General features: G+C 42.7%; 7 protein-coding genes across 14 annotated transcripts; 4 read left to right on the forward strand and 3 right to left on the reverse strand.

Moving 5' to 3' along the window:
- Positions 1-2,621: 2,621 nt before the first annotated feature.
- LOC111597316 lies at positions 2,622-3,416 on the forward strand. Its single transcript, XM_023311945.2, has one exon. The coding sequence runs from the start codon at positions 2,712-2,714 to the stop codon at positions 3,318-3,320; it is 609 nt and encodes a 202-aa protein (XP_023167713.1). The 5' UTR covers positions 2,622-2,711; the 3' UTR covers positions 3,321-3,416.
- A 606-nt stretch (positions 3,417-4,022) lies between these two features.
- Positions 4,023-6,076, reverse strand: LOC111597253. Its single transcript, XM_023311856.2, has 2 exons — positions 4,466-6,076; positions 4,023-4,389 (listed from the first exon to the last, which is right to left on the reverse strand). The coding sequence occupies exons 1-2, from the start codon at positions 5,664-5,666 to the stop codon at positions 4,298-4,300; spliced, it is 1,293 nt and encodes a 430-aa protein (XP_023167624.2). The 5' UTR covers positions 5,667-6,076; the 3' UTR covers positions 4,023-4,297.
- A 208-nt stretch (positions 6,077-6,284) lies between these two features.
- Positions 6,285-15,553, forward strand: LOC111597246 (integrin beta-PS). Of its 3 annotated transcripts, none has more exons than XM_023311844.2 (8): positions 6,285-6,360; positions 8,663-9,440; positions 9,509-9,737; positions 10,740-10,824; positions 13,061-13,495; positions 13,557-13,751; positions 13,891-14,922; positions 14,987-15,553. In XM_023311844.2, the coding sequence occupies exons 2-8, from the start codon at positions 8,837-8,839 to the stop codon at positions 15,050-15,052; spliced, it is 2,646 nt and encodes an 881-aa protein (XP_023167612.1). In that variant the 5' UTR covers positions 6,285-6,360; positions 8,663-8,836; the 3' UTR covers positions 15,053-15,553. The 3 variants fall into 3 exon arrangements, with proteins under 3 accessions (XP_023167612.1, XP_023167614.1, XP_023167613.1); XM_023311846.2 differs by lacking the exon at positions 10,740-10,824 and adding an exon at positions 11,663-11,747; XM_023311845.2 differs by lacking the exon at positions 6,285-6,360 and adding an exon at positions 6,578-6,716.
- Positions 15,554-17,977: 2,424 nt separating this feature from the next.
- LOC111597255 (regulator of nonsense transcripts 2) lies at positions 17,978-22,672 on the reverse strand. Its single transcript, XM_023311858.2, has 4 exons — positions 20,863-22,672; positions 19,468-20,627; positions 19,098-19,398; positions 17,978-19,034 (listed from the first exon to the last, which is right to left on the reverse strand). Exons 1-4 carry the CDS (start codon positions 22,435-22,437, stop codon positions 18,267-18,269), a joined length of 3,804 nt encoding a protein of 1,267 aa, XP_023167626.2. The 5' UTR covers positions 22,438-22,672; the 3' UTR covers positions 17,978-18,266.
- Positions 22,673-22,879: 207 nt separating this feature from the next.
- Positions 22,880-23,991, forward strand: LOC111597256 (malignant T-cell-amplified sequence 1 homolog). Its single transcript, XM_023311859.2, has 4 exons — positions 22,880-23,168; positions 23,226-23,378; positions 23,447-23,749; positions 23,806-23,991. The coding sequence occupies exons 1-4, from the start codon at positions 23,158-23,160 to the stop codon at positions 23,885-23,887; spliced, it is 549 nt and encodes a 182-aa protein (XP_023167627.1). The 5' UTR covers positions 22,880-23,157; the 3' UTR covers positions 23,888-23,991.
- Positions 23,992-24,624: 633 nt separating this feature from the next.
- On the forward strand, positions 24,625-35,699 carry LOC111597260 (brefeldin A-inhibited guanine nucleotide-exchange protein 3). Of its 6 annotated transcripts, none has more exons than XM_023311865.2 (9): positions 24,625-24,947; positions 25,491-25,862; positions 26,758-26,891; positions 27,750-28,393; positions 28,457-28,777; positions 28,844-30,104; positions 30,165-30,532; positions 30,817-31,258; positions 31,329-35,699. In XM_023311865.2, exons 2-9 carry the CDS (start codon positions 25,778-25,780, stop codon positions 34,254-34,256), a joined length of 6,183 nt encoding a protein of 2,060 aa, XP_023167633.2. In that variant the 5' UTR covers positions 24,625-24,947; positions 25,491-25,777; the 3' UTR covers positions 34,257-35,699. The 6 variants fall into 6 exon arrangements, with proteins under 6 accessions (XP_023167633.2, XP_023167632.2, XP_023167638.2 ...); XM_023311864.2 differs by having other exon boundaries at positions 24,625-24,846; XM_023311870.2 differs by having other exon boundaries at positions 24,625-24,846; positions 30,832-31,258.
- A 2,559-nt stretch (positions 35,700-38,258) lies between these two features.
- On the reverse strand, positions 38,259-52,147 carry LOC111597222 (protein strawberry notch; the record flags this gene model as incomplete). The annotated part of the gene is made up of 11 exons (XM_030224216.1): positions 38,259-38,976; positions 39,044-39,428; positions 39,504-39,642; positions 39,713-41,556; positions 42,141-42,575; positions 42,645-43,051; positions 43,489-43,874; positions 43,943-44,413; positions 46,884-47,279; positions 47,623-48,147; positions 52,033-52,147. Coding segments are annotated over 11 exons (5,334 nt in total), but the record flags the coding sequence as incomplete, so codon positions are not given.
- Between the last annotated feature and the right edge of the window lie 3,644 nt (positions 52,148-55,791).

Consider the following 55,791-nt stretch of genomic DNA (forward strand, 5'->3'; position numbering starts at 1 on the left):
ATTTACTTTTATTTATTGTCCGATCATAAGGATAATTTGCTGATTAGGGTTTTCTTTGTTGAATTCCTGCCAATATATCCACCAATGCCGGAGTTATTTTTAGCATATTCTCAGAGGACATTTATTAAATATGCGGAAATTGCACCGAGAGCCAGTAATTAGTTTTAATATCGATTTATAGTGCTGCCAACCTATCATAAACAGAGAGCCTTTAGACAACTATTAAAGCTGCCACCCTGCGCACCTGACAGTCAACTTTTGGCTGCAAAGAGAATGATGAGGTTGTTGTGGGGGATGGGGATGGGGAGGGGGAAGGGGAGGGGAATGTGAGGAAGTTGAGTTTACTTGCCGCCAGAGGGTGCTCCGAAAGTGAAGAGAACAAAATGAAGGTGCCGTTAATGGTGGTAGCAGGGAGAAGACTGGGTAGGATGGAGAGTGGTGTTAGGTATAGGTGGTGGCAAATTAAAAGTAAATTTGCTATCGCCATTTCGAACATACAGGGTAATAAGCAGCAACAGAAACAAAAACAAAAACGAAAAGCACGAAAAGCGGTTCGCTCGGGCCGAACGCCAAAGCCGAAGTCCACGACCGCAAAACGAACACACAAAAGCTTTCAAAATGGGAAGTAGATGGAAATATTCCCGGTTGCGCGCCAACACGCTCGCCCGCCCTCACTGTGACACGCCCAGGGCACGCAAACGCCGCCCTTGCGCGCACTGTGTGCGTGTGTGGGTGTGTGTATGTATATGTGTGTGATTGTGTTGAGCTGCCAAAGTCGTTGCGCGCGCGGCATCGTCATCGTCATCCTAGCCGCGGCTACCACCGTCGCTGCCGCTGTCGCCGTCGTCTTCTGCTCTGCCTCTCGCTTTCCCTCTGCCGCTGCTGCTGCCGCTGCCTGCCTACCTACCATGTGCTATTGCGCGTCACGAAGCGGGGCCTGGCCAGGAGACTATGCAACTTGTGTGTTGTCTACACATTGTGTGTTTTTGTTTTTGCTTTTCTCCTGTCTTTTTTTTGGTTTACTGTTTGTTGCCTCTGCACTTATTTACATACATACATAAGCATATACATATATAAATATATATATATATATATATATATGTATATATATATATATATATATATATATATATATATATATATATATATATATATATATATATGTATGTATACACATACATATACATGTACATACATGCTTGCAGATACATACATGTATACAAATGTATATGCTAACATGTGCTCGTGCGTTCGTGCACATGCATGTCGCTTCTATAGATATGTATGTACATATGCATGTATGCGTATCTATATACAAATGTATGTGATTTTGCTTAAGCAAGCATTACAAGTATAAATATATACATATGAATGTATGCTTGTATAAATGTGTGTATGTATGTATGAATATGCAAATTAAGTTGTATATTGTACATATTTTTATAGACTTTGCTATTTTTATGCAAATATGTGTGTGTACAAATGTGTGTAGCCATATCTGTTTTTAATACCATGTACACAGTCAAATTACCCAACTAACGAATTTGAGATTTTGAGCTGAAAACTACGAAAATCCCTTTCTCCCTCTTTTTGCTCATACATTTTTGTGTAAGCTTCATTTTCTTCTTCTTTCATTAGCTCTCCACGTTGGCAAATGGATTCTTGAATAATTGCGCGGCTGCACATCGACTTCATATGATGAGCTTTTAAAGCAAGATCTGTCGTAGGTGGCCAAGTTTGATTCATTTGCATTTAGGTCGGAGTTGCATCATTCATAAAATCGCTAATGATTGTAATGGAAGATTACTGAGTTTAATGGGTATCCGTATTTAATATTTATATACTGTTAGTTGCCTCTGACTGTGCATAAATCAATTGAGCAAACAAACTTATTTTATAGCCAATTAAATAAGCATTAACAAGCATACGGCACAATTTGTCGTCATTTAAAGAATAATTGCAGAGCAAATTTTCACTCTATGCGGCAGGGAAGAACAATCGAACAATTTAATCAACTGTCAATTAAGTGTCTAGCTTTTAAATAGGCGCATTTTGGCGGCAAACAATGTATGCACACTAGCTGTGTTTGACAGTGTTGTAATACCAAATTCTGGTCGTGTTATTTAACGTTAGTGATGTCAAACACACGCTTTTGCTTTGTATAAATATACTTTAATTAAATTGCAATGCATCAAATTAATCTATAGGGCTTTGTATATGTACGTAAATCATAAATCACACCAACAACATGTCTCAGGGCTTGGGTCCGGCTTCTGCCAATAAAGTTTTAATTCAATGACAAAGAACAGTGCTTACACACTCTGCTTAGGAATCGTATGTGGAGTGTCATTTATCGATAACGATCGAAAGCATACACAAATCAAATAAAAATAAATAAAATAAAACTATTAAGTTATATAAAACTATAAAACTATTAATATACGACTGGAGTAAAAGACATGGGCAGCATGTGCGAGCCTGCTGCTGCGACTGATAAGTGCGTAGAGGACTCTTTTTCTATCAATCAAGTTGATGGATTTTGAATAGGCGCAGTTTAGTGCAGAGCAATGTGTACACATTAGATGTCAATTAACATAAAGCTATGGCTTTGTGCCATTTATCGATACTCATATCAACGTGAAGCGGTCTTTTACACTGATCGAGACAGAGAGCATGCAGCAATCGGACCAAACAAATAAGATAATATATGAATGCAATTAAGACATATATATAGATATATAAATCAAGTGAGAAATATGTGTGATATAGCCGTTGCACCCGATCAGCGCAACGTTGAAATCAAGGCGCGCATACCCGGCGGCCCATCTGAATTTGAACGACGTCTGGCCATTGCCCGTCAGCTAACAAACTCCGATGGCGAGTTGATTATCCAACGCGATGTCTTCTTCAATTCACCAAAGGGTGGTCGATTGAAGCTGCGCTATTTAGAGCCTCCGGCACGTTCCCAGCTGGTCTACTATGACAGACCCGACGTAGCCGGTCCGAAGCTCTCCAAGTATAACAAAATCGATGTAGACGAACCGTCCGTGCTGGAAAAGATGCTTGGCCAATCGAACGGTGCACTGGGCGTGCTGGCCAAACGGCGACTGCTCTTTCTACATGAACAAACTCGCATACATATGGATGATGTGCAGGATCTGGGCCATTTTATGGAATTCGAAGTGTGCCTGCGACCCGAACAGACCCTGCAACAAGGCCAAGCCATTGCCGAGCAGCTGAGCCGCACATTCGATATTGCTGCAGATGATTTAATGACGGGTTCTTATTTCGATGCATTGAACAAGGGCGGTGATTCATAAACTAGAATCTCTGCTATATAGGCTTTTGCTTGCCCTTTTTCTGTCAATATCTTTAGATCTGAACCTCTGGGATTTTATAAATATTCAAATAGATATAGTTAATATTCAACTGAAAGAAATATATTGTTAATGTAAATATCATATCATATGTGATATATATAAATATAAATATATATATTACATATATATATATATATATATATATATATATGTATATATGTATATATATAAGTACAGTTGAGTATTTAAGCCTTGTTCCATGAAAGCTTTTGGCATTTTAATTCTAAACAATATATAATAAATATATCTGATTCTAAAAGATGTTTTTTATATGTTATATAGCAGCAGAATTTTATTAATTCACAATTTGGCAAACAATTGGATTAAAAAAAATCAACCGAGAATTCAAATAAAACTTATTTACAATTTGAATGCTGACTATATATACTACATATTTATATATATAAATAAATTTCCTCGAATTGGAACACACACACACACATTATATATATATATATATATATATATATATATATATATATATATATATATATATATATATATATATATATATGTATATATCTGTTTTAAGGCATTTCTCAAAATAAAGCGAACTTAAAGCTGAATATAAATGCATTTGTTGTTGATAAAACAACAAATCAAAAAAGGAAGAAATAAATTTCCTCGAATTGGAACACAAAAATTGGAGAGAATTCTTGGATACTCAATTATGGTTAACTTATTAGCTATAAGGACATTCTTAAGGACTCTGAGCTTAGAGCTAATCCAGCTGCTCATTTACAATGGTTCGAAGAGCTTTCGTTTTTGTTTTCTTTACCAAATTGAGCGACAAAAATTCGTATATTTTTGTTTTAGAAAATTTTGGCATGGCTTTTAACAAATATATTGTTGACTGAAAATTGTGGGCGGGGCGCTAGGTGGCGTGGCGTGGCAGGGGGCGTGGCACGTGTGTAAACTTAGCAGTAGGAACCAATAAGGCTAATGGACATGTTTTCTGAGATGGGATCGGGCGCAGAGATCGGTTTCCAATACAACCAATTGTAGTTGACTGTAGAGAGTGAGAGAGAGAGAAAGAGAGGTTGAATCCATAGAAAATCATTTGAAGTATAGCTTACGATACGTACGCACAAAGGATTGGCTTAGGCGCATGGAGAGCGTTCGACATCGCTGGCGACATTCGCTGGTCGGACGTAAGATGATGAAGCGTGTGCCAACCGCCTGATGTACATAGACATTGGGACATTCCGTTTCGGGCAGCGTATAGGCCGGCGCCTGTGCTGTATCAATGGCGACATAGCGCTCCAGTGCCACGCCCATGCTAGGCAGGCGCAGTGGCCGTGCGAATATTGGACGTAACAAGCGGGCAGGCAACATGCGATTGCAGCGCCATAAGTTGTGAGCGGTTGACAGTTCAACAATATTATCATGCGGGTGATGATGGTTATCATCTTCATTACTATTATCATGATAATCATGTGCGGCGCTGCTCGCATTGAATTGTCCAAAGAGATCCTCCAGATTGTGCACACCCTGATTGGTGGAATGAACACGATATGCATCCCGCTGAAAAATCTTCAGATTGTTCGCGTAAATCTTATAGAAATCAGCCAAATCGAATGCATGCTGATTACTTCGAAATGTGTATGGCATATGATCCATGGGCTTGCGGCAGTGCTGCAGCAGGGCCAACTGCTTGTAGTGTGACAGTGTGCCCGAATCCTGTTGGCTGCGATTTACATTATTATGGCTGGCATCTGCATAGAGCTGGGCACACTCATCGCTCTCTAGCCAAACGCTCTCAACGTTCGCACAGGGGCCACAGCTGAGATCCTCGACTTGAAAGAACGGATTGCCCATCAGGCAGGACTCGTCATATAGCTCGGTCAGCCGTGGAAACCGTTGTATTAGCGGCATTGTCATTCGACGCCACATTCTCATACCGGGATAAACCAATGATTGTACCATCCGTCCATTGTGGCCCCCATTCGATGATGTCGTCTCGTAGCGATAGGCAACGACGCACAGAGACAACAACGTCAGATAGAACAGCCAGCACAGGATTTTGCGTCGGCGATCGAGCAAATGATGCAGCACCTCCAGCCGTAAATATGCCATTAGGGGCGTGGATGTATTGTAAATAGGCTGGGAGCTGCGCTGCTGAAAATACTGAAAGATCACATAGTTATCGAAGCTAAGTGGACGGACGCCATAGTTAACATCGGCAAGGCGGCGCAGTTGGCGTACGGCGCTGGTATATCGTTGCAAAAGCTGTTGGCGACTCAGCTGCACAAAATTTAAATCCAAATCAATATCAAAGTCCTCCATGTTCGGTCTGTTGTTTCGTTGTTGCTGCAGGTGCTGCGACGCGGGCGTCGCTCCTTTTGTTGACGGCAAAAGAAGTAAAGCTGTTGTGTGATTGTGTGTGCGTATGCTTTTTTGATGACTTCACTTGCTTTGTTTTAATTTTTATTTTTGTTTTTTTTTTGGTCAGATAAACTTTTTTTATGAGCAGTCTTTTATTTACATTCACCTCGATGCGTTTTGTTGGTGTTATTCTTGGTGTTAGTTTATTTAGCTTGGTAGTTTTTCTAGTATTTGGCATTATACAGTTTTTACTTTGGTTTGGTCACTCTTTTAGCGTGTTTCCACATTGACCCACAATAATAAATAAGTAATTATTTAAAAAAAAGTAAAAGCGCCAATGCATGCTTATATTCTAGAAATTCAAATTTATTTTTAATTTTCGTTCGTCATTTTGTATATATCAAAGATGTTTTTTTAGACAATCGATTACTTAATAAAAAAACAAATATAGACACATATTTTTATAATATTACCGTCTCGATAAAGATGGTTTTTCACATACTTTGTGTTATGCCTGAAGTCAATTATGTCTTTCGTTTGGAGCGAATATGCCAAAACCTTGGTCACACTCTTTTCTTATATTTATATTACTTAAGTCTGGTCATACGGCCTCAGTTTTTTGATAATCGAGTAGCAGTGCGGAGCCGTCGCAAAAGTAATTATCACAATTTTTGCCAGCTTTTTTTTATATTATTCTTATTGTGAACCTATTTGTTGTTGTTTTTAAGCAATCATTTTCGGTATGCAAAAAGTTCATAAAAAGTGACACAAGAGTGCACTCTTACTAGAATTGTGAATGCATTGCTTCTGTGTGTGCATGTGGTTACATATATGAGTGGGCAACTCCACAAGTGTGTGCGTGAAATCAAAATAAAACCACAGCAGCGAACAATGTCGCACCCTGATGGAAATATTTTATAGAATTACTGATTGAAATGGCATAAAACATATGAATTGGAAGGCAACAAGTGCTAGAGTGAACAGGAAATAATGTGAATGAAGTTATATTACGTAAGAAAATATATAAATTTTGACTGCATTCTTGGTCAAAGGGAAGTTCATGTTGATGATTTCATTGACGATGACGAAGACTACGCGGCCAACGCACACACAAACACACTCACATGGCAATAAATATGCTTGTGCTGATATGTATGTATGTGTGTGCATGTATGTGAGTTATTTGCTGTGTTCCAAATGATTATCCTCCACTTCAACTGCCGCTGAAGCCAAAGAACGAAGTGCGGCATAAACTTTACGGTGGGGTGGCAACACTTTAAAAGTTGACGATCAAACGTCAAACTGATTACAGTAGCTAGTGAGAAGTAGCAGTAGCGCCCCCTATCGCCGTGTATGCAAGGAGTTGCAGATCCAATTGGTGCGCTGTGTTGTTTCTCAGTCTACATACGTATAAACATATATGTATGCGTGTGTATGTATATACATGTACGCGTGTATGTTTGCGTAGCTGTGTTTATCTCTGCTTTTGGGCTGGTGTGTGAGGAACTTGTACGCCCACATTATGTAGCGCAGATGTTGCCGCTGCTTGATCGCCCGCCCGGTTGCCTGCCTAATGCTTGCGGTGGGCGAGCTAGTGAGCGAGGCCAAAAACCAAGATGTATGTGCACATGTGTGTGTGTGTGTGTGTGCAGACTTATGTTGTGGGCGCCCAAATTCAGCTCTGCTCTTTATTCATGCAAATTACTGCATCTTCCCCTATCCCATCCAGCAATCGTTTATATTTATACATCAAACCATATGTTCAGCTATACAAATAACTACCTTTTTTTTTTGTTATTTTTGTTTCTGATTTAAATTAAAAGCATGATTAACAACCAGCAGCAGAAAACACAACTCTCCAGTCACCAGTGTCAAGTTTTGCAAGGCGATTGATTATTCATTCGGGCCCGGAAGACGTCAGCGCAGTCGCGCTGCATGACTCAAGTTGTCTCTTAAAATACAAATGTACGTTCATATATACAACACATAGTTAAGCATATTTACTGTAGGGGGAGCTAGCAATAAAATGAGGCGTCTTTGTCCTGTCAGAGGGCGCGCTCTTTGTTTATGTTTGGAGTAAACTGTGCAGAGCACAAGAATAGTCATTAGCTCCCTATCTCTCGGCCGCCATTACCCTTTCTCTCTCTTTAGGTTTATTGCAATTTAACTGTATTTCCAGCTGTGTGAGACGTGCAATTATTGGCATTTTATCATTTGGCCCTTATTCAACAATACCTTGCGACAGTAAGCATGTGTTTTTTCTCGTATGTAACTGAGCGTCTTTGTGTGTGTGTGTCGTGCGTGCGTATTTTTTTTTGTTTGTTTTGTTACACACATACGAGGCAGCAGCAGCAGCAGCAGCCAAAAGCGGAGAGGATGAGTCATATCCAATTTGATTTTCGATTCGTTCGTTTCGTACGAAATGGCGCTGATTGTATAGAAAATACAAAAACAACAAGAAAGAGAGTGAGAAATAAATTTAAAGATGAGGCAAAACGGGGCTAGGCAGGTGACGGTAAAACCGAGCAAATGTTTGCTGTCGCTACCCTTATGAAAGCTGGGCGAGCATAAACCCACACAAACAAACATACATACGTACACACATAAATACATACATACATAAATACATACATAAATAATAATCTATTTTCAACAAATATGCGCGAAAAACACATTTGAAACTAAACTTGTTTTACACTCTATATGGATTTGTGATCTTATAAGAATTAATCGATCCAATACGAACTTGCTAAACTTGTTGCGATTACTTGAAATCGAATCCAATTGGTTCACGAATCGATTCCTGAACCTCAGCCGCGATTACTGATTTCTATCAAATAGAATTGAACGACTGATGATTGATATCCAAAGCTTTCCATATATGGAATCATATGTGTTTAGCAACTCGCATTCTATACAATTACGAGAAATTGTTATTTAAATTGAATTAATTTCAGCCGCTGCACCTGAAACTTTCGCACCCCTTACAACAACAAAAGCGAAAGAGAGCTATAAGGCACACGGCGAAAGTGTTGAACAGAGAAAACAAATAGAGAGAGAGCCAAGACAGCAACAGGAATCGCACCTGCACCTGCACCCGCACCCGCACCTGCACTCAAACAGCAAAACTCATGATGCAGCAGCAGGAGAAGCTGTTGCTTGTGGCGCTGTGCATCGTGGCCAGCACGTTGACAAGTTGGCCAACATTGGCGCTGGGAGAACAAACGCTAACAGCAGCAGCGGCGCAACAGTCGCCAGCCAAGTTGGAACAGAATCCGTGCGTGAATAAGGTCACGTGTCACGAGTGCATACAGACGCAGAATTGTGGATGGTGCATGAAACCGGATTATGGGGATCGGCCGCGTTGCTTTTTGCACACGCCGAAGGCGGAGATCTGTCCGGAGGAATACATTTGGAATCCCGATACATCTGAACGCATATTGATTAACAAGGATCTGACATTGGCTAGCGGAGGTGCCGCTTGGGCGGGCGGTCAATATGTTTCGGGTGCTGGCTACGAGAGCAGTGCCCATGGCCAGAGCTCGTCATCGGGCTCGTACAGTGCATCCAGCTCCAGTTCCAGCTATGGTTCCAGCTCTAGTTCCGGCTCCAGCTCCGGTTATAGCGCCGCCTCCAGCTCGGGTGGCTATGGCGCGGCAACAGCCAGTGGTGCAGCTGCAGCTGGTGAAATAGTGCAGATAAAGCCTCAACGCGTTAGCCTCAAGCTGCGCATCAGTAAGTGATCGATGAATGCATTTAAAATCGATAAACATATTGTAAATATCAATTTGCATCTGTTTTAGATGAGGTTCACAATCTGGACGTTAGCTACTCACAGGCCGTTGACTACCCCGTTGATCTCTACTATTTGATGGATCTGTCAAAGTCTATGGAGGACGACAAAGAGAAACTCTCCGCCCTGGGCGATAAACTATCCGAGACAATGAAGCGCATCACATCCAATTTCCGCCTTGGCTTCGGCTCATTTGTAGACAAGGTGCTGATGCCCTATGTATCGACCATACCCAAGAAGTGAGTATCAAGTCAGCTCTCACGCATACATTACCTACGACAAAGAAAGTTAGTTAAGTAGTTAAGTAGGACTATGACTATTTCGCGAGTTCCGGGAAATCGAACGAATACGATGTTCTCCGAAAACACCTTTGATGACTCCATTCGATAAGTTAGATTAGTCACGATTTGCCAGAAATCGAAAAGAGCTTCAATCAATATGTAGAATATATTTATATATATGATTAATAACTTTGAGTTATTGTATTATACTTTAATGAGCAACCTTATTTGATCAAAATTTATAAATTGATTCAAATGAAAATTGTGTACATCGATTTCTAACCAGAAAACTCGCTTCTATCATTGCTTACTCAAATTTAGTTGAAATTCAAATAATATTAATTGTATTTTGTATGCCCTAGCAGAATAGCTCTGGAGACTATTTGACCAAAGAGCATTTGTATACCTAAGTCCGATACCTACAACACTCTCTCTCGCTCTCGCTCTCGCCCTCTCTCTCTCTCTTTATCTACTCACTTTTAGCTGGGCTTACCCAAACTTAGCTTTACTTAAGGAACATGGAAATAGCTTACTATTTTTTAGTTGTGATACAAATATCTACTATCCTTGTGCTCAACCAAACCATAGATAAGATAAGATAGTAACTCTATTAACTCTTCAAATATCTCAATAGATTGAACGTCCGTTGGCTCTGCTTGGGTATTCAGAAGCATTTCGGTACTTCCGAAAATAAGAGCGCTCATTATTAGTATTATTATATTGCTCTATTTTTATGTACTTTTTAATGACTAATTCAAAACAAATCAAATTTTTACCTAATTTTTATTTTTATGCCAAACGAAACCAAAAATATCAAAACTAACGACAAAAACAAAACAAAATAATCAATGATTAAACAACAACAACTACAACTACAACACCATCAATCAACGACAACTGCTCGATAACATATATATATATATATATGTATATTTTAATATTTATATATATCCTATATAGACTCGAGCATCCATGCGATAACTGCAAGGCGCCGTATGGTTACCGCAATCACATGCCACTGAGCAATAACACCGAAAGCTTCTCTGTAAGAGCCAAGAAAATATATGATTAATACTTTTACATACTTTCTCTATGCACTCTATACACACAAACACACACACACACGCACAAACATGCATACATTTATGTGTCAGTAACCAGAACAATATACCATATGCCATACACCATATAACATAATACGTGCTATCCATTGCCCTTTTCTGCCTAACTTTATATATAGAGATCGTATCGTACCGTATCGTATTTTATCGTATCGTATCGTATCGTATTGTATGGTATTGCCTCGTATTTACATATTACATGTTTAGCTTTAGTACATACATATTTATTCATATATATCTACCTAAGCCTTACTGGGTACTACATATCTGTATAATTCTATGTTCTATGTTCTATGTTTCTGTGTAAGTTTACGACCAAAATGCAACAAAAGGCAAAATTGTATTGAGGCGCAGCCAAGCCACGGACAGTGTTGCCACATAGTTGAATTTTGCCTTTTGCTGCTTTTGGCTGCTTCGGGGTTGCAGTCACAAGTGAATGTGATCTAAATCTTTTGCACTCTTCTATATGAATCGAAAATTTGTTTCAATATATTATATATATATTTTAATTTATTTTTTAGTTTATTTTATTTTAGTTTTTTTTTGTTTCTGTCTTTTTTTTTATTCTCATAAACAAATTTGCTCATCTCACTCTCTTCTCTCTCTCTCTTTTTCTTGCGCTCTCTTGATATATATATATTTATTTTTTATGTCTATATATGTGTTTGAAAAATTGTGAAAAAAAAATCGGTTGCTTGTTGCTTCACACTAAAAAAAAAAAACAAACAAAAAAAAACAAAAAAATTCGTTCACAAAATTTAGCCTGGAGGAGCCATGCCCCAAGTGCGATGCTCCCTATGGCTATCGTAACATCATGGGCTTGAGCATGGACACATATAGATTTTCTGTAAGTTGTCAACTGCCCAAAAACAAAAAAAAAATTTTAAAAATTAGAAGCAGAAATTTTCCATCTAATCCAATTAGAGACCTGTCCAAACTCGTCTAGCTGCTAACCCCAACGAATTTGTTTGTTATTATTATTATTATTATTAATTTATGATTTTTGCTTATTTATGCTAATATTATTTGGTATTTTGTGCCTTGTTTTGGTTTATGGTTATCCTAATCCTTTTGATTGCCGCTGCACGTTCGTTCGTAGTTCATAGTTCACATCCCTAACTCAATTCTTTTGCCTGCTGCATGAGAACACTTTTCTGTTAAGCCTCTATCGCTGCCTCTGTCCCTGGCACACTCTGGTCGATATGATTATGTCTACATATATGCGAGGTATATATGTACCTATGTGGCTGCTAATCTTATCGCAAACCGTTGGCATTTTATTAACTTTTTTCCAGTTTGAGAACTAAAATTATATTTATTGTGCCTAGTGAAGCGTTGGTTCCAATCCAAAAAAGCAAGAACTAAATTGCAATTTCGATAACTTAAGAAAAATTTAATAATTCTGATTGAAGAACTATGTTTTTTATGTTTTGTCTTATATGTTATCGATAACTTACCAAGTTTTTTAAAGAAACTATATTTATATTTTGATAGTTTGACATATTTGATATCGATAATCAATAACAAATATCTTAGTTATCGATAACATAATAAGTTGCATAAAGAACGTCCATATAAACATTTTTCAACAGCTTATCGATAATTTGATCAATTATAAATATACAGGTTATCGATATCACACTCGATTCAAAATCGAAAACTTAACAACTTAAATATATTTCAACACTTATTCAACGCTCAATTATCGTTAGCTTTCCTGCTTGATAAGCCAGTAAATATCGATAACTGGGCACTGCAACGCTTTCTATAACTTCCCAAGTTTCAGTTATCAAGATCAAATTGATCGATAACCGTAAGAAACAATAATTAATTCGCTTGGGCTTAAACATTATTTTAATTATGCAACTAATAGGCCTAAAATACCTTTATGCTTAACAAAATCGATAACTTATCGGACCATAAACATATCAACTTGATCGATCGATCGATCGATCTTTATTCTTTATACTCGAAATCGAATTTGGAATTTGGGAAAACGCTTTGCTATCGACTAATCTAATCTTCGGAGTGTGCCAACACCTAACGCCAGCTTAACAACTGCACCACAGCAACTGCATTTAAATATCAATTGTATTATGTTTTACTAATTTATAACTTTTCTCTATGTATCACTGTGCACTTGTATGAACATGCATATAGAACGAGGTGAAAGAAGCAGCTGTCTCCGGAAATTTGGACGCACCTGAAGGTGGCTTCGATGCCATCATGCAGGCGATTGCCTGCAGGCAGCAGGTCGGCTGGCGCGAGAAGGCGCGTCGGTTGCTTGTGTTCTCAACGGATGCGGGCTTCCACTATGCCGGCGATGGTAAATTGGGTGGCGTGATAACGCCGAACGATGGCGAATGCCATTTGAATGGACAGGGCATGTATACGCATTCGATCATACAGGACTATCCGAGCATATCGCAAATCAATCAGAAGGTCAAACAGAATGCGATCAACATTATCTTTGCTGTCACACAGAATCAGTACTCCGTCTATCAAAAGTTATCCGCCCACATTGAGGGCTCGTCCAGTGCCATTTTATCCAATGATTCGTCCAATGTGGTGGATCTGGTGCGTGAGGAGTACGGCGTAAGTGATTTCATTCAAATATCGAGTCTATATGCATTACTCATTGCCGTTTCCTTAACAGAAAATCTCGTCGACGGTGGAGATGAAGGACAATGCTACTGGCGATGTTAAGGTCACGTATTTATCCAGCTGCCTGACCAATGGACCACAAATCAAGACGAACAAGTGCGGCGGTCTCAAGGTCGGCGACAAAGTCACCTTCACGGCTCAAATAACGGTGACCAAATGCCCAACCGATCCTCGTCATTGGAATCAGGTCTGTATAACCAAGCGTAAAGCTGTCTATCAAATAGCTAAAGATAGCTAAAGAAAGAGATAGAGATAGACCCTACTCTCTGGATAATGTATAGGTCGATAGACAGTTCACCTTTAACTCTAACGTTTCCTTTTGGCAGGCCATTCAAATCTATCCTGTGGGCATTAACGAAAGCATGATCATTGATCTGGAGATGCTGTGTTCCTGTCCCTGCGAGCATGTCGGCTCCACTGGCTACGAGCTCCATTCGCAGAAGTGCCACAATCATGGCACTTATATGTGCGGCATCTGTGAATGCGATGAGCAGCATTTTGGCAACACCTGCGAGTGCTCCATGTCCGATGTGCATTTGAATAATGTCAATGATAATATGTGCCGGCCGAGCAACGATACGAGTGTTGCCGAATGCAATGGACGTGGCAGCTGTGTGTGTGGCGCCTGTGAGTGCCATAAACGCACCAATCCCGACGAGATCATCTCTGGCAAGTATTGCGAATGCGAGAACTTCAGCTGTGAGCGGCGCAAGAATTTGCTATGCTCTGGACCGGATCATGGCACCTGTGAGTGCAATCGCTGTGTGTGCAAACCGGGCTGGACGGGCAACAGCTGCGACTGTCAAACATCGAAGGATACCTGCATGCCACCGGGTGGCGGCGAGATTTGCTCTGGCCATGGCACCTGCGAGTGCGGCGTTTGCAAATGCAAATCCATGGACGAAGGCCGCTATTCGGGCAAATACTGCGACAAATGCCCCACATGCTCGGGCCGTTGTCATGACCTGAAGGACTGCGTCCAGTGTCAAATGTACCAGACGGGTCAGCTAAAGAACGGCGATGACTGTGCTAAGAACTGCACCACATTCACGGCCATTAGCGTTGATACGGTTAAGATCGATGAGCACAAGGATGAGCAGCTGTGCGTGTTCTTCGATGAGGATGATTGCAAATTTACGTTTAAATATAGTGAGGTGGGTGAATTGGTTGTCTATGCTCAGCAGGAGAAGGAATGCCCGCCCAAGGTCTTTATGCTAGGCATTGTCCTGGGCGTCATCTGTGCCATTGTCCTTGTTGGCTTGGCCATATTGCTGCTCTGGAAGCTGCTGACCACCATACATGATCGTCGCGAATTCGCACGCTTCGAAAAGGAACGCATGAACGCCAAATGGGATACGGTAAGACACATATTTATTACCAATATCAAAAACATTACTACAATAATTACTATTTACTACCCAGGGCGAGAATCCTATCTACAAACAGGCCACATCCACCTTTAAGAACCCCACCTACGCGGGCAAATAATTTCCCATGGATTTTTGCCTATTGTTTTCTTTAGTGAAATTTGCCATTTTCAAAACTGACTGTCCAATCTAATTTACTGTTTGCTAATCAACTGAATCAATCAATCAATCAGCCAGCCAACCGCTCCCATCAACTGAAGCAGCTTCTCTCTCTCTCTTCTTATTCTTCAAATGGTGCGCGTGCCACATGCAACAAGGAACAACAAGAAAACAAAATGCTTGAACAAAAGTCAAACTGCCATTGAAACGCGTTCTTAACTAAGTCAAATTTATATATTTATATATAAAGATATATACTATATATAAACACACACACATATGTATTGCTTCCATTTGAAAAGCAAACGAATTGTGCCTTGCAATATATACGATATATATTTTAGATTTTTTATATACATGTACTTGTTTGTACACAAAAAAAAAAACAAAAAGAGAATAACAAAAGCTTCCATTTTTAAACAGCCAAAACTAACAAGCAGAATAACAAAAACAACAACAACAATGTGAACGCACAAACAACCAAAATCAATGCAACAACATTTAAACAAACAACGCAGCAAACGATCTAAAACACAAAAATAACTTAAGAACACCAAAGTGTGCCTCTCTAACTTTCAACTAACCAACGAAACGATCATTTGTAATATATATATACACATGATATATATACATTTATATATATATATCTATCAACTATGTGCTACCCCGCAAGAGAAGAAACTACAGCGCAAAGAGTCAGTTCGTTATGTTCGTTTGGCAGCAGCATCGACTGCGAGTAGCACATACGATATTATAATTCTAAATATTATTTCTTTTAAATTCGTAACTTAAGTATTTGGCCTCTGACTTTTGGATCGAAAAAAATGTCCATGCGAGCAAAGCAATTTATTTATTAGCTAAACGATCCAAAAAGCAACAATAACTGAATTTATGCCAATTGAGACGAGAGAAGAAGAAAAACTAAGCAGAAAACTGATTTTGTTAACTTTATGGACTTGCGCCCATTTTTTGTTTGCCGTCAATTATTTCGTGTTTTCTTTTAATGTGTATGTTTATTATTATATTATATATTTTTTTATATAAATATTATTTTTATTTTAAATCTAACTTTACAATTAATATTTAAGCGTATTAACATTTAAGCTTGTAAGTGACAAAAGAAAACATAAAAAACAAACGAAAATTGTGCCCCAATTTTTATTTATGATTTTCCTTTGATAGAAATCGTGGCTTTTACAATTTTTGATCAATAATAGTATATTAATACTACCCTAATTAAAACAAACAAAAAAAAAAACATTTTTGCGATTTGTACTGATTACTGATTAACAACAAAATGAAATGTATTTGAGTGTAATAAAAACAAAAGAAGCGTAAATAATTGTTTATAAATAAAATGTGGAAACACTTTCAATTTTAATGAAATATATAAACATACATATAATAAAAACTGTTTGATGCTAATTTTAGTGAAATAAATAAATAAAATACAAACTTATATTGAGTCTTAATTCAACTTAATTCCCGTTAAATACATTTATATAATTACGAATTTATATATTAAAATAGAACATGACGGCTAGCTTTTTAAATCTATATATATATATATATATATATACATATATTCATACATATATGTATAAAAGTGCGACAAAGCGACAAAATTTATTTCAATAAAAAAAACAAGTCAATCTGCTGTGCAGTGTGACCATGATCGGTAGCAACAAAAATACTTTTAAAGTGTTTAGTAAGCGGTAACGTTGCCTGTTTTGATTTCTATATTTATTTTTCTATGCATTTTCAAATTAAACATAACATACAGTCCCGAATGGGCAGAAGCAAAATTTGTTGATAGATGCAAAAATAAGCGCTCAACTTATATTTGAAAAATTTTTAATGATCAAATTTTAAACATAAATAGCGAGAATTGACATGATCCAGTGGTAAGTTAACGTTGAGGTGAAAATGTTATGCCGTAGGACGAAGTGGGCAGCAATATGGCGCTCTACAGCAGTGCCGCAGAACGCAACTAGCTAATCAATCGTGCGTGGCGGCCGAATGATCAAATCGCGTCAAACGTTGCGCTAATGACATGTTGAAGAAGTCGAAGTCGTGGCATTGCACTACGTTACATTATTTAGGAAACAGCCAAACGCAATTACAAGAGCAGTTTTTAGTTGAAATAGTATAACAGCTGCCCACTCAACCGTTAATAGAACGAGCTCTAATCGGTCGCCTCCACTTCGGAGAGGCGATCTAAGCAGATGACTCAATAAACCGATGGAGCTGAACAATGAATTATGAAGAGTAAATTAAAATTATAGTTTCAATCTTTATGTAACTTTATGTAAGAACAATATTCATATATAATTTATATATATATTTTATAGCAATTTTCAAGAATCTGAGCTAGTATGTAATTAAGTTTCTTCACTAAATGATGTTTCAATGTTGTTATAATTGTATATTACAAAAACAATCTAGAAATTTTTCATCTTTAGAATAATGTAAGGCATATTTCAGAACTATTCAAGAAAGTTCGCTTCGAATTTCTTTATGGATTTTGATTTTCAAATATTTATAGATCTCATTAAATACGTCAATTTGTTTTGGAGCTGTCTGTTCGTAAGTTTATATAAAAAAACGAGTTGGTTTCATTACATTATTTTGTTGTTAGTTTATGAAATTCGTTGAACAATTTCTGGAAGTCGATGATTTTTGTGTTGTTTATTGAATAAAAAACAAAACGTTATGTTTTCTAAACAAGTTTGGGACGCCGCTATAATCTACACAATTAAAAAATCTTTATGGCTCTAAATATAAATGTTTATATAAATATATATAGATATGATATATATATATTTATATACACATATATTTATATATACATATATTTATATATATCTATATATATATAAGATGTTTCTGTGTGTATGTGTGTTTGCCGAGGACTTGTTGGCTTGGTAAGAAGGACACTCCCAACTTAAGTACGTTCCACAACAATATTAAGCAGCTAACAATGATACAAAGACACAAAGTTGGCTCGGCCGTCTGCCCCTATATATATGTCATTGAGGACATCTTGTTGGACGCCAGTCTACAAGCGAGATATCTTTGCATTGATTGCGCTCTTGGAGCGTCTAAACAGACAGGCAGGCAGATAGACAGGCAGGCAGGCTGGCAGGCAGTCTGTTGACATGCTGGACAGTTGACGCTTAGTGGAAGATCAAATCAGCATCGGGTGCACCCTTCTGATGCTTGAACTTGTGCTTGTTGGGCTTCTGGTAATAGCTCTGCGTAAAGTTGCGCTGCTGTAGCGGCAGCAGCGACTCCTGATAATCCTCCTCCTCGATGCGTTCTGTAATATTCAATGTCAGTCGCTTTACACGCTCCTTCTCCTCGCGTGTCTTCTGTTCCTGTAGCTTTAGATTGATGGCCAGCTGCGAGTCCGATGGGGCTACAAAGGATTTAAACTGCTGCTTGCCTCCTTTGTTGCCACGCACCATCAACACAAACGGCACAGCGCCGCTGCTCTTGCTACCGCCGCCACCGCCCCCCTCATTGGCGGTTGCATCGCTCGAGGAGGTAGCAGCAGCTGCTGCCGTTACATTGCTACCGCCATCTAAAGTATTGGCGTTGTTTGCGGGAGTTGCGGGCGCAGCAGCGTTGGCCTTTGAGATCTGCGCTGCACTGTTGCAGTTTAATTGGTCGTAGGACTTCTTTTGAAGGCGAGCCATCATGGGTACAGGTATGTCCTTATTGGTGGCTTTGAGTGGCGGCTCCTTCAATCGCTCCTGGTAGGAATCGCTGGTCATCTTCTCATACATTTGCTCAAATTCCAAATCCTCTTTGGACTTCTCTGGCGGTGGCGGTGGCGCAACTGGCTCTGCCTCATATTCAGTCCAGTTGCCTTGATCCGCCTCCGAGCCGCCGGCAGCTTGCCGCTCGCGCTGATCATTCGATGAGCCGGAGTCATCCGTAACCTTAAAACCAAATTGCAATGCTATGAATCGGAACAAATCTATCTATATATATATACGACTTACGCCGTCGTCAAGTTCGGTAATTTCATTGATCGTAGACAAGCTAGCGTCTTGGGCATTGTTATTGCTGCTGCTGGCTTTTAGCTGTGGATACAGTTGCTCCTGCAGCTGATCAATGGCCTCCTTGGCCTGCTCCAGATTCTTATACAACTTCAGCTTCGGTCGAACACCAGCCAAGCAGTCACGATAGGTGTGATCGACAAGTATGGGAAAGAGATCGGAAGTATTCTCCGATTTGCTAAACACCGGATGCGACTTCTTGTGCCAATAATAACGCTGAAAGAACACCAGAAAGTAATCCAATCTGTGGAATAAAAGAAATCCGCGATTAGCTACTAATTTCAGCTTATGAATTTAGTTGTTATTTGCTTACTTCTTGCGCGTGGCCTGGCTGGTGAAGTAGGGGGCGCAGGTGTCGATCAGCATGCAGGCGAGCTTCAATCGAAACAGACTCTCGGGCGGATCGAGCGGCGAGTTCACGGACTGATCCAATGTCACACCAAGCGATATTATCGAATAGAGTGTATTAAGTATATGTGAGGACTCGACCAGCTTATAATTGTACATCTCGCCCAAATATTTGGCCATTGCGATGCGACGCTGTGACATCTTGGGCGAATGTATCTCTAAGCCGGCGCGTATATCCTCGAATACATTGTCTATGACAATGGTGACAGCACGCGGCTGGTAAGAACTCAATCCGGAGACGAGATCGGCCAGGCAACGTATGAGGGGGAAGCGCAGTAGATACGCTTTGCTTAAGCACTTGATCGCATAGCTATAGACGTCCGGATCGTTCCAATTGATGCGTCGCAGCATCTTAATGCAGCGCTCCACATTCTGTTTGCACAGCTCCTCAAATATCAAATGACGTATATACTCGTGCATGGGCGGTCGGGGCGTCAGCTCACGCTTAGCCGATTCCGGTGGCTTGACCAGATAGTAAACGCTCTCAATTTGCGCCGCATGACGCGAATCCATTGCAGTCGCCGTCTTCATGCGCAGCATCTGATCGAGAAAGACGTTCATCAGCAGCCGCGAATCGCGACAATTGTACAGATAGACGCCGCTGACCTCGACAAAGGCGCACGCCATCTCGATATGATGGTGTATGAAGTCACGCAATAGCATCTTTAAACAGCCCAAGGCATCGAACTTCTTGAACAGGCCAAACTTCACCAGTTCACCAATGAAGCGTACGATCTTCAGCTTCGACTCAATGTTCAGCTGATTCTTCTTGCGAATATGCCATTTGAATTCCTTGCGCAGCAAATCGGACAGATCGGCAGCCACATCCGTGTTGCACATATGAACAATGGCCACGAATCGTGACAGATATGGCAAGATATCGAGCCGTGTTCGCTGCACACTAAATATCGTTCTCGTTAGCTTCTTGCGCTGATGTTTTGTATTATAATTGAGCAGAAATTCAATGGCTGCCGAATCGATCAACTCCTTATTAACGCAATTGAACAGATTAAGTAGAAATACATCGAATTGCTGTCGTAGATGTTGGCTCTGCGATTGTGACTGCTGTGACAAGGGAGAGTGAGAGTGTGAGAGAGAGAGAGAGAGATATTAGTATTGCCTATTCGCAATCCAATCAAGTTCAGTCTGCACAGCTGCTAAGGCACTCACCGTTTGTTGTTGCTGCTGCTGCTGCTGCATGGCATGAAGAGCAGAGGGCGAGCGTGAGAGAGAATTTAGTATGCTTGCCGACTTAATGCAACTATATAGTTACTATATCTGACAGCTAAGATTCACTTACCGTTTGTTGTTGTTGTTGTTGCTGTTGCTGACGACCCAGTTCCATTAGCGCACTGCCCATTTTCTTATCAATAGGCAGCGGAGCAGTAGCCGGAGTTGCAGCTAAAGTAGCTCCCGCGGCTCCAGTTGTTGTTGCAGCTGCTGCTGCACCCGATTCAGCGGGCGCAATTGTTGGCTGTTGTTCATCTTGATCCTTATCGAGCGCCGTATCACTGGTTGTTGACGGCGGATCGTCCATGTCTAGCTCAGCATCGATGTTGGCATCGATGGCCTCCTCGGTCAGCTCGCTGGGCTCTTCGAATGTTTCCAGATCGACCTTGGGTGCCGAAAAGTTGGGCAAAAATTGTCGCAAGTCTGGCAAATCGGTGTAAAAGGCGCGCGTCTCATCATCGCCCCAGGGATCTAGTGTACCAAAGGCGGCGCTGTCCAACATATTGTCAATGACGGTGCCCGGATTACAGCACTCCGACTCTTTGGTCAGCTCCGGCAACGGCTCGCCCAACAGCTCAGAGAGCGACTGAGCCGATGCGAGAAGTTTGTCAAAGCTCGCCTGCATCAGTTCACACTTCTCGCGCTTCTCCTGGCTTATTTCACCCTTGCACTCCATGGTTCGTCTAATGTTCTTGGTCATGTTCATGAGGGCAGCCTGCTCAGCCAGCACATGCTTGCAGAGGGCCTTAAAGTATCCTTTGAGCATGGTGCGCAAATTGAGCTGCTTGTCGGCGCTTAAGAAATCCGATTTGGGCACTTCGAGATCGTATTTGAGGGCCAGCTGTTGCATCTTTTGCGGCACCAGGCCGGCATACTCCTCGCCGCAATGGCGACAAAACGACAATATTATTGAAAAGTTGCTATGATCATCCTTGTCCAGTGCTATCAGCTGCACCAGCACCATTCCAAGCAGCGCCAGACCCGGCTTCATCTGAATAACACCCGAGCTGACGAGCTCTGCAAACAGACGAAGATCCACACGCAATTTGCTCGGATTGCTAATCTTTTCGGTTGCCTTGAGCGCTTTCTGCCAAGCTTCGAGGAACTGTGTATTGAAGTCCGCATAGGTGCAATGGAGCTTGGAAGCCAATGTAACAACGGCTGGCACATCCGTCATCTTAAGTTTGGCCTCCGCTAGAGCAGCGCATATTTCCGATATATATTTGCTGAGATTGAGTGCCGAGAGTTCACGCAATAGCGCCTCCAGCTGTGTACTTGTGAAGAGCTTCAATTTCTTAACAAATGCCGTATTCTTCTTCAGGCTGGAGTCCAGGCGCGCAAAATACTCATCGCCAGGCAGCTCAAAGTTTGCGTTTTGCTGCCGCAGCTGGCGCTTGGCGTCAATTTTCTCCTGCAGCTCGCTGATGAAATGCTTCAGTTCAGCCAGTCCCTGAATCTCATCAGCTGCGACTCCAACGATTCCTCCAGTTGCTATGGCATCTGACGTTTCGGTATCTGCCTCGCTTACAGCTGCACTTGTTGTTGTTGGTGTTGTTGTTGTTGCTGCCGCTGGTAATGCTGATGCTGATGCTGATGCTGGTGTTGCTGGCACTGTGAGCGCCTCACTTGTTTTGTTGGCGCTCATAGCATTAAATTGGTTGATTTCGGCTATTTAAATAATAATAATCGCTAGCTGTGCAAACTGTTCAATCAAATCTGTATTCGAATATTGTATATGATTTGAGTAAGTTGCCCTCGCCTTCTTTCTTCCAACTAGCGTTTCGATTTGCAAGTGTTGTCTACTGTTGTTTTTTTCTCTTCTTTTTTTGCGTTGGCCGTGTTCGTGGTGCACATCGCACATCGCACATCGCACATTTGTATGTAAGTCATGTGTACACACTCACACTTTAACAGAAATCGTGTGTGGTACTAAATATCGATGAGCGTGACCTGCACAATATTAAACATATATATCGAACATACAAATATCGATACGTATTCAGGTATTCAATCATAACTGTCAGAAAATCGAGAATAATACACTGTTTTTAAATCAATATTAAATACAAAAATATTAAATATGCTAAACATTTTTTCCATGCATGTAGATGTAGCATGTAGTTCAAATCAGCACGCAATATAAATGATTCAAGTACGAAATTTGTATGCCGAATGAGCGCAGGATAGTCGCTCACAAAATCCAAATAAGGCATCGACTAACATTCTTCTTTTGGTTTATCAGAACGAGTTTCTTATCGATTGATAAGTGTGTGGCAACGCCGGTGTTTTGTCAAATTTGCTTATTGTGATTGCCAATATACGGTCACATCTAACCAACTGCAGCCATTAAAGCAAGTTTCGCAAAATGTTCAAAAAGTATGTATTAAACATAAGCCGACGCTTATTTGGCAACTAACGTTTGTGGATATATAGATTCGAGGAAAAGGACAGCATCTCATCGATACAGCAGCTAAAATCGTCCGTACAGAAAGGCATACGTACAACACTATTGAAGGCATATCCAAAACTAGAAACGCACATTGATTTAATATTACCCAAGAAAGACTCGTACCGCATTGCCAAATGGTAAGCTTTGCAACATCTAATTTGGGCACTAACCTTATTCTAATGAAATTTTGTAAACTTGCACATAGCCACGATCACATCGAACTACTGCTAAATGGTGCCGGTGAGCAGGTATTCTTTAGACATCGGGACGGACCATGGATGCCCACGTTGCGTCTGCTGCACAAATTCCCATACTTTGTTACCATGCAGCAGGTGGACAAGGGAGCCATTCGATTTGTTTTGAGTGGCGCCAATGTCATGTGTCCTGGATTAACGTCGCCCGGCGCCTGCATGACGCAGGCGGAAAAGGGCACAGTTGTTGCAATTATGGCCGAAGGCAAAGAGCATGCGCTGGCAATTGGACTACTGACGCTTTCCACAGAAGATATGTGCGTAACGACGTCTCTAACGATTTATTTTGTTTTTAATTCTTTGTATTTTGTAGATTGAAAGTAAACAAAGGCATCGGCATTGAGACGTATCATTTCCTTAATGATGGCCTCTGGAAATCGAAACCCGTGAAGTAGATTGCATAGCCGGCTAGCATGGCTAGTTAATGGAGCTGCTGCAGCAGCGCTCGCCATGCACTCGCGTCCTACTACATAGTCTTCGAGAGCAAAAGAATGGTCCTTTTTATTCTTTTTTTTTTTTTTTTTTTTTGCATATTTATTTAGCATTTGCAAATTCGATTGTATTTAATATTTTTGTAATTTTAAATGCCAGTTAAACTATTTTAAATCAATTCGAAATATATACAATTCAATAATTGCAATCAGATGCCAAAAGGCGTGCGCATTTACCTGCGCGCTCAGCAGTTGGTGCAACCACCTGTGGCGGTGGCCCTGGTGTTGCTGGTCAGGGTTGCCATGTGGGGGTGGCTATTGCAGAAACTTAACGAGATGTCAAGTTAGAATCTTTCCTTAAGTTTTTGGTAGTTTTGGTAAAATTTGGTTGTATTGGTCTAGGTTTCTTTGTATAAGTTTAATGATATTGATTTTTCAATGAGATTGACATGTCGACAAATCAGCTGTTGGCAATATAACGGTGCACATTGTGCGCTGCTGTTTATGCTCATCAATGTGACGTCAGAACGACGACCGATATGCTACGAAGAGGTTTATAAGATATACATATGTTGATACCTCTGAAAAAAGCATGCGAAATAAATGTATTCATAACAAATCATACAAACAACTAGCTACATAAGAAACCATAAAATAATATGACGCTTACATCTTTAAATAATTCGCAGGGAGCATATATAACCTTACATTTTGAGCCATGTGAGAGCGCCCGTATAATTCTTATGCCGCATGCGCAAGTAACGGTCTTTCTGAAAATACGTGTGTCATACGTATGCTTCAGTGTGTGCATGTATTGTACGTCAGCAGAAGTAGCAGCAGCGTAAAAAGAAATTGTTTTCAGTTTCAGTTGCTGTCAGCATTTGTCGCACAGCAAACAGTCAACGACAATTGCAACGCTTTTTGTAAGAAACACAAAAAAAGATAAGCAAAAACGAAAAAAAGGGATAGGAAAAGTGTTGAAAAACCACAAGTGGTAGAGAAGAGTTGAACAATAACCGAACTGGTAAAAGGAAGAACCACAAAAGCTAAAACTTAGAAAGCATTTGAAAGTGATTGTGTTGGTGTGTGTATGACATATGGAATAAAAAAGGGACATTCAAATTTAAATCCTGTACGTTGCAGCAGTGCACGTACATGTGGTGTGTGCGTGTGTGTTTATGTGTGTGTATATGTATGTCGGTGTATACGCCATTTAATGTATGAACAGTTTTTCAAGGAAAACGGATACACACTCTTTGAACTTTTTTGAAGGTGCAAAATGCAAGAGCAAAGTTTCCACTCTTTCATTCTTTTTGTCTTTTTGTTTTTGTTTTGTTATCGCTCAAGTGGGCGTGTGAGTCATGTTGAGAATTGCAAGTGGTCGCCAGGAGCAACAGCAGAACACGCAAAAAATCGTGCCCATTGACATATGGAGGTTTGTCGGCAGTATAAACAATATGGTCGCAATATGCCGTTGTAATGCACTTCGTTTTAGTTACATTTTTATTGATTTTATTCCAATCTTATTACCATTCTTTGTTTTCTGTCATTTTAAATTTTTGAACAGGCGCTGGCGCTAATTGAGTTGATGTTGATGACATGCATAGGGGAATCGTTCGCGCCTGCCATTCGCTTTTACAACTGAGCAACAACAGCAGCAGAAGAACCAAAGGCGAAGAAGGCGTACAGAGGCAACAACAATAATAACAACAACGACACAAACATTAACAGCTAAAGACGCGAGCAACAGCGCCAAGTGACAGACGAAACCAGTGACAAAAAGCGAGTGAGGCAGAGAGAGAAAGAGATAGGCAGAGTACACAAAGCGAAGAGTTGCATGTGTGTGTGTGCAATATGGAAGACCTTTTTCTGCTAATTATCAAGGAGTCAACGGGTACCAAGCACAACGCGCTGCGACAAACGGCGCAAATTGCTTACGGTAAATGCTTGCATATACATATGTTCTTCATTTTTACGCGCGTGTGTGTCTGTGTTTGTGTGCGTGTGAAAGTTTTGCGATAACAACAACAACCACAACAATAAAAGTCAACGACAATGGCAACGGCAACGGCAACGGTAAAGGCGCTTTGAAAACATGCAAGAACGTAATTTCCTCTTTTGGAGTTGTTGCTTTTGCTGTGCTTCCTCTTCGTTTGCTACTCATTATTATTGTTGTTGTTGTTGGCGTGTCCGCCCTTTTGCACATCCGCTGGCATTTCCTTTGTTTTTATATCCTGCAGCAAATGAAAGCGGTATGAAAAACGGAAATATTTACGGCTGTGTAGATATTTGAAATAGAACAAAATAAAAAGTCAAGTTACCTAAAGTTGTTATTAAATTAAATTCAAGAATTGGAACCAAGCTAAGGTTCCATTCCATAAGCTACCGCTTATTAAGCAGCTATATGTTGGAGCAACACCAAGCTAGCTCCAGGGTATAAATTAGTCGCTCACAATCGACTTATTGTTATTTTTGCTGTTCACAGACCTTATCTTTCACCGCAGCGGCAGGAAAGTAGGCAACAATTTGTGGCTAGTTTCCCCTGCTTGCATTCATTCCGCCATTTTGACCAAATTGCTAGCCTAGTCATAACGCATACAGAGTATTGCCAAGTCGTGCACATTGGAGAACACTATTTATCCCATTGTTTGTTTTTGTTTGTTGCTGTTTAATGTTTTTGTATTTGACCGCGGCGGCAGCAATATGTGGCTAGTTGCCTCTGGTTGGTTCCATTGGCACGCGTAATTGTTAGCCTGGTCATAACGCACAGCGTTTTATGCTGATAAGCGACTTGGAACGTTTCGATTTCGTTTGACCATTTATGTATTTCGCAGATAAACTTTATCGACAGCATGGCATACACAGGGATCCGTCGCACGAGCTGCGCTCCGTCTGCTTCACGGCATTGCAAATGGCCTTGGACACGAAGCGGCCAAAGTTCATCACAATGGGCCTTAATGGCCTGCATGTAAGTACAAAACAAAGAAAAAGAAGAAGAAAAGGAAAAAGAAAAAGTACACACACAAAAGCAAGAAATTCTCTATGAACAAAGAGCAACACAGAGGCGGACGAGTCAATTATCGAACGGGTTTCTAGGCAATTGTCCGCCCGTTTTCCTTTCCGTACCGGATACGTTCAGACTGACGACAGACACGAAATTGCGAAAATTGTGAAATGAGTTTAGCTAATTGCCGACAACCAGACGGACGGACGGAAGGACGGACGACCGGATGGACGGACCTAGTGCCAGTCCTGCCTTCCTATCGCATAATTCCATCAATGGAAATTGTATAATTTTGAGGCCAAGGCTAACAACTGCATCTCACGCAATTCTCAATCAATTTTAAAGCAAGCTTGAAAAGTATTGAGAATTGCACTTAAAATAATGAACAAAGGACAAACTCCTAAGAAATATTGCTTTACTATTTATGATTGCGATTGCCATTGCTCCAAGAGCTACACTTAAAATAATTAAGAAATGTCGCTTGCAGCGAGGTGGGGCTAAAATACAGCAACGAAATTCTCAAGACTTTTTAAATCATTTCGATGGACGAAGGGGGCTTCTGAGCTGCACTTGAATTAATTAAGGACATTTCTTGAAGTGAAATGGAAAGGCTTGGAACAGAACTGTATTGAAACAGTTTGGAAAGATTCAGTTCTAAGTGGGAAATGGAAAAACTTCAGTGGGAAACTTGGCTAACAGTTAGATAAACAAGGAATAGCTCTTGTATTAGTTTGCTATCTTTCGTAGCATACTTTTGTGAGTCTTACAGCTATTATATCGTGTCGTTCATTAATCTGGTTTTTGTATTCATGCATCCCACAGCGCGTCATCAAGGATGAACGCTTCTACATTGGCCTGGAGCCGGAGGATGATTCTGTGTGGCTACCCTCGCAGCTGTTGCGTGCCACGAATGGCATTTTGCCATCGACAAGCAGCGAGGATACCGTGGTGAATGTATTGCGCCTGTTCCTGGCCATGGCCTGCTCGCCGGCCTGCACGTTGAACGGGCGACTGCTCATCGAGATACTCTCGCGTTGCGGCGAATGCTGGGAGCTCGGCTCGCGGGCAATCAAGGCGGCCTCGCTGGCCGCCGCTTCGCAGTGTTTGCGCACATTTTGCGCCTTTCTCATCGAGGAGGCCGAGGAGGTAAAGAAGACAGCGCCCGCTGGCCTGATGACCCAAACGCAGGCGTCGGCCGTCTACAATGAGGTCATACCCGTGATGCAGTGGCTCTGCAGTCGCCTGGTGGAGCCGAATGTTAACAATGCATCGCCGAACAAGAAGTGTGAGAATCCCAGTTCGCTATATCTAACCGAATGCATCCTGACACTCAGCTCGGCGCTGCCACGCAATGTGCATGCCAATCCGCACTTCACCTCGTTCCTCTGGCAAAAGTTCTGTCCAACATTGGCCGCGGCGCTCGGCTCGCCGGGTCGCATTAATCTAGACAAAAAGTTTACCTACAAGTAAGTGATGGAGCTATGAACGTGGAGCTATATGAATTATATCTACATCTTCTGCCTGAACAGAGACGCTCTGCACATGATTGAGAACGAGGCGCGCGGCTTTTTCACTGGACCTGGCTTGGATGGGCCGCAGGCTCGTTGCGTCTACTTGACAGCGATCCAGTTGCTGCGCATCGCCGGCGCACACGGCTCGCTGCGGCCAATGTTGGAGGCTCTGTTCCATCGCATGGTATTGCTGCCGGCGCCGCTGAATCGCACCGAGCCGTTGCGCTGTGTGCGCGAGATCTTTAAAAGTCCGGAACGCCTCATCGATCTGGCGGTCATACTCTATGTGGACAAGAACACGGCGCAGGGCTGCAGCGACGAGATGGCGCTCTTTCGACTGTATGCAAATTAGACGATTCGAAACGATTCGTATTGATAATAATTAAAACTTTTCTCTACTCGCAGCCTGGTGGATGCCATGGAGGAGTGCGCCTATGGCGCCAGTGCAGGCAGCGCCACAGAGGCTAGCTTGCAGGCGAGCGTGGAATGCATGGTCGCCTTGCTGGATAGCCTGCAGGTCCTATGCAGCGGCGAATTGACCGAGTCCATGATCAGTGATCAGATCGTGCAGGTGGTTAATGCACGGCACGAACTGCTCAAGGATGCGGACTACTCCGGCCCGTTGACATATCAGAGCATGGCAAGGCTGCCGGCACCATACCGGGATGCGATTGTTGAGTTCCGGCAAAACGTGTTCGAGACATCGTCCGGTTCGGAAAGCGAATGTGAGCAGCCGCATGAGCAGGATGCTGCCTCGAATGGCTCTGGCGATACGGAGGGACCGGAGGACGATGAACCGAGCAGCTCCAGCGACGAGACATCGCGTGTAGAGAATCGCTGGCCCTATTCCCACTTGGAGGCGCCCGTCATGCCCATTCGAACAGACAGCGATAATGATCGACAGCACGCGCGAGACTTCGCAAAGGCTTTGCGGCAGGACTTAGTGCCGAAGCTGCTGCGCTTGCGCAGCTGCGTCGAGCTGGATGAGGCAATGCAGGAGTTCGCGTCAGCTGTGTGCCAGGAGAACAGCATGAACTTTTCCGATTTCGATTACAATTTAACAGCCATCAATGCGGATGGTATATACCTGGCCATCTACTCCTCGTTGCTGCTGAGCCTGCAGCTAATGCGCGCCGGCTACTACGACCAGCATTCGGTGAAGGAGAGCATATTGGTGCCCATGTCAGAGCAGCAATTCGTTACCTCCGTGCAGAATACGGGCGTACTTGTCTACCTCTCCTCACCCTGGCTATGCGAACTCTATCAATCAGTTATAATTTCCAATATTTTGGAGGCCATGACACGGCAGCAGCTGGAAGGTAGTGGACCACGTTGTGCTCTGGTCGATATGCTTTGCGATGCCGGCGGCTTGGCCAGCACACAAATGCTATCCGAATGGCAGCGATTGCAGACGGCGACAGTGAAGCACAGCGATGACGAACAGCACGATAAACGCCGCGAAGCGGCAAAGAAACTGTGCCGTCGTCTGCTCACGTGCTGCTGGGACTCGATGGTCATTGTGCTCAGCTCCGGGCTGGGAGATCTGCAGAGCACCGCCTCCAACAAGCTGGTGGCGCTCTCCAAGCGCACGCTGCGCGTCAAGGCCAAAACAAACAAGTCCAATGGTGAGGCGCTCTATGCCATGTGCCTGGACGGACTTCATTCGGTGAGGCATCCGATCATATCATATCTATATATCTAGCTAATCTATTAACAATCTGTATAGGCTGCCACCCTGAGTAACAGCCTCAATTTGCAGCATTTGGCTGGGAAAATACTCAATCTCTTGGCCTCCAACGTCTGCCAGACGAGTGGGCCGCGCATCTCGGCCAGCCAGGCCATGTCGATGGACGTCGTTCTCACGGGCGGCTTGAATTTGGGCAGCTACAGCGCCGACTGCTGGCAGAGTATCTTCGCCGTCTGTCGCCATGTCAGCCAGCTGGAACATGAGATCTTCAGTATGCAGAATCCCTCAATAGCTGCGTCGCCGGGCAGCAGTCGGCGCGATCTGGAGACGGGCGAAAAGCTAAGCAACGGCAATGCTCAGGATAAACTCAATCTGTCCTCGATCCCCATCGACGATGACGAAACGTGGTGAGTACTGCGATATGCCAGATATGCCAGTAATAAGGTGCGTTTGGAGGTAGTGAGAGGCCAAAGAGATACGGACAGAGAGGAGCGATAGGGTGAGAGATCTGGAGGAGGAGAGGAGAATATAGGAATATGTATGAAATAGGGGAGAAAGAGAGAAAGGGGGAAGAAGAGAGGGCCCTAGAGGGACAGTCAAGGCAGGACAATCTCCAAACCAAGCCAACTCATGCAGTCAGACGCTATAGGCACTTAAGACCCTTAAAACTAAGTTGATCTATCTTTTACAGCGTGGATGTCTATAGCTTTTTGCAGGCGCCGCTGCAAAGTCCCAATACGAATATCACGTCTATCCTAAAGGTATACTCGGGCACCAACGAGACTGTGCTGCTGAGCCAGAGCGATACCTCGAAGGTGCTTTGCGCCCTGTCCCACCAGGCCGAGAACCTATTCAGCGATGCGGCCGAGCGTCTCAGCCTGCCGTCGCTGTGCCAGTTCCTGAAGCATTTGTGCCGCGCCTCGCGCGATCAGCTCTACAAGAGCCAGGTGGCACGCAAGGGCGGTGGCACGCGCATCTGGTGGCCGAGCAAGGGCTGGAAGAAGATCGACTCGCTGCCCATGTCCCTGCTACTGCACCGCATCGGCGATGTAACGCTTAAAGTGTTCCGCAGCTCGCGGCCGCTGCTGCACGTGCTCAAAGTGTGGGCCATCACAGGACCGCATCTAATGGACGTAAGTGAATACTGCATTTAAGATGTACATCCTATCGAAAATGAACTCTTCAATTGTGATTCACTTTCAGGCCGCCTGTCACCGGGATCGAATGATATCGAAGCGAGCCATTGAGTATATACACGATATAATCACGGCTCTGCTGGTGGAGCAATCGGAGCTGCCTTATTTCCATTTCAATGAGGCGCTACTGAAGCCCTTCGAGAACCTCCTGAGCATGGACACCTGCGATGTGGACGTGCAGGATCAGATTGTTGCCTGTTTGTATGAGATCGTGGAGGCGCATCGCACCGAAATTCGTTCCGGCTGGCGGCCGCTCTTTGGAACGCTGCGGAATGCCCGCAGCCGCATGCTAAACATGAGCAATATCATCGACATCTTTCGCGTCTTCCTCGACTCGGACAATACGCTGGTGTTTGCCAATGCGGGCTTGGATTGCATACTGTGTCTGTTGTCCTATTTGGAAATCTCTGGCAATAGCGGCGCAGGCAACTCCGGATCCAATAATAATGCTTGTGGCGAGGACAACGACAATACGTTCCGACCAACAGATTTTCTGCACGAAACACTACGTTTCCTTGAGCGCTGCTCCAGTATATTGGGCTTCATGTACAGCATGCCCAAGTGCCCGAACTTCCACTCGACGTACAAGATCAAGGGCATCTCGTATACGCATATCATAGACGCCAACATACCCAGCTCCATGGAGAACTTCACATACTTCGGCAACGATTATCTGCAAACGAAGAACGAACAATATATGATATCCTATAGATCGCTGCACATCGACAAGGACACGATTGTGAAGATCGATGAAATGGACAAGCCGTCGGGTGTGTTGAAGGTGTGGTTCCTGCTGCTCGACGGCCTGACCAACTCGTTGATTGTCTGCCCCTATTCGCATCAGGCGCCCATCCTGCAAACCATCTTCAAGCTCTTCAAGAATCTAATGTCCACGCCGGGCATTGATTTCGGTTTCTACTGCATCAATCATCTCCTCATACCCATGATACAGGATTGGTTGCGTTACATTAACAAGACGGCGACCAGCTGGCAGCTGATTGAGAAGAACTTCAAGCACTGCTGCTGCATGACCACGGATCTGGTTGTGGAGTTCATTGAGAAATCGGTGCCGGAGCAGCGGCGCTTGGGCGCCAGCACTAAGACGCGCCTCGCCCAGATCGTTCATCCCGCCGATAATCTGATCTACTCGAAGCTGAAGTTCGTAACGGAGCAACTGCCAGCAGCAACGGACGGGCAGCAACATGCGGGCGGCACACAGTATGACAGCTGCTCCAGTTCGGCGAGCGATGAGCACAATAATAGCAGCAACAGCAACTCCACAAATCCTCCAAATCTCAATGTCAATCACAATCTGATCGAGTCACCCACAAAGATATCGGGCTCAGCGACGTTGGCACTGAAGCAGCTGCTGCTCGTCCTGATCGAGTGTGCGGCCCAGTCACAGGAGGCGATTGCAAGGATCTCGGTGTCCTGTCTAAAGCATGTCATTCTCTCCACAGGCATGCTCTTCAACGAATCCCAATGGATGATCGCCTGCTCGGCCATACATCGCGCCTGTACGGTGACAATAGCACCGCTGCGCCAGCTCTCCTTTGCGTTTCACGAGAAGTCGAATAGTTTCTATGGCGATTGCGCCAATGTCAAGGTGGCAGCTCGTCGAGATAGCACTTTGGAGGAGCTGGCACGCATCTATGCACTGGCCCAGCAGGTCTTCCTCTCCGACAATCAGCGTGAGCCCAACCAGAGCCAAGGTCCCGGCCAGGCGACAACGCCGACTTCAACAACAGCCACTCAAATCAAGAGTTCTGGCTCAGGATCGGCACAGTTGTCCGATGATCGCAGCTATTCCTTTCTGCTGTATCCACTTAACAATGGCTTCAATTCCAATCTGGATAATTTCGTCATACGCATACCCTTCAAGAACCTGGTTGTGGGTCTGCTGGCCAATCAGATGCTGCTGCAGCTGGTGGCCAAGTTGTTGCTATCTCGCCTCAAGTGCGTGCCACAGGCGGTGTCCACTTGCATCTTTGACAATTATGCCGCTTCCGCGTCGACGCCCAGTCACGATTACGATCTGGATTTCCGCTCGAAGGAGATTCTGCTGCGTTGCGTCAAACAGTATTTGATGTCCGCTTTGGAGTTCGATTCGCGTCCCGGACTGAAGTTTCTCATGCAAAAGGTCTCGAATATTGAGTATGCGGCCAATTTGTACAAGCAGATGACCTCCTCCTGGATGATCTACTACATAGCGCTGGTCGATTCGCATTTGAATGATATTGTGGTTTACAATTTGGGCGCTGAGGACCTGAACTTCATTTTGGAATCGTGCTCAAGGCTGAACACCACCACGGTCAAGAAGAAGGAGAACTTTGTGCGTTATCTGTTCTGTCTGCAGGACGCCTGGAATCTGGTCTGTGAACTCTACTTGAGCAACTCGGCTCTGCATGACATCGAGAATGGCAAACTGCGCAACCAGCAGCAGAAGCTGCCCATGCATCTGGCCGCGGCCAAGTCCATGTGCATTGCCCTCAATGGCAATGGAGATGCGGCCAGCAGCAGCGCCAACAATCACACGGATCTGGGCAATGATGCCACCTGCAACGGACGCCCCAATTCCACATCGCCCAGCAAATGCGTTCAGCTGGAGGAGGAGAATGTGACAATGACCACGTTAATAAGCGAATTCCAGCCGAAGTGTCGCAGCAATCCGTTCGACACGAATCGCCAGGCGGCCAAAACGGAGGCCGAGTCCATATCTCCAGAGATCGAACAGCAGCGTGCGACGAGCATCCTTAAGGATTCGAACTATAAACGTGCGGCGCTCGCTCAGCTCGTGGTCGCCTCCATGGAACTGTTGCGCTCCCTGCCCAACGAGGCCGAGGAGAACCTGAAATTGCTAATGACGCCCACAATAAGGGAGGCGTTTCGTCTCGTCCAGCTGCAGGGCAACGAGCTGAAGGTCAACCAATTTTAGGCAATGCTTGTTGAGTTTTATTTTGATCTGTAGACGCAGCTAAACATGCCTCTACACGCTCCCAGGTTCACGCACCTATTCTCACTCTCTAACTCTGACTCTGTCTCTCTCTGTATCTCTCACTCACTCACTCTCACCCCCCCCCCCCTCTCTTTCTGTATCTTTGAGTGGCAGCACTCATGTATTCACTAACCCATATCCTCCCACTCCAAGACCCTGCCTCAGTTCAATCGAATCTATATATAACATTCACGCAAGCTTAATGTTTCTTATTATTATAAATTATTGTTTCAGCCTAACCTAAGTTTGCTTTAAACTGAGTTTAAACCAACTTCATTCTACCCTAACGTAAATGTAAACTCAAACTCATCTAAGTTCAATTGGAATTAACCTAACCTAAGCTCAATTAGGTCTAAAGTTATTGCGATCTAACTCCCTTTGAAATAAGCTCTGAACCTAACCATAATTCAAACTGAACTCAAGTTTAGATCAGCTTAGTTCAGTCCAAATCAGCTCAGTTTACACTAGCTTCAATTGCATTCAACTTAACCTAGGTTTAAACGAGCTCAAGTTCAACTTAACCTCAACGACAGTTGAATGTTGTTTCTTGTCGATCAGCTGTGTGGCTTTTGCATAATGTTAATTAAGGCTACGTTTTACGACGCACGCTCTCTATCTGTCTCTCTCTCTCTCGCTCTTGCTCTCTGACACACGCACTCACACACGCCAACCAAACCTATCTCGCTCCTTCCACAGCAGGCAAAACCATTTCAAAGTAAAAGCTCAACATGAAAAGGCACAAAAAGAAAAACTGAACGAAAGTACAATTCGAATGCTGCAATAACAAGAAGAAGAAGAAGGAGAATAAGTATTATTTAACGAAGAACAGAAGATAACTTCCAATGTAAATTGTAGTAAAACCAAAGAAGAAGAAGATGCAGCAACGTAAGCAACGTAGTCTTGTACATTGTAACTATTTAGCAAAAAAAACCCTTTTTGAACCACAATTTCAACAGCCCCACAGCACGTTTACCCATTAATTCCATTATAGTCATAGACTTTCTCTCTTCCCCTCTCTCTCTCACACTTTCTCTCTTGTATGTGCACCACTGTAAAGTTCTCTCTCTCTCTCTCTCTTTATTGCTAAGTTTATTTTAGGCGCTCTTTTTAGAGTCTAGGAGTCTTTTCCGTTACGAATAGAGAAATCAAAACAGAAAAGAAACAAAAACCAAAGCAAAGTAAATTCTTTTATAATAGTGGAACATGTGTACTATATATCATCGATCGCTATTATGTGTTGTGCCTAAGTAGCTAACCTAAAAACCAAACAAATTGAAATGAGAGGAACTAAACTAAAACTTAAACTAAAAAAAAAAAACAAAAATTATTTTTGATGGCCTTTAAGCGTAGAGCGTAGCGCCATAATTGATTCAAAACTATATGCCAGCCTATATATACATACATATATAATATATATATTATATAAGCGATGTGAAACCTATAATATATCTTAGCCTAAGAGCCGCTTGAACAACTTCTGTATAGCCTGTATATTTTCGAAATTAACGTTAACTAAGCGATCTCTGAACATATATAAGGAGATAACTGTATGCTCTATAAAGCAAAAATCTTAAAGAAACTAAAGATCTATATATAAAATCGGACTTCAGCTCAATGTTATAGACATATATAAAGAGAACTAAATGTAAACTGTATTATAGCTAATAATTTGCCTAAACAAAATTATCCATATATATATATACATCTATGAAAATGTATTATCTATTATATATATACACCACATATACATATAAGTGTATGTATTATAAAAGTAAACATATAGCGAATGTTAACTAACACAAAATCAGTGCCGCCCATTAATCCACGATTACCACCATTAAATATTAGTCAAACACATACACACACACACAGCCAAGCACAACACACACATATACTTATAAAGCCTAAAGTATTTTATGCATACACTTCACATACTGGTATACATATATATATGAGCAAAATATATAATATAAACGAGGGTATTCTGTAACGTGGAAGATGAAGAAGATATAAAATGAAACTAACATTTATTTATCTAAATAGTTATTTATATAGTTTATGTAAAGTCAACACACTTCATTGAATACCCTCGTAGATATATTCCAAATATATAGTATATGTATGTATATGTGTGTATGTGTGTATACTTGTATGTGAACCGTAGTCCCGCGCTGCCTTTAAACTAGCATACATTTTGTACCAGTGTGCGTACCTAAGAGAAACACAAACCTTACAACAATTCTCAATACACTTTTGCACTAATCGCCGTCGTCGTCGTCGCTTCTTAGCCTCCGTTCAAAACTTAGCTTTAAAGTTCGTTTACGCGCAGCTTATGAAGGACCCTATATTCAAATACATATAGCCATACTATAGCATAGCATTATATATATACAGATATGCGTATTTAAAAAGAGCTAAAGAGATATATAGCTACATAAATATATATATGTGTGAACATTGCTATATCTCTCCCTAAATGTACGTATATGTATTATAGTTGCCTCTTGAATATATACTCTATATTGTAAATGTCAAAACGAAAAACGAAAAAGAAAGAGAAACGAAAAAGAAATCATTTTTATATATATCTGACAACTATACAGAAGACTATATATATATAAATATATATATATATAGATATATATATATTTATATCTATATGCATATATATATATATATATATATATATACATATATATATATATATTAGCTACAGCGCTACAAATCTAAACGTACATATTTACGAGTACTATATATATATATAAACGACTATATATTTTTCGCTTCTTATATTATTTACATACTTGCCCATCTCTCTTTCAAACACTCTCTTTCTATCTAACTTGTAACTAAAACTAATTGTATTTAAGTGCGAAGAGTATGACACAAACAACAAAATTGAAATGAGATACGAGAAATGGGGCATAGCGAAATAATTGAATTGCAAACTATGTATGAACTTCTACTCTTGAAGAGTCCATTTGTAATATGAATGAAAAATACAAAATTAAACAACGCTTTCGCAACTTTACTAAAACACATCAACGTCTTTCAATTTTCAAATTCAGTAAAACTGCGCGCGCACTTTTATAACTAGCACAGCTCACATCACTAGAATGGCAACTGCTCGAGTGGCAGCACTTTTCAACGAGCTATCGATTAATCGATACATGGAAAAAGCCATTTACAGAATTTGAAAATATATCGTTATCTCTTTGAACTGTTTACTGTTTAAGACTTCCGTTAATTTTTTAGGAAACATTTGCTTTACATTACTTCCCATAAATTTGCAAATAAAAATCAATAATTTGCAGTATTTTGTGTAATTTTGTTGCTTTTTTTTATATATGCCACAATTCCACGTTTATTATATTGCATGTACATATAGATACGTGCACATACTTCACTTGTATTTGTTATATCTTTATATGTATATGAATATGTATATGTATATTAACACCTTTAATGGCTAAACTTAATTTAGTTATTACAGTTAGAGGACCTTAATTACAAACAGCGGTTTGACTTTTCATGTTCAACTTAAAAATATATTGACGTGAAAAAAATGCCTTAACTTGGTTGCTTTAATAATTAAGTATGTTCTCTTTTTGTTTTGTTTTCTTTTGTTTTATATTAGGTTTAGATTTTAGACTTTTAGAATTTTCTTTTTGTTTTCCTTTCGCATTTTGTTTTCATTTCAGTTACAAAAACGATGCGCGCTGCACTGCAGCCTTCTCAAGAAAGAATAAAATATTAATTAAAAATATAAAAAAAAGCAATAAAAAAGGTCGTCAGAAATCATATCAGATATACATATATATATATATGTATATATATATGCTTGTATAATTAAACATATGCGCAATAAATAGTTAACATTTGCTTGGTGGCATTTTATAGTGTCTGTATGTGTTGTGTGTGTGTGTATGTGTGTGTGTGTACTAGCATATAAATGTTAAATTTAATTAAATTAATTAATCTTTAAATCATTAAGAAAAGTCCATATAATAAGCGTTTTCATTTGTTTTCTTTTCACTACATCTTTTTCTGTTTCCTTTTTCATGTCCTTTTTGCTGTTGTGTGCGGGTGATAAAAATAAAAATAAAAAAAAAGAATTCAAAAATTAAAAAATTTTGACCCAACTTTCTACTTAAAATACACTGACTTATGTAAGGATGCGAAGTTTAAAAACTAATTACATAGAATTTGTCATCAACATAAGGAAAGTAAATTATGAAGTGGGGGAAAAACAGCAGCAGAAGTTAGATAACTCTCCTAACTTCTTCTAACTATTGTTTGCGTTTATCTGCATTTCTCTGGGTTTGGCTTAGAAATGTTTTGAAGTGCGACGAGTCCAAAGTGGATTTCCGCCTGGGTTGGGGTTTTACACTTGGATGCGTGGAGTGAAAGTGCGGAAGTTAAGTGTATTCTAATAGTTGAACTCCTCCTGCTTCTCCGAGTCGCTGCGCAAATCATTCATGAGCGGCTCAAAGCATGACTTTGGTATCATAGTGCCGACTATTTTCTCGCCCTCCGTTGTCTTCATGCGTATCACCTGCATTTTGCTATTGGAGCGCGTGTTCAATATGTGTTCGACCCGGCCCCACACGGACAGCACCGATCCGGCCAATACATGATAGAGACGCTGCCGTAGACCCACCTGCAAACGATAAATGGATTTAGATGCAATTTGAATTGAAGCTTCTCTCGAGCTGATCGGGCCTCACCTCGCAATCGTTGCCCAGACTGACATTGCGACAATTGCCATTCCAGTAGGCGTGGGAGCAGGTATGCACCGAAGCATCATATTGTTCCGTCCAATGCGGTTCGGCCTCCTCGCTGGCCACCTTGCGATACTTCTTCTCCAGCTCGGCGAGCGATTCGTGGCGCACCTGCAAACCAGTATTGGGCCGATAGATCTGGCACATGATCTCCTTCTTGCTGCGCGACTTCTTCTTTTGCGCCTTGCTGCTGCCACTGCTGTCAGCTTCCGCGGAGTTGCGAGCCGCCGGCTGCTGCTCGATGACAACCACCAGGATGGCAGTGCGCTTCTGATTGCGCAACTGATGCGAGGTGTAGAAGCCCTCGTGCTCATTGAACAGATCCGCATATCTAGCAGCGAGTAGATCGAACAGAGGTTCATTAACTTATTATAGATCCTTAAATATCTGCTTTGCCAACACTCACTTGTCAATGGCCTCCTGCCAAATCATGCCGCGTTCCACGCGCACCGTGTGCAGCTCTGTGGGCGCCACGCCTGTGGCATGTTTGCGCATGAAGCGCATCAGACGCACACGGGTCACGTTCTCGCCGGCAGCGCCCAAATCTGAAACGCATAAATGGTTAAATGGTTATCCATCTCGAAACTCCAGCTGGAGGGCACGCAAAACACTCACCAACAATGCCCAGATCGAAGCGGCCGCCACGCTTGGCCTGATTGATGATGGCCGACATGGTGTCCGTGAAGTACTTGAAGAGACGATTCTGCAGGTCCACGGGGCAGCCGAGGATGCGATTGAGAAACTTGGATATGTTGTTGTAGTCCTTGTCGAGGCTAAGGACGCCCGGATGGCTCTCGCTGTTGACAATGATGCCAACGCCGACCAAGGCGCCGGCAATATCCTTGAAGAACTCGCCGTTGTAGTCGGTGGGCGGCAGCACCAGCGGCGTCTCATAGCCCATTATGGTGCGCATGACCGTCTCCAGAGCCTGCCGGCCGTACTTGTTGTCAATGTTGAACTGGGAGAGATCGCGCGTCTCGGTGGCACGCCGATCGCCGTGCGTTAGAGCGCCCAGCGACTCCAGTCGCTTGGCTACCGTCGAGGCGAAACGTCGCTCGCCGGCCAAGTCCGAGATGAGAAAGATGTATTCGGGCGCATTCACCTGGTTGGAGCGATGCGTGCGGCCAAACTGTTGGATCGCCCGGTCGGCGGACCACGGCAGCTCCAATGTGATATGAACGCGCCGTCGCTGATTGAAGACGCGTCGATCGCTTTGCAGCGAAATGCCACTGGAGGCGGCCTCCGAGATGATGGCCACGTCCTTTTGGCCGTCCATGAAGCGCTGCTTCTCCGTTATGTTGAGCGTCTCGAGCGGCACATCCGATTCGGTGCGCGACTCATACTGGATCGAGCCGTCGTCACTTTGGACAACGCGACCTCGCCTGCCCGTCATCTCGGCCACATTATCCGGCCCGCCCAGCTCATCGATCAGCTGATCCAATGTGTTCGGTGGCAGTCGCGAGCCGAGACGTTCGATCTTACGCAGCAGCTCCTCCTTCATGGTGCACGCCCGTTCGATGGCATCCTTCGGCGGCGGGCCATAGTTGAGCTTCACTCCATTCACGCCCACCGGCGTCATCGTGCCCTTCAGCTCCTGTTTCTTTTGCAGCAGATCCTGGATCTTGTCCTGCGTGGACAGCTGCTGCGGCTTGCGACTCTTGGCCGCATTCAATGCGGCGACAACCGTGGCCGACATGGCTGCATTGTTGTTGTTGTTATTGCTACTGTTGTTGTTGTTGTTGTTGGTGTTGCTGCTGCTCGTCGACGTGGCTGTGTTGGGCTCCTTCTTGATGGACTTCGCCTCCTTGCCCTTCTTCTTCTTGGCCTTCTTTTGGGTCTTCTTGGCGCTGGTCTTTTTGCTGCGCGCATTCACCCAGGGATCCACGTCGCTGTCGCTGCCGCTGATGAAGAACGGATTGAAATCGGAGCTGCAGTCGCTCGCAACGCTGTGCCTGTCGCTGTCGTTATCATGCTTGTCCTCGTCCTCGTCCTCATCGTCGTCATCGTCATCGTTGCGGTTCTCGTCGTCGTCGTCGTCGTCATCATTGTTGTCCTCGTTGCCCTCATTGTAGGCATCGTCGCTGTCGGCCGCCTCGTCGCTGTTGTTGTCCAAATCGCCGCTGGACGTGTGCGCCGCCTCCTCATCGCTGTCGCTGTATTGCCACGATCCGCTGCGCTTCTTCTTCTTCAGCTTGCGGCCGCTCGTCGTCGAGCTGCTGCCCTTGCGCTTGCTGCGATTGCTCCTGCTGGCGGTGCTGCTGCCGCCAATGCCGCTGCTGGCGCCGCCAACGCTGCTGCTGCTGTTGTTGTTGTTGTTGTTGTTGCTGCTGTTGTTGTTGAGCGTCTGATGGGGCTCCTGCTTGATCGCTGGCACCTCATCGTACAGACCCAAAATGCGATTGATTCGATTGCGATCGGGCGCTGGAAAATGCCGCTCCACAAACGACTGGAAGACGCCTCTGCAAAGGGAGAGCAAGAAGGACAAATAAAGAAAAGCTCAGCTTGCCAAAGCACGTGCTACGAAAGCACATAAAAGCTTCCACAATTCAGCTGAATTGACCGAGAAGCTTTTTAGTTTTTCTTAATTCAATTTAAAGCTTCGTGGAGCTAAGGCTGTCTTCTATTATGTTCATTTAAGCTGCTGCTACTTTAAAAGCTTTTCGGTAAAAGATCCTGTGAACTTTGCCTTTGCGCTGTTTACACCTTTTCTAAACTTATTTTGGTCTGTTTCAAGCAAAGCTTCTCGTATCACTGCTAGAAATTATAGAACTTTTTCTGTTGCCAATTGCCGCTTTCATTTGACCCCTTAAAAAGCCCTTCAATATTTTTAAGGTTTCCCTCATAAAAGCTTCTATTTGCTTGCTCTTATTCTTCATCTTTTTGTTGCTGTAAAAAAAGCTTCTCTTTTGCCCTGCCTAGGCTGAAACGCGCTGCTCTGCTAAAGCTCTGATCGGTTCTTTGTCGTTACAAAAGCTCATTAAAGCTTCCTGATGGCGTTTGGTGTGACACTGAATTTAGTTTGTTGACCCGCACAGAAACTCACTTGGCTGTGGACACAAAATCGGTTAGTTCGCCGTCATCGCGTTCGAGCTGGTCGAGAGTTCGGGCCTCGCCCGTCGACTGGAGGCCGATGACAACGCATTTGCCGTACTTGATGGATTCGCGGGCAACGAGCACCGCATGGTTGACTTTGGCCGCAATGCAGAGGTATTTGAAGAAGCGCTGATGCGATGACCAGAACTGGCCCCACATTGTCTTCTTCATGCGGCTCTCGGCATCGATCAGCTCGGCGGCTTCCGTAAACTTTTGCATCGCCTCCACCCAGAGCTCGACGCTCTGATCGTAGATCTTGCGGAACTCCTTGGAGAGCGGCACCTCCTCGATCTTAAAGCTGACTCCCTTGAAGCTCAGCTGACGGGCAATGTACATGCCGCGCAGCTTCATGTCCATGGCGACGATTTCCATGGCGCCGACACCGCTGCACGAATGGAACAGAGTTTAGATTATTTCAATTGCGACTCGAACACATCTCAGCTGAGTAACTCACCGTCGCTCTACGGCTGTAATGAAGTCCCCGAATGTGGCAAAGGCTGTGCCCTGACCCCACAGGCCTAGCCGCACCATGTAGGCCATGTTCTTGGGCTCGGAGGCGCCTGTTGCCGATGCGTAAACAACTCGCGCCTTGGGCAACTTTTGCTGCAGCTCGAGCACCGTTTGGCCTGTCTTGGTGGGTTTGCCCGAGCCGACGGGACACAGATTCTTGGCCTTGTGACACTCGTCAAAGATGATCAGACCCTCAAAGTCCTCGCCGCACCATTGCAGCAGCTGGCGGAAGCGCGAACGGTATTTGCCCGTCTTGTTGTTCGACTCGCCAATTAGCGCCGAGTAAGTGCTGAAGATGACGCCGCGTTTGCAATTGTTGTTCGCGTCAGAGCTGATCTTGGCGTACTTAAACTGTTCAAGTGGAGAATTGGCAGTTGGATTAGTGAAAAATGTGTCGACGAGTGCAAAATTAGCAATTACTCTTACAAATACTTTCGTAATTACCAAGTAATTATCATTTAATTATCGACTATAATTTTAATTACCATTTAATTATCGACTACAATTTTAATTACTCTCAATTAAGTTATTCAGTGCATGACTTTTCTATTATAATTAAGGATTAATTAAGTAATTATCAAGCAATTAACTTTGGTTAGCCAGACAACTTTAATTACTTTTGTAAGTAATTAAATCAGCCAAGCCCAATTACTATAGTAATTATGCCCAGACACTCAATTCAGCGGCTAACTTGGGCGCCTTTAGCTACACAAATTGCAATTACACAGGTAATTAAATGGGTAATTACAATTACTTAGACTGTAGTAAGGTAAGAATGTGTCTCGCACCTTATTGAGCGCATGGACCTCGATGCGCGTGGCTCCAATGTCGCTGAGATCGCGTTCCGCATCGTATTTGAGATCATTGGAGACGGATATCCAGAGGGCCTTCTTGCGCCCCTTCAGATAGTTCTCGTAGATGATGCCGGCTATGGTGCGACCCTTGCCCACGCCGGCGCCATCGCCAATTAGGAAGCCCGCTCGACTGTTGTCGGGCAGGAGGTGGTCGTGCGCCTGCGACGCATACGTGATGGACTCCAGCTGCAGAGCGCTCAGCTGGCCGCTGTTGATGGTTTCGGCGGGTATGGACAGCTTGTAGTAGACATCGCACGGCTCCACGGAGCTCAGCGAGGCGGTCTCCACGACCGCATCCGGATGCTTCTTGCCCAGCTTCACTGTGCGCGTTCAAAGGGAATGAAATTGCATCAGATATTGCTCGCTGACCGGAGACCCGGAGACTTACGTTTGGCTGGCCAATAGTCGGCATATGTCTCGGCCACGCCCATCTCCTCGTAGTCAACCTCGTCCTCCTCCTGCTGCACATAGACAGCCGCCGCAGCTGCCGTCGCCGCATTTGCATTTGCCACAGCCGCATTTTGCAGCTGCAACTGCTGCTGCTGCTGCTGTTGCTGTTGCTGCTGCGGCAGCCGCATTGGCTGCATGAACAGCTGCGTCATCACATGATTGGGTATGCCACTGGTCAAGTACTCCGGATTCAACGAGATCAGCTTCTGCAGCTTCTCCAGCATCATGGTGTTAACCTTCATGCCGCCGCCGCCACCGCCGCCGGCGGCTGCAGCTGCCGCTTGTGGCGTTGCGCCGCCAACGGCGCTGCTGCTCTTAGCTGTGGCGCCGGCAGCAACGCTGGCTGCCATGCCCACCGGCTGCGGCTTGAAAGGCGTACGCATGGGCGTGGCACCGCCCGCATAGCTCACTGCAAGACAAGCGTGTGGAATGTTTGTTTTATGAGATTGTTTCAGTTGTTGTTGTTGTTGTGTTTGGTGTGCGTGTGAAAGAGAAAGGAAGAGGGAGAGAGTGGGAAGGGTATAAAAAGTTGATGGCATGGATTAAGAGAAAAAGAGAGGCAGAAACAATGCAAATTATGAAGAGAGAAAGAGATAGATAGAGAGAGAGAGAGAGAGAGAGGGAGAGAGAGAGAAAGAGAGGGAAAGAGATAGATAGATAGAGAGAGAGAAACAGTGTAGAATATGTAGGAGAGGGAGAGAATATGTTTCATGTGATTAGTAGAGCAAACTGCGTTTTCAAACGAGTCTAGCTAAACAGTCGAGTTCATTATAATTATATATAAAGTCCTATCAGAGCTTGATCAATATAGAATAAACGATATTCAAGCAGAGTTAGCCCTATCTAAACTGCAAGCTAACTCCCATCGAACACTTCAAAGTATCTGAAGCCAATGCCTAAGGCACGACACTTGATCAAAGTGTTCTGAAGCTGAACTTGCTGGATATAACTAGGAATAGCATAAGATCCGAGAACTCAAGAAAACGTTTGATAAACATGATTCTGCCCATGGCGGTAGTAGTCTAACGTATCTTATGCAGTGTATACGACGTCCTTCCGCTGTGACGCGTCTATGGCACGTCTTCACGGTACTCATGTGCCTCACTTGGGCGTCTGGCGAGACTGTGATGGGCCTTACTTGTTGAGTGCTTGAGATCTCCTGCAGTGCGAGCAGATTTCCTTCAAAGGTCGAAGTGTTTTGTTGAACTTGACCCAAATGAGTTTTATTATCTGTCAGTTTACCATTACAGGGACAGGAACTTAAAAAGAGAGAAACTTAAAAAACAAAACACAAAAGAAAACTACACGAGCGAGGCAGGAGGAGGAGGAGGAGTAGAAGTTTTTTCCGACAGTTGCTGACACTCCACATTAAAATGATATTTACTCTTGCTCCCAGGACAGCGGCTGCAGGGATTTTTGGGTAATTGCCGACTTGGAGCGTCGGGGCTGGGAAAAGGGCCAGGGCGGGGGATACTTGAAGCGATTCATGTACAGTGAAAACGAGGACTTGTTGAAGAACAGATTCGTTTCGAGCAATCGTCGATTTATCGCTCGCACCCTGCTCGGCTGCTCAATTGAGTACTTCTTCGATGAGTGACCGCTGAAGAGGACGTTGCACTCTTCTCTATGTTTCACTCGTGAGTCGTCAATATCGTTGATGGGCGGCGAGCCGAATGCGTAATTTTGATAGATCAATTGAATGTCGTCGTCCTGCTTGACCGCTTCTGCCTGTGTGAGCTGCTGCTGCGTCTGCGACTTTGGGTCCGTCGATTGCGAAGTCAATGGCGACTGCGATAGGGATGCCTTGGAGCCTCCACTATCACTCTTGCAGAACAGCAGCGAGGACAAACGGGGCTGCAAGGAGGAGCCCAACGATTGAGACGCCTGGGGCGATTGATCCCTGTTTTGGTGCTCGGATTGCTCCTCTAGCTCAACAGAAAGCTCTTTGCAATTGCTGGAACTTTGTTGCAGACCCGCCTTGAACCTCACCACCATGGGATGCAGCATCTGCAGGCGCCACATCATGCGTTTCAGCAGATGGTCATGATCTTCACGTGTGGCGTCCAGCCGCGGCACTAGTTCCTCCAGCAGCAAGCTCTCCAGGTTGCTCAACGACTGGGCGTGGACGCGATACAAGCGTTCCATGGCTTTCGCCACCTGCACGTCAACCAGCCGCTCCACACTCTGCTTGTCGTGGTCGCCGCTAACGGTAGTCGGTACAATTCGTGGTTTGATGCACTCGCTGTAGGAGTAGGACGAATGAAAATGGCTGCAGCGGCTATTGATGCAATTGCTACTAGTGATCATTGGAGTGGATACGCTGCGCGAACTAGTTTTCTCCATGGTTGGCATTCGAAAGTCGTTCCAACTAAATAAAACGCGTATATTATTTTTTTGTAACCGTACTGAAAATTTTGGAAATATCCTCGACATGTGTTCAGTTGTGTACTTAATAAAAAACTGAAGATTAATATATCAATATGAAACCAAAATTACCATTCGCCAATCGATCCAAAGCCTACTCGACAATCTAAAAGCGATTATCAATTCAAATTTTACGACCGTTGAAAGCTTAACAGCGCGCGCCACTGTTATTAACAGTGTTTATAAAGGCACAAAAGCCCAAAATGCCAAATAAGGGTTGCCCACCTTTCGCAAAATGAAACTAACAGAGCTCGAAACTGTTATTAACAGTGTGCATTAAGGATACGAAACGGTTGCAGTTACAAGCGTTGCCACCTTACTCAATACACGAGCCACCTGCAGCTATTCGTCAATGCGCACACAGCAAACACACACACACCCATAAGCATTAGGATTATTAAGGAATAATTAAGTTTTTTGTTTTTCTTGGTTGTTACCAACATTACAGGACTTACTCTGCGCCAATAAAGACGCGGCCATATTGAAATTGGCGGCAGAGGCGGCTGAAGTTGAGGCGCCGCCGCTGTTGTTAAAAAAGCTACTGGTGCTGTTGTTGTTCAGGTTGTTGCTATTGCTGCTGCTGTTCAGGTTGTTGTTACTATTCGTTGAGGATCCTTTGGAGGCGACATAGGCGGCGAGGCTCATCAGATCGTTTGTGCTCAAGCTGTTCAAGTAGTTGCCGGCGCCGCTGTTCAAATAGGCGCTGGCTGCACTCAAGCCGGCAACGCTGTTGTTGCCGCTGCCACCACCGCCGCCGCCGCCACCACTGCCTCCAACGCTGCTGCTGCTGCCAGGGTAGCCGCCATTTGTGCCGATCCGTGTGTTGTTGGCGCCGCTGGCAGCCGCTGCTCCTGCTGGACCAAAGCAAAACGAAACGAAACAAAACAAAGCAACAACAACAGGAACAACGAAAACAAAACGAAAACAAATCATAAATAACCAAAAATCAATTCAAACAAAGAGAACGAAAGAGCGAGCAAGCGAGCAAGATCATGAAACCGTTTGAAGTTAAATATGCGGCAGCGAAATGGGAAAAGAGAGTGTGGGAGAGAGAGAAAGAGAAAGAAGACAGCAGCATTAATTTTAAGTTTAGCTTGCAAAAATTGCCTGGCGCAATGCGTGTATGCATGTGTGTATGGGTGTATGTGTGTGTGTGTGAGTATTTGTTGAGTATACGTATCTGGTCACACTTACCCGTTGTTAATTTCTTTGGCATGTTGTTTAAACTCTTGTCCGTAAGAGCGACTTTTGTTGTTATTGTTGTTGGCAGCGCTGTAAATTTGCCGCCCGCAATTGCTGATTTTGCTGTGTGCGTCACAATTGTTGGTCGCAACACGGCAATATTATTATTGCTATTGCTACTACTATTGCTATTGTTGTTGATAATCTTGTTGTTGCTGCTGCTGTTGATATTATTGCTCAACAGCAAGGAGTTTGGCTTGCTAATGCTATTCACTTTAATAACGTTGTTGTTGTTGTTAACGTTGCTGCTGCTGATACTACTGCTAACGTTGTTGTTGCTGCTGCTGTTGATGTTGTTGTTGTTAATAATGCTGCTATTGTTGCCCAGCTTGAGAAATGCTTCGCTTATATTGCTGCTGGCGCTATTCCTGCTGCCACTTGGCCCGCTGTTCGTTTGCTTGTGGGCAACGTTGATGCCAACGCCGCTGCGTATATTTTGCGCGTAGGTAACTGCAGTATTCAGATCACGACCACCACCTGTAAGAACAGTGAATAAGAGATGAAACAGGTAAGCGGATCAAATTCATATAAAGTAGTTCGATATCGAACAGGGCAATAGTCTGCTCACAATCTAATTCAATCAATCAAATAGGCTGAAAGGCGTGGCAGCAACCTGTTCGAATTATAGCCTAAAAGTCGGCTAAGTCTTACCTACATTTTATGAGAATCGCAGAGAAGGCTGACGGCCGACGTTTTCCATAGCCTAAAACTGCGCTTCATATTTACTTAACAATACATATTTAAAAAAAGCATTCGATTGAGCTACTACTTTCTATGCACTCCCCTCCTTTTCTCATTATGCTAAGGTGAAAATTACTCTCACTAGACTATAAAACAGCATTATTTCTTCCACTTTTTAGTCAAGCTCCACTTTTACTTTTACAACTTTAATACAGCTTAATACATTCTTATATACATCTACTTGTTTGTATATATATGCATATAAAATATGATATATCATATATCATAATATATATATCGAATCAATCGATGTATTTGCATTGCTGGCGCTGCCTGCGTGCACCAAGGCCCCATCTCGTGCAACCAGCACATATTAGTATTATGTATAGGGCAGTACCCGCCCACTTTATGACGTCCACGCACATACATATTATATATATGTATAATGAGTATATAATTAGCAAATGCTTGTAGGCATTTTCAAATGTCTATGTGCATATGGAAAGAGAGAGAGAGAGAGAGGAAGGATGAGTGTATGCGCCTTCTGCATTTACCTGCTAACAGTGGATGCATTAAGTATACGCCCCCACTCAAGTCAGTCTGTCTTAGAGCGCTTCTCCCTCACAATTGATTGACATTGAAATTGCAAATTGAGTAAGAGTTTAGCAATAAGTAAAATACTAATCTGTCTATTGTCTTTATTATATCTAAGAATCACTTCATAGACTCTCTAGAAATGTAGCTGACAAAGATGCAGCTGCTTTAAGCTTCGCTTTATTTCGATCAGAGATGCAAAAACGAAACTATTTTCATTAAATTTATAGTTCATCATTATATATGATCGATAGTCGGGATGAAAATGTGTTTAAACTGCGATACCTTAAGGTAATATCGATAAATATCAATTTTAGCTGGATTTACATTTCGATAACTTTTGTTTTAATCAACAAACTGCTTAAGCCGTCAACAAGTAAGCCCTGATTGAGTTAAAATCTTATCATATGTTGACTGGCCAACAGTAGGTACAGTAAAACCTAAGCTAATGAACAAATCTGTGTGTGTGTGTGTTCTGTACATATGCAGATCAATCAATCAAGTAGTTTATATTAGTTTATTTACTTTTTATTGGTAGGTCAAAGATTGAGCCACGATTGACGGGATTGTTGACTTTAATTGGCAACTGAACAGGCAAATATATATCGTGTGTATGTAAGTGTATACATATATGAACAAGTTGTTGCTGCTGCTCATCTATAATAGATAGTTAATTAAGCTTTGCGTGGGAGGCTCTGCATTGAGACTTAATATGCATAGACCTTATACCCAATGCAATATAGACAAACAGTCGAAGACTACAATTAGATTTCTACAGATACACATACACATGGTTGTATACATATAGGTATATGTATACATGTGTACATAGCTGCTAAGGCTGGGCTATTCGCATCTGCATATATAGACATAATTAATGGCATATATGGACAGCTAAGGTATATAGATGTGAATACATAGAGATAGAGGTACCGAGAGGGAGATAAGAAGAGGCAGTGGGAGGGGGAGAGTGAGCTGCACATCACATATCAGATGCCATATAATGCATATCGAATGCAACTTGATTATATATTTAATTGTTTCCTTTTGTCAACTCTATTAGCTGCAATTCGATTCAGCTTGCAGCTGTGGCCGATAATTGTTTATTAATTACTATTGATTATCAAATCAAAGCAACTGGACAACAGATTAAATCAAATTCGCAATGAGAAGCTAACTAAAGTCTTTAAAGAAAAGTTAAGTTTTGGCATAAAGAACTAAAAATATCCTCTTGCTATAGATTAATTTTACGACTATGCAGTGCATACAAAAAACGATAAATTTGTTGTATTCGATGAATTGAATATTTAGAGCTATCAAACGGCTGAGGACTATGATGATAAGCTCTATATATATATATATATATATATATATATATATATATATATATATATATATATATATATATATATATTAATTTATATATGTATCAATTATCCATCAATTAATCATTTATCGATAACTTTTAATAGTTACAAATAATTTAAAGAAACAGGCGTTTGATCGAGTTTGGCACCTGGGACTGCTGCAGAAAGTGAGGACCACCCTTCCAGCCCCATTTTTCGCGTTGCTATCCTCATACCTTATTGGAAGAACCTTCCAAGTGTCAAGGGGGCAAACAGTATCCTTGACTAGACCAATTATGGCTGGAGTACCACAGGGTAGTGTTCTAGGCCCAACACTTTATACTTTATTCACAGGAGATATGCCAACTCCCGAGCCAAATATAGGAAGTACAGATGCAGTACTCATAGCGACCTATGCAGATGACACCGCCATCTTATCACGTCACGTATCTGCGCAAGAAGCTTCAGACTCACTACAAAAATATCTGGACTCTTTCGGACGCTGGGCAAAACGGTGGTGTATCACCATTAATGCACAAAAGTCTGTACATACTACCTTCGCCACTAGAAGAGGAGATTGCCCAAGCGTTGCATTGGGGCCCACTATTCCCAAAGCCTCAAAAGTAAAGTACCTTGGTATCACTCTTGACAGAAGGCTGACTTTTAAAGCGCACATAAGTCAAGTAACCTCAAAATGCAAAAGCAAGCTAAAAACCCTCGACTGGATGCTGAGAGCTTCAAGCAAGTTGTCTTACAGCAGCAAGGCCGCCATCTACAAGGCAATAGTTGTCCCAACCTTCGTATATGGTATCTCTCTATGGGGCTCCTCGGCGAAGACTACAAGGAACAAAATTCAGACCCTGCAGAATAAAGCACTACGCAGATGGACTGGAGCCAGCTGGTTTGTAAGAAACTCAGTCTTACATAGGGATTTAGCAATTCCCACAGTTGCTGAACTCATTGGGCGACACAGTTCAAGATACGCGGACAGACTTGCAGCGCATCCTAACCATCTCGCAAGCAACCTGGCTATAAACAACAATAGGCGAAGACTGAAGAGATTGCATCCTCTAGACAATATTAGAACTAATTAAGATAGTAGCTACAAGTGCAGAATAATTGGCATATCTGCCCTCCCATTAGTTAAGGTTTAGAGCTAAATGCGCTATAGAGTCTAAGACAATAAGCTGCAACAAAATAAAGAAATAAAAACGAAAAAAAAAAAAAAAAAAAAAAAAATTTAAAGAATATTAATTTAAATTGTAACTGAAGCCTGCGAACTCTACTGTATATATGCATTGCTTTTGTGAACAGCTCATTCGAAAATTTATATAAAGCAAAAGCAACTATTTGATATGTTCTACAAGAATGCACATACCAATTTTGTTATCGGAAGCATAAAAAGTTCTTCAGATATTTATGAACTTATACACACACACGAAAAACATGAAGGGCCTTTTGCTGGCATTTCCGAAACATGCATAGCGAACTCTACCTGTCTCTACCTGTTACACACACATGCTCACACACATGAACACAGGTGAATTAGGCGCCATTCGAACCCATAGCAAAATAGTTTTACAAAAACAATTACAGTCTTGCCTGTCCGACCCCTTTTTCATCAGCAAAAAAGGTAAAGTTTGGGTGAGGGTTGAGGGACGAGGCGACAGCCTGTCTAGGTCCTGGTCGAAAACTTTTTATATGCAAATCGAATTTCAGTTTGAAATTTGTGAGCACTTACCGGGCACTTCTATTTGATCTGGATCTTCATCGTCATCAAAATCAGAGCCGGAATCATCGTCATCAAAATCGTCGTTGTCATCGGCGTCTAAAAAGATTTTTCGCTTTTTCGATGTCTGAAAAAAAAGAACAACAAAATAAAATCCATATTAGTTAAGCTTGCAAAGTTAATGAAGTATATGACAGAAATTTATGAAATTTTTAGATGTATAATATATAGATATAAACACAAATTGTTGAATGCCTCAATCAAATTTTCAATATATTTCGGCTGGTTTTTCACAATATAAAGGATGGAATTTTGTTTTGGATAGACATCTGCTTCAAGTAATTCATCCATTTTTTGCAGTGTAACACCCGAACAAAACAAACGAGAAAAAAACGTTCACACAGCTGGCTTTAAGAAATTGCACACAAATTTAAGGGGAATCACCACAAAAAAAATCAAAAAAGAGAAAAAATGTAGCACACTTTTGTGCACACATACATAGACACAGACTGCGAAACGCACGCACACACACACACAAGCATAGGCACACAGAAAGTGCGAAAAGAGAGCCAGCTAGCGCGCGTTTGAGTGCGAGCGAGACAGCACGAAAGCGAGAGAGCTTTATTTCACACAGTTGTTTAGAAAAAACGGCACAAAAGCACGAGAAAAAACTGTGCGAAAAAAAGCAAACGAAATTGAGGCAGAATTTCGAACAGTCTGGCAGCGTGTGAAGCTGTAACTGTAGCTGAAGGCTTTAGTTGCTCAGTTGCTTAGCTGCAGCTGCAGTTAACACTTGCCACGGCTTCAATGGCTGCTGCTACTAATGCTACGGCTGCAATTTGCGACTGTTCCTGCGCTCGTGTTGGAGGCAACTACGCCATGCCGTGCTCCAGTGTCTCTCTCTGCCCCGGCCAAGCAGCCAGCCAGCCAGCCAGCCAGCCGAATTTCCATCAGGCCATCAGGCAACACACGCTTGCAGTTTTTCGGCGTTTTGCGTTTGCCCACGGCCCACTCTCCGCTCTCCATTTATAGCGCTCTAACCCCAATCAACAGCCGCCCCACTCCCGCTCCAATTCTCTCCCAGATATGGAAATGGCTCTAGCAAGCACCCCTTTTGAATATTTAACGTTGCGCGTTGGGGGCGTTGAGGGGGTTGGCCCAACTTTGAAATGGTCAGGAGCGGACTGGCGGGCAACCACCACTCGAATAACACCGTACCAAAACAGGCACAGTGGTCCGAAACACGCTGAAAATGTAATCTATGACAGAGCAATCTTCAAATGTCTTACTGAAAAAATAGTTGAAGCTGCATTATTTACAAGAATCAATCTTATTTCTATAAATATCGATAAATTATCGATTAATAAACAGACTGGGACATTTCCTATATCGATATACAAAATAAATTAAACACGTGAATATATCTATACATTTATCGTTGCATAGTATGAGAATTATATCGATAAATGCATTATCGTTAGTTATTCGTTATCAATATTTCCCATATAGACCCATATAAACTGAAACTATAAACGTTCAAATTACGATTTCCCTGTACAACGCACACAGGATATATATATATATATATATATATATATATACATATATATATCGATTAATTATCGATCAATGAATACATCGCTGTGCTCTCAATTGTGACTTAATAAACTTATTAAAGCCCACTGTGCCGCATAGCTCGAGAAAGGGTTGAATGTTAAATATTACCCCACCCTTTACATACGCACACACACACACACGCACTCACACACACTCGCGCACAGTCGACGAGGCAGTGGAAAATGTTTGGCATGCAGAGATACCGAACACTACGAACTATGAACAACGAGCTGAACTGAAAACTACGTGGCATGTGCAATGTGGCTGTGCCAACCCCCAATAAGAGGACAAACACCCCACTGACACGCCCCTACGGCTACACCTCCTTCATTTGTTGGTGACTGAAACAAAAGGATTGCCTGGTTAACTAGCAGCGGCCTGCTCATTGGAATGGAGGGGCGCAGGCCCAGATCGCAACGGAGGCCGAGGCGGCGGTGACGTTGAGTGGAACGGAGGCAAAGGATACACAGGACAACGCATGCAGAGCGGGCAATTAGAGCAAGATAGCAGCAAACAGCACCGCCGAGTGGTTTACGACTAGCTGAAGCCAGGCGCCGAACCAACTTGACTGAAAGCCTCCGCCATGGCCTCTGCCCCTGCCGTTGCCGCTGCTCCTATACATAGAGATAAATCAATGACTGGGTAGCTAGGCAAGTCGCTGAAACAGAAACAGACCCAGGCCCAGGCATAGGCACTGTCATACACAGGCAGTGCACCACCCAAACACTCACCACGAACCACTAATTGTAAACTACAGTAAGATCTCGGTATGAGCAACACCGTCTGCAAGATGCGAATTAGCACCATTTCTTATCATATTTCTGCTATAGTTTTATGGTTTCAGAGTACTGAACCGGTTTCCTTTTGTACCGAATCGCAGAGAACAGCGCACTTTTCGAATATATTTCTCATTTGAATAACTGTCCAGACTGATCCGTCTTGCAATAGATTCGTAATCTATATTGAAGTCAACCAAATGTCATATAGCTCCCTCTATAGGTAGCTCCTATAGAAATAGTGGATCTGAATAATGTAACGCATCTTGAATATTTTAGATTATTTTTATGCTCGCTTTTCAGCGCATCTATCAGCCCAAGAAAAGGACAAACGAGAAACGAAAATGGATGCCTTGGAATCAACAAGTAGCCGAAAGTCAGGAGCATTACGAAAGCTCAAATGAATAAACGAGTTGCAGCTTAAATTGAGTTTCAAATAGTTTTGCATGAAAGTGAAAGAGAGAGAGAGAGATCGACAGCGAGAGTGAGAGAGATACAAATAGAGGGAGAAAGGGTGTGGTAGACAGAAAAGAAAAAGAGACAGATTTTTATATATATAGGGAAGTAAAGGAAACGAGAGGCAGATATAGAGATAGTGACAGATAAAGATAGAGATAGAGATAGAGATAGAGATAGATATAGATATAGATATATAGATATAGATATAGAGACAGTGACAATGAGAAATAGAGATGGAGATAATGAGAGATAGACAGTAGCAGACAGGAGACAGAGATAAGGAGAAAGATACAGAAGGAGAGGTATATAAAGATATAGACAGATTTTGCTGATTAAATCTACCCAGTCAAAATATAAAAGGCAAAGTTCAAGTTAAAGTTCATAACGCAAACTTTAAATAGCTTTGAGAGAAAGAGAGAGAGAGATGCTAGAGAGAAAGAGAGATCACTAGAGAGAAAGAAACAGAGACACAGTCAGAGAAGAATGTTTACTCTCAATAAATTGTTATTTCAAATTGTCTTTTTGTGATTTATGATATATTTCCAATAAATTCCATATTCATATTGTTTTTGTAATATTTTATTCTTAACTATATTTTTAATGTTTGTTACTCCTTGTCAATGTGAAGTTTTTTTTAATTGCCAAGCTAACAAGCATTTGGAGATAATTTCAATTAATCCTGCGGCACGCTCACCCACCCACGCCACAAATATTGGCGGCATGCAACACATTTTTTTGCTGTTTTTTTTCCATGCGCCTCTTGTGACACACAAAATAAAATCACAACGAATGACCTTGCAAAAAGGAAAACAAAAGCCAAAATGTGTGTGTGTGTGTGTGTGTGTGTGTAAGAGGAAATACATCAACATGTTGAATTTGCCAAAAATGGTGAAAATAACAAAGCAAAAAATAATATAAA

Source organism: Drosophila hydei, unplaced genomic scaffold, assembly GCF_003285905.1.
Source record: "Drosophila hydei strain 15085-1641.00,03,60 unplaced genomic scaffold, DhydRS2 tig00000413-arrow-arrow-pilon, whole genome shotgun sequence".
Classification (NCBI taxonomy): Eukaryota; Metazoa; Arthropoda; class Insecta; order Diptera; family Drosophilidae; genus Drosophila; species Drosophila hydei.

What these genes read in the sequence shown, in the direction of transcription:
- LOC111597316 (XM_023311945.2), top strand. Translation starts at nt 2,712, where the DNA reads ATGCAATTAAGACATATATATAGATATATAAATCAAGTGAGAAATATG.
- LOC111597255 (XM_023311858.2), bottom strand. Translation starts at nt 22,437, where the DNA reads ATGAGCGCCAACAAAACAAGTGAGGCGCTCACAGTGCCAGCAACACCA. An exon ending in AACAACAACAACAACAAACG is followed by an intron (nt 20,628 to 20,862) that starts GTAAGTGAATCT and finishes CCCTTGTCACAG; the next exon opens with CAGTCACAATCGCAGAGCCA. An exon ending in TTACCGAACTTGACGACGGC is followed by an intron (nt 19,035 to 19,097) that starts GTAAGTCGTATA and finishes TTTGGTTTTAAG; the next exon opens with GTTACGGATGACTCCGGCTC.
- LOC111597246 (XM_023311844.2), top strand. Translation starts at nt 8,837, where the DNA reads ATGATGCAGCAGCAGGAGAAGCTGTTGCTTGTGGCGCTGTGCATCGTG. An exon ending in ATAACACCGAAAGCTTCTCT is followed by an intron (nt 10,825 to 13,060) that starts GTAAGAGCCAAG and finishes ACATGCATATAG; the next exon opens with AACGAGGTGAAAGAAGCAGC. An exon ending in TGAACGCCAAATGGGATACG is followed by an intron (nt 14,923 to 14,986) that starts GTAAGACACATA and finishes TTTACTACCCAG; the next exon opens with GGCGAGAATCCTATCTACAA.
- LOC111597253 (XM_023311856.2), bottom strand. Translation starts at nt 5,666, where the DNA reads ATGGAGGACTTTGATATTGATTTGGATTTAAATTTTGTGCAGCTGAGT. An exon ending in CCTAAGCCAATCCTTTGTGC is followed by an intron (nt 4,390 to 4,465) that starts GTACGTATCGTA and finishes CACTCTCTACAG; the next exon opens with TCAACTACAATTGGTTGTAT.
- LOC111597256 (XM_023311859.2), top strand. An exon ending in TCGTACCGCATTGCCAAATG is followed by an intron (nt 23,379 to 23,446) that starts GTAAGCTTTGCA and finishes ACTTGCACATAG; the next exon opens with CCACGATCACATCGAACTAC. An exon ending in ACGCTTTCCACAGAAGATAT is followed by an intron (nt 23,750 to 23,805) that starts GTGCGTAACGAC and finishes TGTATTTTGTAG; the next exon opens with ATTGAAAGTAAACAAAGGCA.
- LOC111597260 (XM_023311865.2), top strand. Translation starts at nt 25,778, where the DNA reads ATGGAAGACCTTTTTCTGCTAATTATCAAGGAGTCAACGGGTACCAAG. An exon ending in TGGGCCTTAATGGCCTGCAT is followed by an intron (nt 26,892 to 27,749) that starts GTAAGTACAAAA and finishes TGCATCCCACAG; the next exon opens with CGCGTCATCAAGGATGAACG. An exon ending in GCCTGGACGGACTTCATTCG is followed by an intron (nt 30,105 to 30,164) that starts GTGAGGCATCCG and finishes CAATCTGTATAG; the next exon opens with GCTGCCACCCTGAGTAACAG.